Source organism: Cervus elaphus, chromosome 17, assembly GCF_910594005.1.
Source record: "Cervus elaphus chromosome 17, mCerEla1.1, whole genome shotgun sequence".
Lineage (NCBI taxonomy): Eukaryota > Metazoa > Chordata > Mammalia > Artiodactyla > Cervidae > Cervus > Cervus elaphus.
Genome location: NC_057831.1, coordinates 59805996 through 59878084, shown reverse-complemented (window position 1 = coordinate 59878084; position 72089 = coordinate 59805996). Strand labels below are relative to the sequence as shown.

At 44.3% G+C, this 72089-nt stretch overlaps 1 protein-coding gene across 2 annotated transcripts; it reads left to right on the top strand.

Moving 5' to 3' along the window:
• The first annotated feature begins 38082 nt into the window (after nucleotides 1-38082).
• BEND4 (BEN domain containing 4) lies at nucleotides 38083-71353 on the top strand. 2 transcript variants are annotated; one of them, XM_043871486.1, is made up of 5 exons: nucleotides 38083-38699; nucleotides 46264-46830; nucleotides 60199-60290; nucleotides 63309-63549; nucleotides 67131-71353. In XM_043871486.1, exons 1-5 carry the CDS (start codon nucleotides 38216-38218, stop codon nucleotides 67346-67348), a joined length of 1602 nt encoding a protein of 533 aa, XP_043727421.1. In that variant the 5' UTR covers nucleotides 38083-38215; the 3' UTR covers nucleotides 67349-71353. The 2 variants fall into 2 exon arrangements, with proteins under 2 accessions (XP_043727421.1, XP_043727422.1); XM_043871487.1 differs by having other exon boundaries at nucleotides 63309-63478; nucleotides 67131-67271.
• The last annotated feature ends 736 nt before the right edge of the window (nucleotides 71354-72089 follow it).

Here is a 72089-nt window from a genome sequence, read left to right as displayed (position 1 = left end):
CAGCAAATGTGCCTCCTAGGTGCTCAGCATTATGCTAAGTGTTGGGCTCATTATGGAGGACGACCCAACACGGTTTCTGCCTTCATGGGGCTGACAGTCTAGTGGGAGAGCCAGACATAAACAAGAACAAAGGCATAAATATGAGGTTACCGTTGTGATCAATGCTGTGAGGGCAAAGAGCAGCATGCTACGTGAGACAATAACAGAGGTGGAGATACACTTGATAAAGGATGACCAGGACCCTCTTGTCTACAGGAGTGGGGACATTTACAAAGAGACTTCACAGCTGAGAAGGAACCAGCCTAACAAAGACTGAAGGGAAGATAATCCCGGACAGAGGAACAGCATGTATCAAAACCCCAAGGACAGTGTGTAGGCACCAATGTCTTATAAACAACAGAAATTCATTGCTGGAGTTCTGGAGGCTGAAGTCCAAGGGCAAGGTGCTGACGGGTTTTGTATCTGGTGAGAGCCTGCTTCCTGGCTCCCAGGTGACTGTCTCCTCCCTGTGTCCTCACGTGGCAGAAAGGATGGGGGAGCTCTTCACAGTCTGCTTTAATCTCATGACCTAATCACCTCCCAAAGACCCCATCTCCTGGTAACATCCTGGTAGGGGTTAGCGTCTCAACGTATGAATTAGAAAGCGCACAAATATTCAAACTATAGCCGTTCACCTCTGGCCCTCCAAAATTCATGTTCTTCTCACATGAAAATACATTCATTACATCGCAACAGTCCTGGAGTTTCAACTCATTCCAGCACCAGCCCTAAAGTCTAAAGTTCAAAGTCTCATCTAAATATCATCTAAATTAGATGTGGGTAAGATTCAAGGTATGATTCATCTTGAGGCAAATTACTCTTCATCTGGGAACCTGTGAAATTAAACAAGTTGTGTGCCGCCAACATATGATGGTGGGACAGGCATAGGACAGACATTTCTATTCCAGAAGGGTGAAACATGAAAGAATAAAGTTGTTAATGGATCCCAAATAAGTCCAAACCATAAAGGAAACTCCATGAGATCTTTAGTTCAGTTCAGTTCAGTCGCTCAGCCGTGTTCAACTCTTTGCGACCCCATGGACCGCAGCACGCCAGGCCTCCCTGTCCATCACCAACTCCCGGAGTTTACTCAAATTCATGTCCATCAAGTTGGTGATGTCATCCAGCCATCTCATCCTCTGTCATCCCTTTCTCCTCCTGCCTTCAATCTTTCCCAGCATCAGGATCTTTTCAAATGAGTCAGCTCTTCACATGAGGTGGCCCAAGTATTGGAGTTTCAGCTTTAGCATCAGTCCTTCCAATGAACACCCAGGACTGATCTCCTTTAGGATCGACTGGTTGGATCTCCTTGCAGTCCAAGGGACTCTCAAGAGTCTTCTCCAAACACCACAGTTCAAAAGCATCAATTCTTCGGCACTCAGCTTTCTTCACAGTCCAACTCTCACATCCACACATGACCACTGGAAAAACCATAGCCTTGACTAGACGGACCTTTGTTGTCAAAGTAATGTCTCTGCTTTTTAATATGCTGTCTAGTTTGGTCATAACTTTCCTTCCAAGGAGTAAGTGTCTTTTAATTTCATGGCTGCAATCACTATCTGCAGTGATTTCGGAGCCCCCAAAAATAAAGTCTGCCACTGTTTCCCCATCTATTTGCCATGAAGTGATGGGACCGGATGTCATGATCTTAGTTTTCTGAATGTCGAACTTTAAGCCAACTTTTTTACTCTCCTCTTTCACTTTCATCAAGAGGCTCTTTAGTTCTTCTTCATCTTAAAGCTGAATAATAATCCTCTTTAGCTCAATTCTCTGTGCCCCAGGCCTATTGAAACAGAAATCCAACCTTTCAAACCCAGTAGGGCAAGAGTCCCACCTTCTGGACCCAGTGGGGGAGTGATCCACCCTGACCTGAAACCCTGTCCCACAGGGGTGGGGACTCCCAGGTTCTGGATGGCCCTACCCACCATGGCTTTAGGCAGAGGTCAGCTGGCCTGCTGAAAGTAAGGCAATGGTTCTTCCTTTTGAAACAAAGGAAACAGTCCTAATGATCTCTGTCACCTTTGGGGTCATTTCCACCTTGTCTTAAAGGATAACACCTGGCCTCTATCTAGATGGCTGATGAGGTCCATGTTGCAACCCTTACTAATCTTCTTATCCAATGGTCAATTGGATATACCCTTAGGGTTCTCTCCTGAACACGCTTTCTCACTTTTTCTGATATGGAAAGGCTGAGAATTGTCCAAATCTGTAAATCTAGTTCCTTTCTCCTTAACAATTCCATCTTCCATTCATTTCTCTCTTCTGGCATTTACTACCAGCAGTCAGGAAGGGTCGAGCCACACCTTCAACACTTTGCTTAGAAATCACTTCAGCTAAACGATTGGGAATCATTTACGTGGCTCAGTGGTAAAGAATCTACCTGCAATGCCGGAGACGTGGGTTCAATCCCTGGATCAGGAAGACACCCTGGAGAAGGAAATGGCAACCCCGTCTAGTATTTCTGCCTGGGAGATCCCATGGACAGAAGAGCCTGGCAGGCTGCAGTCCATGGAGTTGCAGAAGAGTCGGACACAACTTAGCAACCAAACAACAACAACAATCCATGCAGGGCAGGCTTGTACGGACATGGAACGGCCATCAGTTTTTATTCCAAAAGCAACAGAAAGTCTCCCAATAGTCTTCATCAGAGAAATGGAAGGATGAAATCTACATTGTGTAATCTACCATGGCGGCTGGGTGGAAAGTGGCTTGGAGAACTGCAAGAATATAATTAGAAAGACAGGTTAGGAACCAGTGGTCCAGGAGTGAAGTTATATTGGTTGCACTTTGTTGATGGCAGTAGAAATGGAGAGATGTAGCCTACCTGCAAAAATATTTTGGAAGTAAAGTCCAAATGTGATGTATTAGATATGGAAGGTAAGGCAGAGAAAAAAATCAAGAAAAATCCTGAATTTCCCTGGTGGTCCAGGGGTTAAGGCAGGTTCCCTGCCTGCCAATGCAGGGAACACAGGTTCAGTCCCCGATCCAGGAAGATTCTATATGCTAAGGGGCAACTAAGCCCACCCACATGCTACAGCTACTGAAGTCCACGAGCCCTACAGAGCATGCTCTGCAACAAGAGAAGCCACTGCAATGAGAAGCCCATGCATTGCTAATAGCCCCCACTCGCCACAACCAGAGAAAGCCAATGAGTAGCAACAAACACCCAGTGCAGCCAAAAATATTAAATAAATAAACTTTAAAAAAAAAAAGAATAACTCCCAGGTTTTTCGGCTGGTTTACTACATATTACCATTTCCTGACATGGTAAAGAGTTTGAGATAAATATTTTGAGAAGTGACTATAAAGAATTATAGACATTTCATGATTAAGATCTATGCAAAACATCCCAGTGGAGATGTCAGATCTTCATTAGTTCTGAAGTTCAGAAAAGAAAGTGGAACTGGAATCATCATCACTCTATAGATGGTATCTAAAAGCATGGGAATGGAGATGATGATGTGGAAAGATAGTGTGGAGGAAAAAAGAAGGCCTATGACCAATTCCTAAGAAAATGTGATACTCAGAGATAGAATGTATAAGAAAACAGACATAAAACTAGAAGGCAGTGGTACCTCAGTATTAAAGAGGAGTTTTTAACTTTGTTGACTTGCTGCTACTAAGCCAAACAAAATGAGGACCAAAGAGGGTCCACTATATTAGGCAATCTATGAAAACGAAGAGTGTTTTTGGTGGAAATACAGAGACAAAAGACAGCCCCTTTAAGAAGTTTGACAGTGAGGAGAAGCAGAGAGATGGAGCAATTACAGGCAGAAGATCAGGTTGAGGCAGAGTCTGAGAAGGCTTCTGCGCTTCAGTAGAAAGAGGAGACAGTCAGGTAGGGAAAGAAGAAAAGTCGCAGAGACAGCAAGTACCGGAAGTACATGATAGAGGGAGAGCCAGGATGATGCAGACACAGGAAGGTCTGCAGATTCCATGAGAGAGAGATAAAGGAGATCGCATTTGACGGCTTCTATTTCTCCAAGAAGATAATTTCATCAGCTGACAACTACTTGGAAGAAATGGAGGAAGGGTTGGGAAGTCTGGGTATCAAGCAAGTCATAGAATGTCACTGGGAAAGTAGAAAGCAAGCTTATTTTAAGTTAAGGTAAGGCCATCGCAAGTACAAGGTAGCAATGCCCAAGTATTCAGGTGTAAGGCTAGAGAAGGCAAATGCTTGGGTTCATCCAAGGTCAGAGTTTTACCAGGTAAGAGTAACAAAAGATGAAAGGAACAAGGGAATTCAGGATATCTAAAGACAGTGATTACAATGATGTGTCGTGGAATCTAAGTTAGATAATGAGGGAAGGAAAGCGCAGGAGGGCTCTGCAAGATACAGAGAAAGGAATTTGATCAGTGGACCAGCCATCTCAATGACAGCAATGAAACGTTACAGCAGGGATCAAGCAAGACGAGTGGAAGTGCAGGAGGTCTCAGCTGAGGAGCAGGACGAGCGGAGCAGTCGTTTCGGAACGCTGCACTATTAGAAGATGACTCGTATGGCAGCTGCAGGGGATGGAGATGAAAGCACTGGCTTTGGTGTTTGACAGTCACTGGCTTTGGTGTTTGCGAGTCATTGGTGCTGGATGGATCAGCTCCTAGAAGGTGAAGCCATCAATGATGACAAGCACAGGGGTGACCAGAAAGATTACTGGACAGAAGCCTTCAAGCAGTGAGTGGGAATGGTGGAGCTGAGGCGACAGGGCAGACACACAGCACCTGGCCCAGCATCAGCTCCTCTTCACCAGCTGGTCCTTGTTCGGCTTCTGCTCCGAGAGCTCCCCGGCCCCTTACTGCTGAGGCGCTCCATCTGACTTCCTCCAGGTTCATGCTCACAGGTTGGCTTGAGGAGATAAGGAGACAGCGGGATAAAGAGAAACATACAGTGGAAGCATCAGCTCTGACTCAATATATGTGGGGACCAGAAAAATCAAGCTATATTTACTCCCCATGGAGAGTCCTCCTTAGGGGGTCATGGCCACTCAAATCAGAATGGAGACAACTCAGGTAAGGCTACCAGGTCTACCAGTCGGAGTGCCCTGCCTGGCAGAAAGAGAGGAAGACCGACAGGAGACAGAGGGAAGAAGAGGAGATAAATTAAACCAGCACCTACTGTGTGCCAGACTTGTGAACGGCTCTCCAAGTCACACTCTGCAGGGCAGCACCACATTCAAAGTGTAAACACCACAGATTTGCCGATTTAGTCTGACAATTTTTTGGCAGACGGAAGTGTTATGGAGTGAACTGTGTCCCTTGTAAATGAGTATGTTGGAGTCCTAACCCATTGTAATTTTTGGAGATAGGACCTTTATCAAGGTAATTGAAGTTAAATAAGATCAAAAGGATGGAGCCCTAAACCAACAGGACCGGTGTCCTTATAAGAAGAGGAAGAGACAGCAATGATGTGTGCACACGGTGAGTCCATGTGAGGACAGGGTAGGAAGGCAGCCATCTGCAAGCCAAGAAGAGAGGTCTCAGGAGAAATCGACCCGTCAGCACCCTGATCATGACTTCACAGGCTGCAGAACTATGAGAAACAAACTCTTGCTCTTTAAAAGCCACCCAACATGTGATATCCTGCCATGGTTCTAGAAAATTAATGTAAGCAGTCAAGTGTTTTGTTCTAATTATCAGTAAATTAGGAAGATTCTCTAACAGGCAGAAGTCAAGCCACTTGGAGAAGGGCTTGATTTTTGCAATTCACGTACAGATGTCACACAGGCCCCGGTGACTCTGACAGTCACCATGCCAGATGCTTTCTTCTTTTACGCTATCTCATTTAATCAGTACCTAACTTTCCAAAATAAGAGTGTGAAGATGAAGACAACAAGACTCAAAGAAGTTCAGTAACTTGACTAGAGTCAACCAAGCTCTGGTAAGAAGCTGAGCTAAAATTTGTGTCTAGATCAGCCTATTCCAAAACTCACTTGTCTCTCCCTCCACTATACCGTCACCCATTACAGATCCTCATCATTAAAGAGATGCTACCAACATCAATTGCACTTTTACTCTGCCTCAGACACCCTGCTAGATGCTTTCCCATACAATAGTGAAGTAGCCCAGTTAACCCTGTGTTAGACACAAGGAAGGGCTTCTCTGGTGTCTCAGTGGTAAAGAATCCACCTGCCAATGCAGGAGACACAAGAAGCATGGTTTCGATCCCTGGGTTGGGATGATCCCCTGGAGAAGGAAATGGCAACCCACTCCTGTATTCTTACCTGGGAAATCCCATGGACAGAGGAGCCTGGCAGGCGACAGTCCACGGGGTCGCAGAAGAGTTGGACCTTACTGAGTAACTAAGCAACAGAGATAAGGAATCTGAGACCCAGAGAAGTGAAGTGACGCCCTGGGCCACACAGTTTTGCAAGTTGTAACCTGTCTCTTTAGTGCTCCTTTTCCCCGCTCTTCACCTCATACTCCACCACTGAACACAACCGCTGCTCAGATGTACGTTTTTCCAGGCTATCCATAAACACAAAATAGCCCTTCTCCTGCTCATCATAGTATTCAGACCCTTTTAGCCAAAACAACATCAGCCAAAGTCATTTACAGGGACTTCCCTGGTGGTCCAGTGGTTAAGAATCTCTCTGCCAACGCAGGGGACAGGCGTTCAGTCCCTGGTCCAAAAACAGATTCCACATGCCATGGGGGCAAACAAGCCTATGCACCACAACTCCTGAGATCCTGTGCTGCAACTACTGAAGCCCGAGTGCCCAGAGGTCATGCGCTACAAGAGAAGCCACTGCAAGAAGACGCCTGCGTACCACAAAGAGTAGCCCCGGTTCACGGCAACCAGAGAAGGCCCAGCGCAGCCAACTGAATAAATAAATAAAAATGAAAAGTCATGTGCGAAGTAAATACGGCAGCAATGGTCTGATAGTGCATTTGCTCCCCAAAAGTAAATAGATGAAGATCAAGTTGAGTTAAGCAGCAGCTGCAATTCATTGAACAAATTTCTAGCTCTTTTGCTTGATGTATGTGGTTTTTATTTGGTTGAATTATGAATTTTATTTTAAAGATTAATTTGGCCCTCTATAAAAAGCATAAGAATTAATATTCAGCCAAGACATGAATCTTTTTTCATTTTAGTGGAAATCAATTTGTTAAAATATTGTTGAGTGCAATTTGTTCCTTATTCACTCCCACTTTCCTGCTCAAGTTGAGGTATTTGGAAAAATCTACATAAACACTTTGTCAATACTACCAAGATTTATCTTCCCAAGTTCCTATAATTGTTATCTTTAAAAGCACTCTGAATTATGCTATGTGATGTTAGATTTTATTGAACTTACATAATAAAGAAATGATCAATTAGAAAAAAAAAAAAATCACAAGGATTTTTGTCTCCAGCAGGCAGTATGTAGAAATGACTTCTAGGTCATTTGATCAAAGAGATACAACCAAAACACCTGACGTAGGCCTCTACAAGTTGCCTAGTTGGTTCGGAAGCATTTCCACATCTCCTTTAACACACCTCCCACGATGGTCACTAAGCAGATGCTGCTCTGACATTACCACCTAGCCAGAGCCTTCGACTTAGGCTTTATTCAGGGCTCCTCTTCCCATCCCTCCCTTCTCCTCCTCTGTCTCTTTTTTCCAGGGCTCCCACATCAAAGTACCACTTAAACAATCAAAGTATTATCTCACAGTTTTGGAGGACAGAAGTGGGAAATCAAACTGTTGCCAGGGTGATGGCCTCCCTGAAAGTGCTAGAGAAAGACCCGTTCTAAGCCTCCCACCTCAAGTCTGGTGGTTTGCTGACAACCTTTGGTGGTCCTAGGCCTGTAGACACATAACCCTAAGCTCTGCCTTTCTGTTCATATGGCATTCTCTCTGTTTGCATATCTCCATACAACATTTCCTTTAAGGCTTGCCCAGTGGCTCAGCCATAAAGAACTCACCTGTGAAACCAGTCATACTGGATTAGGGCCCACCCTACACCAATATAACCTCATATGAATTAATTATATCTCCAAAATCCGTTTCCAAATAAGTCACATTCTGAGGTACCCAAGGTTAGAACTTGAGCATAGGAATTCTGGACAACACAATTCACCCCATAACGTTCCCCTACTCCCTCAGTATATAAGCATGCTCTACTAATCCTTTCTCATAAATAAAACTAAAGAATAATAATGGCCCCTACCATAACCTGAATTCTTTCCACCCTTTCACAGCCAGCTTCTCAAAAGAGTCATCTCTCAATTTCTTCATCCATCTATTCCTAAACCCACTGTAATCTGGCCAGGCACTCAATGTTCTCAGGGAGGCTGCCAACAACTGTCTAACCTTTAAACATCTTTCTTTTTCACCCTGATCTTGCTAAACCTCTTTGTGGCTTTTCAGCCTGTGAATCCCGTCCTCCTTCAGGAACTATATCCTTTCTCAGTGTCACCATCAGTAGCCAGAGCTTTTCCTGCCCCCAGGCACTCTCCACCGAAACCTCTGGAAGCATTCTGGTAGTACCGTTTTTACGGCACCTCTTCTCACCGCTGTCTCAGTCACTCACCCATCTTGTGTCATCACCCACCTCCTGTCCTTAGACGTCTTAAGCCCATGAATCTAGCACACCTCTCCCCTGAGTTCTAGGACATCCCACGGATTTACTTTCCACCTCTTCTTGGGTCGCAAGTCACCTAAAATTCAACATATCCAGATATAAATCTTCCTCCTCTCAGTGAAAAATGGCACCATCCCTGAGCCAGGTGCCCGGATCAGAAGTCTGGGAGCCGCCCTGCCTCTCGGGAACCACTCTCTCCCTCAATCAGAAATTCACAGAGAGAGGACTTCCCTGGCAGTCAGCGGTTAGGACTCCACTCCCACTGCAGGGAGCACCAGTTTGACCCCTGACTGGAGAACTAAGGTCCCCCACCAAATAGAACAAAATCGGAAATTCACTTAGAATTCGAGCAGCCTCCCAATAAAGACTTTGAAAATGTAATGCGCAATTCACAACAGGGCTTAGGAAGCATGCCCTGGGGCCCTGAAATTTGCATTGTTCTCACAAACAATAAGTTGGATTACTCAAGGCCACTCAGTGGAGTAGAATATTCCTTTTAGAATCCTCCACCAGCCCCTCCCCATTCCTGTACCCCGGAGCCTCCCACCTGGGAGCCTCCTTCTTTAGGGCCAGTTAGCAGGACCTAGGGCCATGATCCTTTCAGGAGCCCACGAAATTGTTTTAATTTCTTTTAAAATCAGAAAAAAAAATATAATCTACACTGGTTTATATTCCTCTACATATCAACCCAATTCTAAAATACAATTTTTTATTTTTTTATGGAAAAAAGGGTCCACAAAAGCAGAAGCACTTAGGGGATAAAGCAGCCTGTCTGCCTCCTCCCTCTGACTACCTTGTCAAGGACCCTTCTCTCAGCTACCAAGGAAAAGATGCATAGACTAATTCACTGCAGCACCAAAGACTGGTACCGGCTAGCCATCCGAGGAGGATTTGCTCCAAATTTGTCTGAAGCCAAAGAGAAGGAATTTTTTTTTTTAATGCTTAATTGCTTCTCCTTTAAGTTTGGAGGAAATACACAAGCACCGTAGACATTTCAGAGAACTCACAAAAGTTTAAAGATAGAAACAAAAATCACCTAAAATGCCAGAGACAATCACTATTAACAATTTGATATACTTTTGTTAGGTAGTTAGAATAGGGAAAAAGAGTCCAAAATCTACCTAACACTTTGTTCCAGTATTTCCGTGGAGAAAATTAATCAAATTGAGATCTTTTTTACATATAATTTAGTCATGAGCAATTTCCTACAGCGTTCACTATTTACGACCCTTCATGACACAATAAATGCGTTTTTTAAATATGTGTTTACTGTTGGCTGAGCTGGGTCTTTGTGGCTGCTCTGGCTTTCCTCTGCTTGCAGCTCACAGGGGCTACCGTCTAGCTGGGGTGTGCGGGCTCCTCACTGCAGCGGCTTCTCTCCCGCAGAGCTCAGGCTCCAGGCACGCAGGCCCGGCAGTCGCGGCTCAAGGGCTTAATTGCTCCGGAACATGTGGGGTCTTCCCAGATCAGGCATCAGACCTGTGTCTCCTACACTGGCAGGCGGATTCTTTACCATTGAACCACCAGGGAAGCCCAATAAATACATTTGTATCAAGCTTTTGTCCACATTTTAAATTATTTTCTTAGGATAAATACTTTTGGGTGAAAATACCGGGTTGACAGCTTAAACGTTTTAAAAGTTTCTGATGCACACTGCCAAATTTTTTACCAGAAATATTATATAATCCTCTTCTTATCCATGGTGTCAATTTTCTTATACCCCATAGGACTAAATATTATGCTTTCTAACCTCTGAGTCTGATAAGCAAAAAAAAAAAATTCTTCATTTCAATATGCAACTGATTGCTTGTGACATTAAAAGTATTTTCTTAAACACTTACTAAACAGTTTTTTTTTTTTTCAGCAAAATTGATGTTAAGTATGTTCATCATTCTATTAAACTATGATATTGGAGGGATGATTTTTTTCTACTTAGAAGGGCTCCCTATATAATAAAGATAATAACGTTTATAAGATTGTATATATCTTTCAATTGGACATTATGTTTTTAATCACACACAAGCTCTTAATTAAAATTTAATAAAATCAATCAACTGTTCCTGTTTCTACTTTAGAGTTATGCTTTAAAAACCTTTTACCATCCTAAGATATTTATTTTCTTTCTAATATTTTATGGAGCTAAGTTTTTACATTAAAATCTCCTCCAAATGGAATTTACTTTGATGTAAGCAATGAGAAAATCCTTTGTCATTCTTTTTTCCTAAAGAATTAGAAAATGACAGAACAAATTAGTTTTTCAATATCCATCCAGTCACTTTCCCACTGATTCTGTTTTCCTTTACCCACCTGGAAGTAAATCTGATTCTTGATCTTCTAATCTGATCTCCTACCTAATGAGAAGAGCTGACTCAGTGAAAAAGACCCTGATGCTGCGAAAGATTGAAGGCGAAAGGAGAGGGGGACGGCAGAGGATGAGATGGTTGATAGCATCACTGTAATGGACATGAGTGTGAGCAACCTCTGGGAGAGACTGGAGGACCGGGAAGCTGGATGCACTGCAGTCCACGGGTCACAGAGTCAGACACGGCTAAGCAACTCAATACCTGCCGCCTAATTCCTGGCCAAGCGCTGTTTTAGTATTTGTAACCTTACAGTACGCTTTCAAATTACTAGGTTCAGTTCCCACTTTCTAGTCTACTTTTTTGGTAATTTTGTCGGTTACCCTAGTACCTTTTTTCTTTCACATCAAGGGAGGGCAACAGAGAGAGAGACAGACAGAGAAGGCAGAGAGGACGCTGAAGACAACTGACTGTTTTAATTCCTCCTCAACCTGATTCCTCCAGCTGAAGAATTCAGATTCCATCAACATTTAATGAACACAGTGTGATCCAAGGGCATTCACACCGTCATGTCTGTTCCTTCTCCTCTAGTGTCAATATCTAACTTTTAATCCATTTCCCTTTTTTTACACATTAAAACCCAAATACTATAGACTAGGCTTTTATGTTTTCAGGATTAAGAAATAAATTTATTCAAGCAAAGAATAAGCGTGGTTTGTTCACCATCTAAGGAATGATATTCCTAGATATCTTGATCTCTTGAGGAGAAAGATATTGACAAACATATCTCAAAATCAGGGGTTCACATCTAGCAACACAGGCAAGCACAATTAGTATTATTTTATGGCTATCAAGTTTTGAGGTTTCATTAGGTAATTTTTTTTTTCATCAGGTAATTTTTTAAAAGTTACTTCAGATGGTAAATATCCATCCCCAGAAGAACCCCAAGATGCTGATCTGCGAAGGTTCCACACCCCAGAGCGTTAGGAACAACTTTCATGTGGTCACAGGATGACGGGCTCACGTGAAGATAGTTTCACAAAGGCACAGAGGCTGTGAAATTTCTCTCTGCCACCAAGATCTGGACCACGTCTGGAGTATTCCAGACAAACCACCCTTCCCTTCCTGGGAGAACGGCTCCATGCAGTCATCAAAGGGCTGGCCTTGAGGCTGACAGATCCATTTCCCAAGCTCAGCTCTCCCAGTCCGGGTCAATCATTTTATTTTCTGTGACTCAGTTTATCTGTGGAGCGTAAAATAATGCCCGATTCTGGGTGGCGGTGGAGATTAAAACATCTAATGCGTGTAAAATGTTCAACACAGAGGCTAGCAGAGAGCAAGCTTCCTTTCAATAATGACACTTCTACTGAGGTTTTGAGTTTTAAAGATTTATGTCTTTTTAAATCAATCACATTAAAAACACACACCCTATCATATTGTTGTCACTTAGTAAATGTAAGCAACAACTTAATAATACCTTAAAAATACCTCTCGAGATAATGAATTTAAAAATTCATGACAATATTTTAAAATATCAATTTTTTAAAATTCCGACCTTAGATTTTTTTTTCCCCACTCAAAAAAGTAATGCAAAAGGCAAGAGGCAAAAATGACAAGTTCTATCTAAAATGTAAACTGACAGCTTATGTTTTCAAAGCTCAGCTTTGCACTGCCCAAGGAATCCCTGCCTTGACTCCATGTGTTCTTAAAGATGGATGTGAGCAATCCACTCATTTCAAACAGCCTTCTATTCCCACCCAACTGACAAGTATCATAAATTCCCTACATAATCGTCACCTGTAATTTCACCCTTTTACTTTGTAGTTAACACAAAGGAACAACCAACTGCTCTAAATGTAGATGGTCCAGCTGAGGTTCAGATTGACCGCCCCTGCCTTCATAGTAGTTTCCATTTTTGTCTTCTCAATGGAGTAAAATGTATGAGATACTCATTTCCTATTACTTTAATTTTTCCACATGCAACTCATTTTTATGAATATCAAAAGCAATATAAAACAATAATTTTCAGAAGTTTTTGAAATAATGAGAACCTTTCTTTTAAAAAATTCTATCTAGAAGTCAGACATGTGACGTAGACCAAAGTGAGGTTGCCCTGGTTAGAGGGAGGTGGGAGTCCTGGAGCTCTTCCAGGGACAACCGCTCACAGTCTAACAACAAAGGTCTCTGCCATTCTGGGATCTCTTGGACAGAACCTAAGTTGGATCATGTCAGACCTTGCTCAAGACCTTCCAGGTCCTGCCCATCACACAGAGTTTGTTAAAACCTTGCCCGACTTGTTCTGGCCTCTGACTACTTCTCAGACGTTTACGTCCTAACACATTTTCCTTCCCACCCGCCGTCATCTCAGCGCCCCACCCCACACCCACACCTGTGCTTACTGCTCCTTGAACAAGTAAAACACACTTGTTCCTCAGTTCTTCGGCATTTATTGTACCCTCCGTGCAAAACCCTGGAGGCCCAGTGATAAATAATCTGCCTGCCAACATATATAACGCTTATTACTGCCAATGCAGGAGATGCAGGTTCGATCCCTGGGTCAGGAAGATCCCCTGGAGAAGGAAGCGGCAACCCACTCCAGTATCCTTGCCAGGAAAATCTCATGGACAAGAGGAGCTTGACAGGCTCCAGATACTCCACAGGGTCACAGAAGAGTTGCACATGACTTAGCGGTTAAACAACTGTGCAAAACGCTCTTTACCCACAAAAACCATGGAGTTTCTCCCCTTATTTCTTTCAGAAATAAGAATAAGAATAAGTTTCTTCTCTTATTTCTGCTAAAATGCACTCTCCTCAAAGAGGTCTTCTTGGCTGCCCTGCGCCAAGTAGCATACCCTACCCCATCACTCTCTATCCCTTGTCATGTTTTATTCTTGGCACTTGTATCATTGACACATTTCTCTCTTCATATACACATATACTAGTTAACTGCCTGTGCCTCTCAGTTAAATGTGAGCTCACTAGGATGGGAAACTTGTTTTGTTCACCACCAGCTCATAAAGCAGCACCTGATACACAGTGCTCACTGAGCTTAGTCGCTCAGTCGTGTCCGACTCTTTGCGACCCCATGAACTGTAGCCAGCCAGGCTTCTCTGTCCATGGGGATTCTCCAGGCAAGAATACTGGAGTGGGTTGCTGTTTCCTTCTCCAGGGGATCTTCTCCAGGGGATCTTCCCGACCCAGGAATCAAACAGGGGTCTCCTGCATTGCAGACAGATTCTTAACCATCTGAGCTACCAGGGAAGCCCCATATTCAATTAGTACAATAAATACGTACTGATTGAATGAATGGATGGATGAGACATTTATGCCTGGCTCATGAGGCAGTTTTAAAGTGCTATGCATAAGTCAATACTATTCTATAGACAAATATGGGAATTTATGAAAATTGGCATAGAAAAGGGACACTTGAGTATTATCATGTACATAACACCCAAGAGTACAAGTTGCTTGGATATCCACATTTTGTGTCCTAGTCTTAGATGCAGGAGACACAGAGATGGGTTTGTGGATGGCGGAAATAAATCTCATGAATGCAGGTTATTTTTACTCACAAGCTTCAGGAACTATCAAAAAGGATATGAGGACTTCCCTGGTGATCCAGTGGTTAAGAATTAGCCTGCCAATGCAGAGGACATGAGTTCGACCCCTGGTCCAGGAAGATCTGCATGCCTCAGAGCAACTAAGCTGGTCCACCACAATGACTATAGCCCACTTGCCCGGAGCCCATGCTCCACAACAAGAAAAGTCACCGCAATGAGAAGCCGGTGCATTGCAACCAGACAGGAGCTCCCATTCACCACAGCTTAAGAAAGCCCGTGCACAGCCAATAAATAAATAAATAAAACTCTAAAAATAAAAGAATATGAGAATGACAGAAGCAAAGGCCACTGCTGGACGTTTCTTTCTGGCATCCACCAAGGTTGTGGTCCATGATTCCTGAAAAATCCAGTATGTCCAGAGGCTGCACAGAAAGGAGGATCCCTGGCTTCTTAATTCGACTTCACCCTCTTCCAGAAAGGTCATGTCAGTTCCCAGAAACAGTTATACCTGTACGTGAGCATGCGTGCATCATAAGTCGCTTCAGTCATGTCTGACTCTTTGTGGCCCTGTGAACTGTAGCCTGCCAGGCCCCTCTGTCCATGAAATCGCCCAGGCAAGAATACTGGAGTGGTTTGCCATGCCCTCCTCCAGGGAATCTTCCAGACCCAGGGATCAAACCCGGGTCCTGCACTGGCAGGGTGGTTCTTTACCACTAGCGCCGCCGGGTAAGCCAAAGAGCAACAAACGTGCTCATCATCCAGCTGCCTCACTGTGCCCTGATGTCCCAGGCCTCCAAACTAAAATTCTTGCTGCACCTTTCTTACGCAATGTGCTTTTTTTCTCTTCATTTGTGCATCAAGACACAGAAATTCCCTTACGTGTACACTTAGGGGCTTTTCAAGCACTGATCCAGCCCACCAGAGCATAAAGCTGGTGACCACTTTAAAAAACATACCAAGAAATTCCATGGCTTAAGCAAAGGACTAGGTTCTGGACATTGCTTATTTTTTGGCTGCATCATGCAGCTTGAGGGATTTTAGCTCCCTGACCAGGTACTGAACCCGGACTCTCGGCAGTGAGAGTGTAGTCCTAACCACTGGACTTTCAGGGGATTCCCTGGAAATGACTTAAATTATCAAAACTAAACAAACAAACAAACAAACCAAAAACCCTGATCAACCAAAGGGTCCTGGCATTCTCATAAATGTTCACTTGCCACAGGTTCTGCAGAGCAGGAGGCAGGCGCAAAGAAAATGTGTTGAGTCACTGGGAATAAGACGGGTTATTTTGGATATTATTATTACTACAACCCATGTTTAAACTGAATATGCTGCAGCCAGCCATTTTACTAGTGATAAATTAATGTTTTACATATTTTATAGATTCCCTGATACCTTGATCTTTAAAAAAATTTTTCTCTGCCTAGAACATCATTCTCCTCTTTATTCCTATGTAACTCCTACCCATGCTTCAGGTCTCAGCTTCCCTCTGTCAGTCCTCAAGGCGGGGCTGCCCCAGAACCCCTTTCCCACAACCCAGGAGGCTGTCCCACTACCCCCTCCCCATACAATCTCAATAAACCTGGCTTTTCCTTTAATGGTCTTAACTCATCTGTACTCAATGTGCATTTACCTGTGTAGTACCTGCCTCCCTCCTTAGACCACAGGTGAGCTCCACGTGGTCAGGAGTCACGTTTGTATGGTTCACTGCTGTCTCCTCAGCATGTCATCTCGCCTGGAGTAAGTGCTCAGCGGATCTAGTGAATAATGGAATGAATGGAACACAGCGTGAACTACGCACGAACACCACCGTGGATGCTTGCAACAGTCAGCTTCACTGGGGTAATGGGTTCCCCTACAAGAATAAAGCAGCTATGCTTAGAGCAAGAGGGGGATCACTTTCTCAAGGCTCTCATTCCCAAACCTCCCCCATGGGATAATTCAAATCCTTGCAAGCTCAGACAGCATCAAGCAGCTCATGTGGGGCTTCCCTGGTGTGGCCGGCCAGTGCAGAAAACATGGGTTCAATCCGTGATCTGGGAAGATCCGACATGCCATGGAGCTACTAATCCTGAGCATCACGACTATTGAGCCTGTTATCTAGAGCCGGGGAGCTGCAACTACTGAAGTCTGTGTGCCCTAGGGCCTGTGCTCAGCAACAGGAGAAGCCCATGCACTGAAACTAGAGTAGCCCTGGAATGATGCAGCTAGAGAAAAACCCTAGCAGCAGTGAAGACGGCCAGCACAGCCAAAAATTAGTAAATAAAATTATTTTTAAAAAGAAGCTCATGTGGAATCTTGGGTTTGAGTTCTGATTAAAACTTGACCTTAAGATTTTTGAAACATTGGTAGGAATGGTAGACGTCAAGTCAACCATCACTTCAATGCTTTAAGAAGACAATAAACAAACAGCAACCAAAAAAAAAAAAAAACTCAACCCAAGCAATGCTTTTCAACATCCAGAGGACCAAATGCAGCGATACCCTTGGCCCACATTCAATCCTCCACTTCTCGGCAGTGAGAACTCCAGAGGACTGGCAGTCCTGGGAGCATCTGGAAACAGCGGCCCCCAGTGAACACCACCTGAGCTGATGATGATGAGAGTCTTTCAAGAGACGTCTTTGGCAGTGGACTTCAATTATGGACAGCCGAAGAAAGAGAGAAAGGATACGGCAGACACCAAATGGGGTCTACAGCTGACATTCAAGTTGTGGGGCTCACCCTTGAGGACTCTAAGAAATATCTGTTAGGAGAGGGGGTTTCAGGGCAAGAGACTCTGCAGCGTGAGTGAGAGTAAGAGCAGGAAATCTAAGCTGAAGCTGTGCTTCAGTTCTAACTGTAAACTGTAAGACGGTATGCTTGATAAGCGTGGACAATATCATTATCCATTAGGCTCTCAGAGAAAGAAAGGAGAGGAAAGATCAGAACATTGTATAACATGGAGTGAGGGGATCCTAGCATCAAAAAAATACCCTCCTTGGAGAGAGAGGGGCAGCATTAGAATTGCCACTGTGGGCTGCAAGTGTTGTAAAGAAGCAAGAACTGATAGGTGAATGCCACGGCAGCAGGCAAACACAGCATGACAGGGATGCCCAGAACGTCATAGATTTGGAAGCTTTCCTAATCTTTGTTTAATCTCCTGGGAGACTTTTTCCATAGAAATGCATCTTTAATTTCATAATGAAAATCAAGAGGCAAACAGATTTGATTTCATAGCCAACTTACAAAAAAATACCTATTCCATTAGTGAGTGGACATCTGTATTTATTTATTTTTAATGGGGAGGCAAGGGGGTTTCTAGGTAATGATCATTTAGCCTCTGAAGAAACTGCCATCAATTCATTAATTCAACAAATATTTATCAAGCCAGGCAGTGTTACAGATGCTAGGGATACTGCAGAGAACAACACCATCTCCAAGGAGCTTCCTTTTTGTGAGGGGAGGTACAGTGCAAATGCAGGAGGCGAGCAGAAAGAAGAAGTGATCAACTCTGGACAGGAAGTGGTCAGCAGGTCAGGGAGCAGAGACGATCTCAGTGAGAACTGAGGGTCTGCTCTCTTACTCAGGGACTGCTTTACTTAAACGGAGAATTTGACCAAAGACTTAAAGAAGGAAGGACCTCCCTGGCAGTCCAATGGTTAAAACTCCTAGCTTCCACTGCAGGTGACGTGGGTTCAATCCCTGGTTGGGGAACTAAGATCCCGCATGCTATGGTGTGGCCAAAAAAAAAAAGAAGCAGCAGCAGCTACTGAAGGAGCAAGTGGTGTGGATGTGTGGGGAAGAGAATTCAGGCAGCGGGAACATCCAGCACTGAAATGGCAGCCCCTCGAGTGACCCCCAGAAGCAGCAGGGCTGGTGTGGATGGGGTGGGGGGAGCACAAAAGGGTGAGGACAGACACAGGGGACAAGCTAGGTGGATGGATAAGGAGGCTGTGGTGCATACACACAGTGGAATATTACTCAGCTAAAAAAGGAACACATTTGAGTCAGTTCTAACGAGGCAGATGAACGCAGAGCCTGTTTCTACAGATTGAAGTAAGTCAGAAAGAGAAAGACAAATACGGGATATTTATGCACATATACGGAATCTAGAAAGATGATACCAACCATCTATGTGCAGGGCAGCAAAGGAGACACAGACGTAAAGAACAGACTTTTGGACTCAGTGGGAGAAGGAGAGGGTGGGATAATTTGAGAGAAAAGCACTGAAACATACACATTGCCATATGTAAAATACAAAACCAGTGGGAGTTTGATGTATGATGCAGGGCACCCGAGGTCAGTGCTCGTGATAACCTGGAGGGATGGGGTCAGGAGGGAAGTGGAAGAAGGGGACACATGTATGCCTACGGCCAATTCATACTGACGTATAGCAAAAACCATCACAATTTTGTAAAGTAATTATCTCCAATTAAAATAAATAAATACATTAAACAAAAAAAGAGGGGTGGATAGTAAGGGCCTTGGCAGGCATTGTGTGGGCTTTGGTTTGAGTGAGAGTGGAAACCACTGGGGATCTGAGCAAAGCAGTGATGACCCAACTTCCCCTTAAAAAGCATCCTCTGGGGCAGCAGTATAGGCGCCGGATACATTGACCTGAAGTTCCCCAAAAAGATGAAGATCAGCTCCCAGAGTTCGTACCCATCCACCAATTCAACTTTAATATTCCCACTGAGATTTTCAAAACTGGACTGAGAGGTCACTTGGCAAAGATGCAGAAAACAGCCATTCTGGCATTTTACACCTGATGTGTAAAATCACGGTGGGTACAGAGCTGCCCCTCCACAGGAAGCCAGGCTCCATGTGCATCCAAGTCTACAGCCTCTGGACCACACTCAGAGCTCAGTTTTGGTCCAGGGAAACATTTGCAGGTACAGTGGCTAAGAGGAACCTGAGGGGAGAAGAAAGGAAAAAAACAAAAAGACTGCACCTGACCCAAATCCTAAAATTCCGTCTTGATGACAGAACCAAGGATTACTGCCCCAGACGGCAGCATGCCCTCTCTACCAGGAACTCGGCACTTACTCTGATGCTGGATGGTGACCTCTAGTTCTAGAAATCCCAGGACAGTCACGGTTTCATAGCTTGTATCACACTGGCCCCATGAATCATTTAAATGAACCTAAAGAACTTCCCACAAAGATGCAAACAGAAAGCATCAGGGCTGTCTGTCACAGAGAGAGGAAAGAGAATGGAAGGCTGGAGGAAGAGAGATTCTTTCAAGGAAAACTAACTCAGGATTGAGGAGGAAGTGGACAGAGGAGATTTAACAGGGCACAGTGGTTAAGCCCTAGGCTGGAACCACTATTTATTCCCGTGTTCCTAGGTTCACAGTTCTGATTAAATGAGATAATGTGCATACACCCAGGCGCTTAAAAAGACCAATTCTCTTCCCTCTCTCCTGAGTTATCCTATCGCTTTTTAGAATGGCAGAAGGATTGAAAAGCAGGCTTTAAACAAGTTGTACGCTATGATTTCATTTTTGCTAAACATACACATCAACACACATGCACATACCAACAAAGAACATCCAGAAGAATGTAAGTCAAGTGTTTACAGTCGCTTTCTGGATAGTGATGTTACGGGTAATATTTTTGTTGTTCATTTGTATTTTTTCCTTTTTCACAATGAACACGGATTGCTCACTTTTTTTTAAGAGGCAGGAAAGTATGCATTATATTGTAGAAGGTTCCAATACAAATGGTTCAGATAAAAAAGCAAGTCTGTGAAAGCTAATGTTTTGTTATCTAAATCCTGAATCACTGATCAGGAAACTGGGTTTGGGTTTTGGAATATAGGACTGGCATGTAATCCAGCCCATAAACAGACTGGCATGGATGTTGGGGATCAGAGTATGTCTTCCACATCTCCTAAAGTGAATGTGCCATACCCAGCCTATTGCTTAACTATAAGCTTGCCAGTAAAACCACTTCAAGTCACTGGATCTTTGGAAGGGTTTCACTGCTAGGGGAAGGACTGCTTCCTATCCCTGTCTATCTAGCAGCATATGGAAAAGGCTAAGGACCGGCCATTGATACAATTTGCTCTCCATTTTCCCTTTTTTCTAACTAGGAGTTTTTATGTATTTATCTTCTTTTGCCTCCATTGTGATATACCCAGTGATATTCATTGGGTATTTTGGAAATGGTTAGTCACAGATTGCTGGATCATAAAGAGCCACGCATTGCAGCTAGGTGTAGTAACCAGATGTGACATTAGGTTGTTTCTCTCAGAGGGAGTATGTGAGTGTGTTTTGGCTGAACATGGCACAGTTATGATCAGTGAATGCATTCTAGTGATTGCACAATGTGCTCATCAGACAGACAAGGGGTGGACTGTCCTGGACTCAAATAACAACTATTGGATTGCCTCTTCTCCTGGGAATCACTCTCTGCCCTGGCTATAGTAGGAAGTATCAGGCCCAGGTCCACCAATCATAATATCCATCCACAGAGACTGACTGGTCCAAGGAGTGGGCATATGTTCCAAAGTAGAGCAAACCTGCTTCCTCACCTGGGATCTACATACAAACACTGGAAGGTTCCCGGGTGGCTCAGTGGTAAAGAATCCACCTGCCCATGTAGCAGACTCAGGTTTGATCTCTGAGTCTGGAAGATTCCCTAGAGTAGGAAATGGCAACCCACTCCAGTCTTCTTGCCTGGAGAATTCCATGGACAGAGGAGCCTGGTGGGCTGCAGCCCACGGGGTTGCAAAGAGTCAGACACGACTGAGTGACTGCGCACACACTGGCCAAAAGGATCTCTCTTCACCCGGAAACTAAGCTGAGGCTGAGGCTGCGTGCTCTGCCGTGCGGACAGGAGAGAGTGAGGATGACTCACACAGAAGCAAGACAAGCAGGGGGACTTCCCTGGGGGTCCAGTGGCTGGGACCCCATATCCCCAGTGCAGGGGGTGCAGGTTCAAACCCTGGTCAGAGAACTAGGTTCCACATGCCACAATTAAGAGTTTGCATGCCACAACTAAAAGATTCTACCTGTCGCAACTAAAATTCAGTACAGACAAATAAACAAATACATTTAAAAAAAAAAATAGGCAAGCAGGGATAAGGAGTGGGTGGGGAGGGAGGGGTCCTGCCAGCACTGACCCCTTGATGTCAGCGTACACCCTTGATTGCTGGAGCAAATCTGTTACCCCACATCCCTCCCAGCCACATCAACGGACACAGCCCTAAGCGCCTTCAACTGGTCTGAGTTGAGTGTATTGATGACACTGCGACCCAAGGACTTGGTCAGAATAACTATTATCAAAGAGGCACCAGACCCAAACCCAAATTTTTGTCACAAAAGAAGCCAAACTAGTTTATTTTTCATTCAAATCCACACTGATGTTCCACGGTTTCCTATTCTTAGGCTCCCTTCAATTGGGGTTAAAAGGCCTCACAGTTACAATGAGGTATCAAATAAAGAACATAAACATTTTGTCACTTGGACACCCATTTCAACACTTCTCACAGCAACCACTGCGGGTAAGATAGACTCATGCTTCCTCTGTGGAGTTCCCTGGCAACTGAGCATAAATAAAGAAATCTGTCCCGGGAGGGGGCCCCTGGATCACGGGGTGCCCGGGGTGAGGAGGGATGGGGTTCACGGCTCAGAGGAGAACCGCGCTTCCTGCGCTACCTCAAAGACCCAGCGCCTCGCAGGAGTGCAACCTGGACAAATATGCAGACTGTAGACTCTCACCGCAGGAATTACCAACGAGCTAAAAACAGAAACCCGCTCTGCATAATCTCTAACCTCCGGGGACAACAGAGACAGAGAATTGCTGGGTCAATCTCATTTCCTTGTTAGGCCTATTATCATAAGTACGGGCCTTGCGTTCTGAACGCCACACTTCACTAACGTTTACTGGGCTCCAGCTTCTGAAATATTGAATTCCATAGTAATTTTATTTTTTGCTTTTGATCTTTACTGTTTTGCTCATTTATCCATAAACATGAGCTACTGAACTGAGCTGAAATTAAATAGCTGAGGTTAGAACCTGAGGCCATCCAGATAGGACTAAACCAGTAGCCCAAGAAGGACCTCACGCTGAAGTGAATAACAATAATAAATTTTAAATGTCTATCTTTGGATGATGATCCATGTCTTGATTTATCGTAGTGAGGGAAGGGAAGAGATTTCTACGACATGAATTTCCCTGGGTGTGGATGTTTCTAATAAAGTGAATTTTGTAAATCCTCCCCTTTTGTCAAAACACCCTCTTAGAGGATGGTTCTGTGAAGGGAAATTGCTAGAACTGCTCCGCAAAGCAATATTTCGTATCACTTGACTAATTTTAAAAGTAGCTCATTCAACCAATTTTGGCAACTGAACTATTTTCTGAAATCCAGAATAGCAAAAACTTGAGAGCAAGACAGAGACAAAATGGGAGACTGTTAAAAACAAGAGCACTGTAGGTGTCTTCGTCTACTGAAACATCACCAGTGTTGGAGGAGGGAGGAAGGAGACTGTGGAGTGCATCTGAGCTGCCGGCCACTCACCACTGCTGGCCTCAGGCCTGGGGCAGCCGCCAAGGGCTGTCTCACTGACCTGCCCCCCCAGTAAAGCCATGAGTGTACCATGGCCATCCTGGCTACGTGACCGAGGACAATGGGATCCACAGGCACGCCTAATCTGCCTGAAGTCACAAGACTTGCCCATATTTCAAAGAGTGGTGGAGCCTAAATTTGGGCCCAGGGCTGTTGGGACCAAGGTCTGTGCTCTTTATGGGGCTTGGGAAGAGGCCAGCAGAGAAGCATAAGCTTCATAGATCCCTCTCTGGGGCAGCTGGTCCTTTGGGATTAAGATACACCCAAAAGACTTCACTTGATTGTATCTAATGATACAGACAATGATAAAAGCTAATCTTTACCAAATGTTTTCTGTGTGCCAGGCTCTGCTTATATGCCACGTTCCTTTCAACTTCAGGACAATGCTGCCAAGCTGGCACTATTATTATGCCCATTTTAAAGATGGACGAACCAAGGCACTAAGGGTCAAGTAACTGGTGCAACAACATGTAGCTGGTAAGCAGGAGAGCCAACGTAAAACCCAAGGCACTGGCTCCAGAGCCCATATCCCGAACTTCTATTCTGTTTCCTACTACGACACAGGGATAATGAATGGTGAGCCCAGCCACAACTTTGTAAGTGTCCATCACACCACCCACACTTCTACTCATGCTATCCTTCTACTAGCAAAAATGAGGCACCTGGGATATGGAGTGGCTTACAACAAAATGAGATCTCTTTCAACTTTACATCATAGAAAAACAAATCTATACACTTGAAACCATATCTGTGTTCTTGGAAATTGGAAACATCTATGATAGTTTCAACAGGCTGAAAACACATGCCCCAAGTTCAAGACTCCCCAGGGTGGGTGTCACATCCATGGGTCTGTTCTTATCTTCCAAATTCATGGATGACCTTTCTTGGGAAGCCTGGAGTTCCACTGGGAGAGAAAAGCAAAACAAAACCACTAGGCTGTATCATTACAGGTATTCATTCCAATCCCACAGAAAGGCAATGCCAAAGGATGCTCAAACTACCGCACAACTGCACTCATCTCACACGCTAGTGAAGTAATGCTCAAAATTCTCCAAGCCAGGCTTCAGCAATATGTGAACTGTGAACTTCCAGATGTTCAAGCTGGTTTTAGAAAAGGCAGAGGAACCAGAAATCAAATTGCCAACATCTGCTGGATCATCAAAAAAGCAAGAGAGTTCCAGAAAAACATCTAGTTCTGCTTTATTGACTATGCCAAAGCCTTTGACTGTGTGGATCACAATAAACTGTGGAAAATTCTGAAAGAGATGGGAATACCAGACCACCTGACCTGCCTCTTAAGAAACCTGTATGCGGGTCAGGAAGCAACAGTTAGAACTGGACATGGAACAACACACTGGTTCCAAATAGGAAAAGGAGTATGTCAAGGCTGTATATTGTCACCCTGCTTATTTAACTTATATGCAGAGTACATCATGAGAAACACTGGGCTGGAAGAAGCACAAGCTGGAATCAAGATTGCTGGGAGAAATATCAATAACCTCAGATATGCAGATGACACCACCCTTATGGCAGAAAGTGAAGAAGAACTAAAAAGCCTCTTGATGAAAGTGAAGGAGGAGAGTGAAAAAGTTGGCTTAAAGCTCAACATTCAGAAAACTAAGATCATGGCATCTGGTCCCATCACTTCATGGCAAATAGATAGGGAAACAGTGGAAACAGTGTCAGACTTTATTTTTGGGGGCTCCAAAATCACAGCAGATGGTGACTGCAGCCATGAAATTAAAAGACACTTACTCCTTGGAAGGAAAGTTATGACCAACCTAGATAGCACATTAAAAAGCAGAGACATTACTTTGCCAACAAAGGTCCGTCTAGTCAAGGCTATGGTTTTTCCAGTGGTCATGTGTGGATGAGAGAGTTGGACTTAAAGAAAGCTGAGCGCTGAAGAATTGATGCTTTTGAACTGTGGTGTTGGAGAAGACTCTTGAGAGTCCCTTGGACTGCAAGGAGATCCAACCAGTCCATCCTAAGGGAAATCAGTCCTGGGTGTTCACTGGAAGGACTGATGCTGAAGCTGAAACTCCAATACTTTGGCCACTTCATGCGAAGAGTTGACTCACTGGAAAAGACCCTGATGATGGGAGGGATTGGGGGCAGGAGGAGAAGGGGATGACAGAGGATGAGATGGCTGGATGGCATCACCGACTCGATGGACATGAGTTTGAGTAAACTCCGGGAGTTGTGATGGACAGGGAGGCCTGGCGTGCTGCGATTCATGGGGTCGCAAAGGGTCAGACACGACTGAGTGACTGCACTGAACTGAACTGGACTGAACTGGACTGAACTGGACTGACCTGACTGAACTGCTGTCACGCACGTTACAGAAAATGCTGTGCCTGGCTTAGAGAGCAGAGTATGTCAAGAGTAAGCCAAGTCCTTGTTTGCACAGGTTTACCTGTCCTTGAACAAACAAGTCCAGAACAGTCCTAAATTTCACCAACTAGAAAAGAGAGACAGTTAAGCCTAAAACCATTTGATTCTCACTCTTGATATTCAAGCTTGTCTTCTGTTGTCATTTCATTTTTCCCTTACATTTCCAAAGAAGGCTTTTTCCTTGATTTTGGTAGCATTTGAATTCCATAAAAATGTTTTTTTTTTTTGGAAGGCTGAAAGAAGAGCTATTAATTTACTCTCAAGATGGGGTAGAGAGCAGCTGTTTTTGTCTACACATCCCTTCCTCAAGGAATCACTTTCCTATGTGCAGTACCCCGGCCGAGCCCATAACAGAACCCTCTTGCCAAAACAGTGAAGACTGAACCAAGGATGGCATGAGACAGCCATCTTTCTGTTGTGGATTTTAAGCTGGTAAGACAACACTGGAGGCCATCTCTCATGCAACGTGGAGAGATGAGAGTTAGATGGAGAGAGAGAAAATTCTACCGTCAGGGAGTGCCTTTTTCTAATCTCAAAGACTAATTCTTGCAGTCCTTTCACCTTTCCTATGAGGTATCTTAGAAATCTTTCTGAGTTGAATGAGTCAATAAACTTCCCTTTTTGCTAATCTGGTTTGAGTTGGATTTCTGTCTCTTGCAACCAAAAGAGTTATAACATTAAAGTCTCAAAGTTTAAATCACTGCCTTGACCTCTCATGAAGATGCCTGTTTGATCTGACTATATTTTCTCCTCTTGCAAAGGACTGAGTTTCTTTCATACCCAGTAAACCTGTTGCCTGGCTAGTCTCAATCTCTTCTGCATTCAGTCCATTTCTTCCTATGTCTCAGCCCTGCTTAGCTCAGACTCCAGGCCAAGATGATTGCTCTCTCCCTGTAGTCGTTCAGTTTATCTTTGGGGCAACAGGGAGATACGTTGTTCGCTCATTAACGGCAAAAAGCTCAAGCATCCCAATGTATACTAGGCTTCCACATGGCTACCTTGATACAATGATGTCTGTATTCTACTGACACTGCTGTTGCTTCAATAGGTGAGTCTAAAGATAGCTGTATATTGAAATCATCCAAAGAGATTCTTAAACCACCAATGCCGAGGCCCCACCCCAGACATTCTGTTTTGACTGGTCTGAGGAAAGATCTAGGCAACAGTAGGTTTGAAAATCCTCCCAGCAAAGTTAAGTCAGCCAACATTAAGACTGGCTGACTAAATATATATTTATACATGCTTTTAATAAGTTTTATGTGTGACTCAACTTGTTCTCTGACCATAGCTTTCGGGGTGGGGTTGGAGAAGGCATGGAGGTATTAGCCCTGTGTAACTCTAGTTCAGCATTTTCAGGGATGTGCTTGAATTCATTAGATTCAAGGGGCATGATGGGAATAGTCAAAGGTCCCTGCTCATAACATCACTTACAATTGGCCCTGTGAGCCGTAGCCTGGTGGGAAGCCACTGTTTATGCCCAATTGTGCATATCTATTGTGTGCAAATAAGTCTTCTATCAATGTATTTTAAATCATACAAATTCTGGTAGTCTTGCTTTTTTAAAAAAATCAAACATTTGACCTTTCTGCCATAATTCATCTTTGTTACTAGAGATTATCATATAATCTGCCTTAAACAGTATGTGTATTAGTTTGCTAGGGCTGAGGCAAGAAAGTATAGAAACTGAAATTTGAACACAGAGACAGGCACACAAGGAGAATGCCACAGGAATATGAAGGCAGAGTTGGGGTGATGCTTCTACAAGCCTAGGAACGCCAGAGACAGCCAGCAAGCCAACCATCAGAAGTCAGGCGAGAGTATGAACCAGGTTCTTCTTATAGTCCTCAAAAGGAAACCAGCCTGGCTGACACCTTGATTTCATATTTCCAGCCTCCAAAACTGAGAGAATTTCTGTGATTAAAGCCACTTAATTTGTGCTACTTTATTACAACAGCCCTAGGAAACTAATACCATCTCTTATTGAAAAGCAAAGTCTATGATTCTATAATCAGTCATCTTTGAAGCTATTAGGGGGTGGGGAACCTAGGAGTCTGACTAACCTGAAAACAAGGCCAAAGTGTTATCATTAATATTCATGCAACACATGATGTTTATTACCAGTTGCTTTTTGAAGACAAAAGCACAGGGGGAAAAAATAAAACTTTCCTGTTTTATAGCCTAGAAAACAGATACCAAAAGCCCAGCTGCCTGGACATTATAGAATTCAGCTAGAAAATTATCATAATTTTTGCAGGAAAACACATTTCTCTTGATTTTCAAAAATGAGTATTTAAAGAAGCCTCATTAAGGGCTTAATTTCCAAAATATACAAACACCTCATATGATTCAATAACAACAACAAAAACATACCCAATCAAAAAATGGGCAGGAGACCCAAATATACATTTCTCCAGAGAAGACAGATGGCCAAAAACACATTAAAAAATTCTCAATATCACTAATTATTAGAGAAATGCAAATCAAAATGACAATGAGGTATCTGTTCATACCAGTCAGAATGGCCATCATTAAAAAGTCAGCAAATAACAAATCCTCAGAGGGTGTGGAGGAAAGGGAACCCTCCCACTGTTGGAATGTAAGTCAGTGCAGCCACCATGGAAAACAGTACAGAGTTGCCTCAAAAAACTAAAATGAGAAGACCACAGACCCAGCGTTCTCACTCACGGGCACGCACCCAGATGAGACTCTAACTCAAAATGACACATGCACCCCTATGTTCCTAACACTGCTTACAACAGCTAAGACGTGGAGGCAACTTAAATTGACCATCAGTACATGGATGAATAAAAAAGATGTGGTATACAAATATATAATGGAATATTACTCAGCCATAAAAAGAATGAAATAATGTCACTCGTAACAACGTGGATGGACCTAGAGATTATCATATTAAGTAAGCCAGACAGAGAAAGACAAATACTACATGGTATCACTTATGTGTGGAATATAAAATGTGATGCAGACATCTATGTCTGCAGATATCTATGCAGATGTCTATGAAACAGACACAGACTCACAGACATAGAGTTCACAATTGTAGTTCCCAAGGGTGGGGGGCAGAGGATTGACAGTTTGGGATTAGAAAATTCAAAACTTCATATATATATGTGTGTGTGTAACTGAACCACTTTGCTGTATGTCAGAAACTAACACAACAGTGTAAATCAACTATACTTTAATATAGTTGATTTAAAATTTAAAAATTTTTTAAAGTAAATAAATAAAACAAAGAAGCTCTGTTAGCAAACCATGAAATACTCCAAGCAGCCAGGACAACAGAAAAATCACTTTCTTGACTGGGGATATAGCGTGCATTAATTTGTAAAAATTCCGGTGAAGCATACAATGTGTGATGTCACAAAACCTCAATATTTAACTGCCAAATACTTTATATTGCATTTCACTGGCTCATTTCAGAACCTTCTGAATGGAAGTTGGTCCTCTGGTGGTACTATGTACTAAAATTCTGGTTTAAATACTAACTAACATTAGGAACTGATCATTTCCTATTGTGATATAATACTCATATAAAAAAAATTAAGAGGGACTTCCCTGACTCTGTGCTTCCAATGCAAGGGGTGCAGGTTTGATCCCTGATCAAGGAACTAAGATCCCAGATGCCACATGGCCAAACAGTTTTAAAATAAATTAATTAAAGAAATAGAGGGCAAAATGGAAACTGACCTTGCTGGTGAAGACTGCAAATTCTTCTTAAAAACTGAATCTCCCACAGTTCAATTTACTATTACTACATCTCCTTGACTTTCTCTTAATAACTTGTTCCTCCTTTTGCTCTCCAGGCTTTAATATCCAACTTGATTTTCATATATTTCTCAGGTTATATTTGCTACTCTGATTAAACATAAGAATCTTCACTTGAGTTAAACTCTTCAATTAATTCACTTTTTGACTTTGGGGAAATTCCTTCAATTCCTTGTTCTCTAGTTCTTTTCTTCTTAAGGGAAACAGCCCCAACATCACAACATTGGAAAGATCAAGGAACAAGTAAACTAATCAAGACACAACAAAACAATGAAAGTTAATTCTGGTATTTCCCTGGAGCTGATGGGGAAAAGGTGCTCTCTTTTCACACAGGTGATAACTGCTGGTGGCCAGATGAACACCACAAAGGATGAGCCTGTCAGAGGATGAATCAACAGAAAGAAAACTGAAGGCAAGCAATGGGGAGAGGTAGAGTCCTACTACTACTATATGAGCATATGTACCTGCTATCCACACGCCCTGCCTCTGGTCTTCAGGGTTACGACAGCCATACGCATCTTTATGCATAATTCATTTGTGTTGGGTTTCTGCCACAGGCTACTGAAAGAGTCCTAATGAACACAGAATCTTATTAGTGAGAAAAATAGTAATTAGACCAAAGATGACTATCCTCATATACTGTTTAAAAGGATGGATTCATTTCAATAAGGTCCTAGGAACCACCACAGGAAGGAAAGAAAAAATGTTGTAAGATTTCATTCTAAATTCAAGTTAGGGAGAGGATTAAACTTCTTCTGAATATCCCCAACAGCCAACAGTTAAAAGAAGCAAATTTGGGCTTGACATAAGCATAAACTTTCCACTTTCCAAAGCTACATAAAAAGAAACAACTGCCTCTTGAATATATTTGGCATTTATTTATTTCCTTTCATTGAAACCACAACTGCACTGGTCCAAGCAGTCTAAGTTCTCATTTGGACTATTGCCAGAGCCTCCTAAAGTCACCCATTCATCCAACAAACCTTTCCTGAGCCTCAACTCTGTGCTAGGTTCTAATCTAGATGCTTCAGACTCAAGGAACAGAACAAAAACAGAACTCCTGCCCTTAAGGAATGTGCATTCTACTCACTAGAAGCAAAAAATAAGTAATTCATTCCTCAGTATTGGTCCCAGGATCCCCTGAAGATACCAAGATCCTCCAGTGCTCAAGTAGGTTACATAAAACGGCTGCACAATTCCCTACATAAAATGGCCGCTCATCTCTACGTAAAATCGCTGCTCAAGTCTCTACATAAAATGGCTACACAAGGGACTTCCCTGGTGGTCCAGTGGCTAAGACTCGGCACTCCCAATACAAGGGGCTTGGGTGCCATCCCTGGTCAGGGAACTAGCTCCCACATGCTACAACTAAGACCTAGTGCAGCCAAATAAATAAAAATTATTAAAAAAAAAAAAAAATGGCCACACAAATCCCATACATAAAATGGCTGCACAAGTCCCATTTACAAAATGGCTGTTCAAGACCCTACATAAAATGGCTGCACAATTCCCTAGATAAAATGGTTGCTCATCTCTAAGTAAAGTAGCTGCACAAGCCCCTACATAAAATGACTGCTCAAGTCTCTACATAAAATAGCTACACAAATTCCATACATAAAATGGCTGCACAAGGCCCATATACAAAATGGCTGTTCAAGACCCTACATAAAATGGCTGCTCAGACCCCTTGCATAAAATGGCTACTCAAGTCCCTCCATAAAATGGCTGCTCAAGTCCCCTCCATAAAATGGCAGTGGTACAGTCAGCTCTAGGTATCAGTATATCAAACTTTGAAATTCAGTCCTTGGTTGGTTGAAATCACAGATGGGGAAGGCAAGGATATGCAGGGCTGACCATGTAACATACATGATGTTACACAGCAGATAGTCTGTATAGCATGACAGATGGTGGTAGGTGCTGGATAGAAAAAGAGATGGGGAGTATGGGGGGAGGGAGGCAGGGCCTCAGTTGTAAATAGAGTGACTAGTGAAGGGCTCATTGAAAAAGATACTAGTGCAAAGACTGGAATGAGATAAGGTAGGGAGTTATGCAGACATCTGGAGAAAGAAACATTTTAAGCAGAAGAAACATTAAAGGTAAGAATCTTGACACAGGATATTTGGAACCTGGTAAAGGCCATCTGGTTTTAGAAAAGGCAGAGGAACCAGAGATCAAACTGTCAACATCCACTGGATCATCGAAAAAGCAAGAGAGTTCCAGAAAAACATCTAGTTCTACTTCTGACTATGCCAAAGCCTTTGACTGTGTGGATCACAATAAACTATGGAAAATTCTTCAAGAGATGGGAATACCAGACCACCTGACCTGCCTCTTGAGAAACCTGTATGCAGGTCAGGAAGCAACAGTTAGAACTGGACATGGAACAACAGACTGGTTCCAAATAGGAAAAGGAGTACGTCAAAGCTGTATATTGTCACCCTGCTTATTTAACTTATATGCAGAGTACTTCATGAGAAACGCTGGGCTGGAAGAAGCACAAGCTGGAATCAAGATTGCTGGGAGAAATATCAATAACCTCAGGTATGCAGATGACACCACCCTTATGGCAGAAAGTGAAGAACTAAAGAGCCTCTTGATGAAAGTGAAAGAGGAGAGCGAAAAAGTTGGCTTAAAGCTCAACATTCAGAAAACTAAGATCATGGCATCTGGTCCCATCACTTCATGGCAAATAGATAGGGAAACAGTGGAAACAGTGTCAGACTTTATTTTGGGGGGCTCCAAAATCACTGCAGATGGCGATTGCAGCCATGAAATTAAAAGACACTTACTCCTTGGAAGGAAAGTTATGACCAACCTAGACAGCATATTAAAAAGCAGAGACATTACTTTACCAACAAAGGTCCGTCTAGTCAAGGCTATGGTTTTTCCAGTGGTCATGTATGGATGTGAGAGTTGGACTGTGAAGAAAGCTGAGCACTGAAGAATTGATGCTTTTGAACTGTGGTGTTGGAGAAGACTCTTGAGAGTCCCTTGGACTGCAAGGAGATCCAACGAGTCCATCCTGGAGGAGATCAGTCCTGCGTGTTCATTGGAAGGACTGATGCTGAAGCTGAAACTCCAATACTTTGGCCACCTGATGCGAAGAGCTGAGTCATTGGAAAAGACCCTGATGCTGGGAGGGATTGGGGGCAGGAGGAGAAGGGGATGACAGAGGATGAGATGGCTGGATGGCATCACCGACTTGATGGACATGAGTTTGGGTAAATTCCGGGAGTTGGTGATGGACAGGGAGGCCTGGCGTGCTGCAATTTGTGGGGTCGCAAAGAGTCGGACACGACTGAGCGACTGAGCTGAACTGAACTGAAAGACCATTAAGGCTGCAGTGGAGTGGGGGTGGGGGGAGGGACAGAAGGAATGAGGCCTGAGAGGCAAGGGGTGGTTGTAGCTCCTAAGGAGACTTTAGCAGGCAATGGCACACTCTGGATTTTACTCTATGGAGGGGGAAGACAATGGAGGGCAGTGCAAACACATGATTATATTTTGAAAGGGTTACTCAGTCACTGTTTAGAAAATAAATGTCTCCCTGCTGCCAGTCTGATCCTCTACAGTCCATTGTCCACAAAGCAGAAGGAACCTTTTTAAATACTGTAGAGAGACTCAGAGAAAAAAAACTTGCATCTACACTAAAACCTGTACTGGACTATTCAGAGCAGCTTTATTTGAAATAGTCCCAAACTGAAAACAACCAAAATATCCTACAACAGGTGAAGGGTTTAACAAATTGTGGGATATTCACTGTGGAGTACTAGTCAGCGACGAAGAGGATCAAACTATTGATACAACAACATGGATGGATCTCAAGGGCATTAAAGTACGCGAAAAATCTCAAAAGATCAGATTGCATGACTCCAGCCTTTGGAGGAAATGGATGAAGGGCACCTGGGACCTCACTGCACCATCTTTGCAACTTCTTGTGAATCTGTAATTATTTAAAAATAATAAGCTTATTAATAAGCTTATTCTAAAATGAAAAGTTTAGAATCTATAACTGTCGAAATTAAAAGGTTTTTTTAAAAAAAGTGTTGCAGGAAGTAAACTGTATTTCATTGGAAAACTGCACTGTCTACATACAGCCCACCTCCCCCAGTTATCTGTACTCTTTCATTGTCTTTGAACTATTTTTACAATTTTGAAAGTGTAGATAACTGATAGATATGCAAACCATCCTTCATGGTAGAGGTTCCCTTCAAGCTGTCAGCCACATTCCTCGTGGGAAAACCAACTAACATATACAAAATATTTATGCATTCAATTCAACATTCCTTTTTCCACATCAAATTGTCCTTTGAATACTGTGATGGCATTGAGCAAGTTAAATAAAAGCTTTAACATCTGTTCATTTTTATGTATGGGAGTCATGATTTTACCTTTTCTGAAAATTATCTTTTAAAAACATAAATCTGGTCATGTTACTCCCCAGCTTAACTGCCTCCAAGCTTCCCAACTGCTTTTAGGATGAATCCCAAACATTTCCTCAGATGGATAAGCCCCTGCCCGGCCAGGGCCCAGCCTGCCCCTTGGACCTCATCTCCTCACTCTGCCCTTTGCCAGGACTCCGGGACTACTGGCCTTTTTCAGCTCCCTGAGAACCTCAAGCCTGTTCCCACCCTGTGGCTCCTACAACTACTGTCCCTCAGCCTAAACCGCTCTCCTCAGCAGTTCACTTCAGTTCAGTTGCTCAGTCGTGTCTGACTCTTTGCAACCCCATGAATCGCAGCACGCCAGGCCTCCCTGTCCATCACCAACTCTCAGAGTTTACGCAAACTCATGTCCACCGAGTCAGTGAAGCCATCCAACCATCTCATGCTCTGTCGTCCCCTTCTCCTCCCACCTTCAATCTTTCCCAGCATCAGGGGCTTTTCAAATGAGTCAGTTCTTCGCATCAGGTGGCCAAAGTATTGGAGTTTCAGCTTCAGCATCAGTCCTTCCAATGAATATTCAGGACTGATTTCCTTTAGACTCTTCTGATGGATGGCTCTTTCTTAGGATTTACTCTCAACTGGATGGTTCCACCTCAAAAAACTCTTCTCAATCACTCTATCAAAAGTAACATCCCCATGCTGTTTTTTAATCATAATTATTTCTATCTGAAGTAATAATAATAGTGTTATTATGTATTATATATTATTTAACATTTTAAATATCATAACATATAAGCATAATAATTTATTATACTTTTTATAAATATATATTTGTTATATAAATATATTAATATCATTCAGCTAGCTACTTGATTATTTATTACCTGCCCACCCCAATTCTATCATAATAGGATCTTGATATTTGGCTCCACTATATCCAGAGCTTCCCAGGTGGTGCTATTGGTAAAGAACCTGCCAGCAAACTCAGGAGACTTAAGACATGTGAGTTCGATCCCTGGGTCAGGAAGATCCCCTAGAGAAGGGAAAGGCAACCCACTCCAGTATTCTTGCCTGGGAAATCCCATGGACAGAGGAGCCTGGTGGCCTACAGTCCATGTGGTTTCAACCGAAGCCACTTAGCATGCGTATTGTCCACTGCCTAGGAAGATCCCAGGCACATAGTAGGCACTCAATAAATATTTGTTGAATAAATCCCTGGGTGCATGATGCTCCTACAAGTAGTGAAGTCCTCATCACTGGAGGTATTTAAGCATGGTTTATACAACCGCTTGACAGGGTCTTAGGAAAGCTATGGGCATAGGCGCAATCACAAGAATAAAAGACCATTTTGGTCCCTCTAGGACTGTGAGCTGATGATTCAGTGGCTACCGTGCCCTTTCTATTATGCAAATGGGAAAAGCAAAGGAGTATTCCTCAGTCATTTCCCACCGAGTGATAGTTCGCACACCCCTGTTCCTGCTGCAATATCATCTCAGCATTAAAATGTTGAAGCTAATCAGACATTTAATTTCAAAGTGGAAGGTCATTATCTTGTCACAAAATTTTATTCCAATTACTTTTTTTTCCTATTATATGAAATGAATTAAAAGTAGCACAAAACATTGGGAGATCAAACAGTCAATCAGAAGCTCATTAAATATCATTGAAATTGGTGCAATAAAAAGCATTTCCCATGGCTGACTTATTATTTAAAAGCTATATTCTGGATGGCTCAAGGAACTGACATGCTGCCAGTCAAAAAATCACCCTATCCATAAATAGCCACTTGGCTTTTTAAAAGTTCACTCTTTTTTTTTAAGAGTAAATACATAAAAAGATTTAAATCATAGGTGTAATTACCATCCTGTCAGCCCCTGAGACCCTAAAGAGAGGATATCAGCAAAATCACTGATAATTTGGACTAAAATTTACAGCAAGATGCTTACAAAAGTGCTGCGAGTGATCTCATAAACACTTCAGTATATTACATTTATATACAATACTCAGGTATGTACAACCCCAGGCAGGGAACAGTGGTCACTTACAATTTTAAAATTGAGTTCAACTCCACATTTGGGAGTAAATGCCCATTTCATTTTCTAAAACGTGATTATTAAGCACTTCATTTTTCTATGGATCCAGACATAGGTGACTGCTAGCATTAGGATCTAAAAGCTGGTCATTTAAAAAATTCTAATATTTTTCCTCTAGGGTTTCTTTTTATTTTTTTAGTTAAACCACTAATTTTACCATTCAGTTTTATAGAAACATCCACTTTTCAACATACAGAATGGCAGATCCTTTTCATTGGTAAACTATAACAACAGAAGTACTGTTCCCAGTCTCTTAAGGTGCTTAAGTGGTGAGGCTGATACAAATTAAAAATACATGAGAAGAAAAAGCTCCCAGGTATAGGAAATTATTTCTTCAGTAGTAGAACCGATGAATTTCCCCCCCGCTACCCACCCCCCCCACCTACTCACACTGGCACCACCCAATTTCTTTTCAAAAGCCAGGACTTATTGGCAAATTATCTGGGAGTAAAGTGGGAGGAAAACATTTCAAGCAAAATTCAGAACTGCTTTATAGAAAGAAAAGTGTGGGGAGGTTTGTTATCATTTATTTCCTGCAGTGTATCATTCAATTTCAGCTGTCTCACCTCTGAGAAGAAGCTCCCCCATTTTTCACTTATGTGCCTAAGAAACATCTCCCTGGCATCTCATTCTCTTTTCCTGTCTTTCACCAGCATTTCATTATTTCTTAACTGTCCCTCTCATGCTTGTCTTCCTTTTTCTTACCGATCCACGTGTCCTCATTTAGCAGTTTTCAGAAGCCAGGGAGAAACGTTGCAAATAATGTTAAATATGATTAATATCTTGAATTCCTTGAAATATGACATGCATGAGTTACAATGAAACCTCTTTTATTTCCCCATGAAATGCTTTTGCATAATGAGAAAGAAAATGTCCTCTATGCCCTAATCAGCCCTGACAGTTCCTGGACTCCCAAATACTTTTATTTATGGCATTATTTATTTCATCTCTAATAAATGGAGGGGAGAAAACCGCAGCAGGATCTGAGGAGGCCGCAGGAGAGAGGGAGACTGTGGAGGGTGGAGGAACGCGGAAGCTGATCCTGCTAAGAGAAAGGTTTCCAGGGAAGTCTGGCGAAGGAGAGACCAAAGTCCTCAGAAGAAGAAAATAGGTCACTTCTCCAAGACTAAGAGGAAAGCTCTGAAAAGGAAACTAACTTCACAGTGAAGAGATGACAGGCACACATCAAGGAGGAGACGGACCCAGAATTCCAACCTGGAGAGTGAAGACTGAAGGCTAGAAAGCAAACCTGGGAGGGAGTTGACCTAGGGGAGGGGTGATTTGTTCCCAAAGTGGCTGGGAGAAGCCAGGACAGTCCTCTAGACGCGAAGGCATTTCTAGCCCAGGGGATCCTTCTCTGAACGACAGAGGCGCTTCCCTCATTCAACTAATGACATTGTGTGTCGTCCAGAAACCCTGCCCTGGTGGCCTCAGACGCAGTGAGGAGCTGCCTGCGCAACGCGGAGAGCCAGAACTTTTGGGCAATCTTGGTCCAACACACACACACACACACACCTCAAATGACATTGTTGAGAGTATCTAACCACCATCCCCAAAGGGGGTATCAGGTCGTATTTTTTTCCCCTAAATTGCAGTCTACTTGCTACAAGAAGTGAGAATTTGCATATCTGGGTACATTTGTGCAACTCAGCCACACACTTGAGTATCTGACTTTGGGCAATTTCCTCAAAGAGCCTCAGTTTTCTCATCTGTAGAATGGGGAAACAGGATTCTTTTATGCCCTCTCATAGGAATCTAATGAAATAATGTAAAGTCTGATGCTTTATGTGCTCTTTTGACAGCATGAACTCGAAGGCCACGAGCTGGATATAGACAAAAGCGCGCGGGCGCGCAAACAACTCGCAGCAACCTGGGTCAAGCCTTCAAGATGTTCTTTTCAGAAGGCTGGCGGAGCAATTTCCCATAGGCAGAAGAGCGCGGTGTATCATCTTCCCGAGGTACACACGCACTCCAACTACCCCGCCCCGCCCCGCCCCAACTACTCCCAGCTGGGTGCAACCCGAGAGTTTGGGGTCGTGCAGGGGGCGCCGAGAGCGCCGGCCTAAAACTGGGCCCCGCCCATAACAGCAGGCGCCTCTAGTGCGCGGGGCTCCGAAGTCTCGTCCCGGCCGGAACCTCGCGCTGTTACCAGGACGCCCTCGGGGTCCCGGCTCTTTCCTTCCGTCCCGCGTCGGAGGCGCACGCCGGGCTCGGCCACCACGCGGGCGGCAGCGGCGGCACCAGGCTCCGCCCCCGCCCCCATTATCATTAGCAGATATTACCCTAAACACTTGCTCTTTACCTCCTTTCTCCCTCCAGGCATTGGCGAGGCAGCCTGTCAATCAGCGCTCGGGCGGCAGCCCCCCGCGCAGGGGTTCGGCGATGCCAGGCTTCGCGACAGGCGGCGGCGGTGACGGCGGCCGCGGCACAGACACCCACCCTCCCACTCGCGCGCACCCGGGCACAGCCGGCGGGCGGGCGGCAGAGGCATCCTCGGAGCCCGGCGCCGGGCGCCGAGGGGGCGTGCAGCCGGGAAGCGACCCGGAGGCGCAGGATGGAGGAGGAGATGCAGCCGGCAGAGGAGGGGCCCAGCGTCCCCAAAATCTACAAGCAGCGCGGCCCCTACAGCGTCCTCAAGACGTTCCCCGGCAAGAGGCCCGCGCTGGCCAAGCGCTACGAGCGACCCACCCTGGTGGAGCTGCCACACGTGCGGCCGCCCCCGCCGCCCTTCGCCCCGCACGCCGCGGTCTCCATCAGCAGCAGCGAGCCGCCGCCGCCGCAGCAGCAGTTCCAGGCGCAGGGATCTTTCCCCCCCGGGCCCGGCCGGGCCAACGCCGCCGCGTCGTCGTCGTCTCCGTCCGGCACGCCCGCCGCGTCCCAGGGCCACCTGAGGACTACGGCGCCGCCGCCCGCGGCCCCCGCCGCGTCATCATCCTCCTCTTTCGCCGCCGTCGTCAGGTACGGGTCGAGCCCGGCGGCCGCCGCGGGCAGCAGCAGCAGCACGGGCGGCGACGGCGCCAGCCTGGAGCTCAGCGCAGGTACCAACTCTCGGGCGCAACTTTCCGTCCCGCCGCGGCCGGGGTGGGGAGGGCAGGGCGGGGCCGCGGGAAGGAGAAGCCCGGGCACCGCGGAGAGCCTGCCGCGCCCTGGGCCCGGCGGGAGGGCCGCGCGGGGGAGAGCGCGGGTGGGCAGGGGGCGCGCGCACCGGCTGCGGGAGGACCCGGACGTCCGAGCGCACCCCGGCGGCCTCCACGCGCGGGCGGCAATTTCGGGCGCTTCCCCGCCGCCGCGTCCCGGGCTTCCGACGGCGCGCGCGCGCCTCTTAACAGGTGTCTCCGCCGCTTGGCGCCCGGGGAGGGCGGCGGTGGCGACGGGCGGCCTGGCTGGCGGGGGGCTGCGGGGGCCGCGCGCGGGCTGGGAGTGGGGGCCGGACACCCTCGGGGGGCAGCGGCGGCCGCCCCGGGAGAGGCTGGCGCTCCCCGGCGACACTCTCCCGTTCCTCTCTGCGGCTCCACTTTTCCCTTCTACTTCTCCCCTGCCTCTCTCTCCCCCCTCTCCATTTCTTTCCCTCTTCCTTCGCATTTGCTCTCTGGCTCGCTCTCCCTCGCTCAGTCCCTCCGCGGGCCCCAGGGAGGTTTCTTTTTTTTTTTTTTTTCTGTGCGAGCGCGCGCTCTCTGCCTGCCCCTGTTCCCACCCCCGCCCCCGGGGTCCCGGCGGGCGCTGTGAGACGCGGGGCTCCCCCTGCCCGGGTCCCGCGGGCGGGGCGGGCGGCCGCGACTTCAGGGACGGAACCCGGGCGCTGCTGGGCCCGCCGCCCGCCGGGTGGGCGCCACTGCACGGCGGATCCCGCGCCTCTCGAGCTGTCTGGGCCCCGGCCCCGTTCCGGGAGCACTCCCGCCGGGTACGAGACTTCTGGTAGAAGCCGGCCCTCCCGCCCAGCTGCGGGGAGGGAGGCGGGCTGATGGATGGGAGAGGCCGCAGGCCCCAGGGGTGCTCTCTGCTTCCTGGGGACGCGCAGCCCCGTTTATCCCGCTCCTCGGAGCTGAAAAAGTTCCTGCTCAGGCCTTTGACGGCACTTCGGAGCCCTCCGAATCCTGCATATGAGTGAATCCAAAGCCTTTTTTTTTTTTTTTTCCTCCTAATGAAAATAGGAGCATTGTCTTGAAATGAGTTATAGAAGCCTAACCTCTTGTTCTGCTGTTTGTCAATATTTTGACACATGAAGGATTGGTTTTGAGAAAGAAAATCTAATTACAGGTTATAGTGAAGACTTGTCCTGTCACATCCCTCACTGATTTGGAGGGGTTCTTGTGTGGATGTCCTCATTGTTTGCAAGAGGTGTTTTTTTTTTTTCCCCTGTATTTGTAGTCTGTTGTGCTTTTGTATTCGTTGATAGGCTATCCTGCTTTCATTTTCCTCATTTTTCTAGTGTTTGCCCTCTTGCTTAGTGAGGTTTGTGCGCTTTCTGGGTTTGGGTTCTGATTTTCTCATAAACTAGTTTATGGTCATTGCTTGTTCATTTCCTGGCTCTGCTTTCTTGCTGTTCAGAAGTTTGGGTCTTTTCCCCATATTCTGGACTTCGCTTACTGCTTTGCACAACCTCCAAGCCGCCATGTTCCCTGGGGGTTTCCCCCTCTTCATCTGTGCACTTGGGTCTTTAAGCTCATCTTGCTTTCTCCTTTCAGACTTCGCTGACTGTCTTTCAGTCCTTTACCCTGCCCCCTTTCATTTCCACGTTCATCCATAGTTTTAACCTTGCTCTTTCCTGCTGTTTTTCCTGTATTCTGTTTTCTGCACCAGTTACTTGCTCTCCTTTCCAGGGTCCCTTCTTCCCTGCAGTTTCCCCAGTCTCATCCATGAAGAGTTTCTGTTGTTGGTTTTTCCTTCTTACCTTGTTCTGAATGTCCTCTCTCCGTGTCTACTCTGTTGTCCTGTTTAGTATGTCTCTGTCCCCAGGTGGAAATCATGTCACTGAATCTAAAAGAGTGAAAAGGAGCTTGCTGACGCTCCTTAGATTCCCTGTATTTCTTATTTCCCTTTATTTTCAACGTTTCTTCTTTTTTTTTTGTCTTATTTTTTTTTTAAGAGAGCTTATGGAGTGATAAGCTTGATAGCCCCAAGGATAGGATGCCATGTGCGTGTTGGAACGATGGGAATTGGGTTGTAGGTTTCTTCCTAGCAGTAAGGAAAATCAGTTCAGTTCAGTGGCTCAGTCCTGTCTGACTCTTTGTGACCCCATGGACTGCAGCACACCAGGCCTGCCTGTCCATCACCAACTCCCAGAGCTTGCTCAAACTCATGTCCATCGAGTCGGTGACCACATCCAACCACCTCATCCTCTGTCGTCCCCTTCTCCTGTCTTCAGTCTTGCCCAGTGTCAGGGTCTTTTCCAGTGAGTCAGTTCTTGGCAAATGGTCAGGGGCAAAAAAAAGGACCTTAGTGCTAGACATCATGAATTGTGGTCATAATATTAATCACTGGGGACAAAGCCATCTCTTAATGGGCACAGTGATGTGAGTGGCCCTCAGAAGGACAGGCAGCTGAAGAGATGATTGGCTCATTGAGGATCTAGTGGTTCCACTTTGAACCAGTAAGCGTGTGTGCCCAGACAGCCATGTAAGCATACTTGGTGGAGTAGAAGTAGAGGGTGGGGTTCGCTTGTTGCACCCTCACTACAGTGTTACTGCAGTGTTATTACAGTGTCTCAGGCCACCTGGTAAACTGAAAATAATCAAAACATCAGTGAGATGAAATGAGTGAAGGATGGAAGAGAGATAACTGAGCGTCCAGAGTAAAGGCTGTGAAAAGATGAAAGGGTTGAAGTGAACCTTATTTGCCATTAAGGGCCATAAACCATTGAGAGGAGACACATGATTTAAAATAGATTTTTCAGTGTTCTTATAAAATCTCCTGAAGAGAATAATTTTCCTTAAAAGGGGTAATATACCATGGTTCTAAAAGCATATTTTTCCTCTGTGGGAGGCTTAGAGTTAAAACCCACGTAGATCTTGATATGCAGCCTAAATTTGGCATCAGGAAATGGGAAATTGCATCTTTAAGCAGAGTACAATCAAAAATGAATTACAATAAATCCTATATAATTGCATAGGTCATTCTCTTTAATGAGATTTTATTAACCTGACTGTCAAGCTTTTGAGTCAGGCAGATATTTTATCTTCTTCAACTGATAAAAGTGTCAGCTATAAACCACCATATAAATATTCATAAATCTACACATCTGTGCCAGCCTATCAGCATCATTCTTTTGGACATTAAAAGCATTCTAATTACTTTCTGTCTAGCAGAGCTGAAATGCTGCCTGTTACAGTGTGTGCTTGGCAGGCATGATTGCTTTTGTTTGCCATCACAAATAGCAGCATCCTATTTTATATACCGATGGTCCAGAAAATATTCAGGGATTGACTGAGCAGGATGAATATTAGGAAGCACCATCTGGTTTTGATAGCACCGAGTATATTAACTCATCTGTTAATTTTTGACACATCATTGATTTATTTATTTAGAAAAATTGCATCCTGTTTTGCTGTGTTGATGTTTGCCATTAGGGAAAAAAAACCGATGGCATTTTTTTTTTTTAAGACATAGAGTAGTTCATTGATTTGAGAACAGGGTGATGCTTCCAGAGATGCTTTCATTTTGTAACTTCTATTTTCTCTGCCACAAAGTCCTCTCATAGAAAGAAGTTATGATAATGTTTTAAGAAAATCATGTATTTTGAGCTAGTTGGAAATCCTTTTGATAGATTATAATAAATATATGGATACGTGGTAGTATAGGTCACAGAAATTTTTTTCTGCTTCTGCATTTTTAATATTAATATATTTCACCCTTCACTGGGCTAAAATCAAAAGGTTAACACTAATCTTGACTACTGTGATCTCCTTCATAGAAACAGAATACTCTTGGGGATCTGCTGTGATGGGCAAATTCCATTCAAGGCTTTACTTACAAAGAAGGATTTTAAAGTAGGGAGCCTGTGTTTCATTGCTGAGTTCCCATCTCTCTTCCCTTACCAGATTTAGGATGGATTAAATCTCTTAAATTCTGAAGAATTTCTAGAAATGACTTTTTGAATTACAAAAACAATCATCCGTTCAGATTCTGAAATCAGACTAGGCACAGTTTGCAACATGATGTTATCTCCCGACAGGTTTCACAAAGCAAAATAAATTTGAGAAACGTGGTCATTTTAGAGTGCTTTATGATTATGATTTTTAAATAATATTTTGTGATATTCCATTTTAGAGAAGTTGGAGATAAAGTAGGTTGTGTTAAAGCCTCTCTGTAATCTATTGACTTCACTTGAGTGGAACATTCTATCCATAGAATGTTATAGCATAGTGGAACAATGCTATCACTTGAGTGGAACATTCTGTCACTAGTGGGGGGCGGGGAGTTAAAAAATTTAAAATACACATTCACACTTTGCTCAATTAAGAATCATGGATCAAAAAAAAAAAAAGAATCATGGATCAGTGTGCCATACAACTGTGTTCATATGAAAACAGAACTTTTCCCCATTTCTTAGCAGTAACGGGCATCACACAGTAGCTGCATTTCTAATTAGATTCTGTCTGGAAAGGTGAAGTATTGCTCACTGCAATATGTGTTAAGTGGAAAGATTATGATAGTATGATAGTAACATTTTTCATTGCACTCTTCAATATATTGACATAAAATACTATTCAAATATTATAAGGTACTGAAAAGAAGAAAATTCAGCCTTTTAATGGCTTCAGTGGCTATGTTTACATATATCAGTTCTGAGAACAAATTCTGAATAAAACATTTGGAAAAACTGCAGGCAAGAACTGTTTTATGGCTACAACTATTCTCTGATGTTCTGAATGCACTTTAATACATTATCTTCATGATATAGCATAATACATAATGACTTTCTCAACATATTACGAGTTTATCCTTCACTTAAGAAAGCAAATCATGCTTGTCTATACATCAGATTTTTTTCCCCTTAAAATCTATACCATAATGTGATTTATCAATATTCAGACAGCTGAACTCCTTTTAGGACACTGGACAAATACATTCAAGCTGTTCTTTCTAAGCAATTCTGTTTTAGTCTTTCATATTTTGTTTCTTTCATCAAGGTTATATTAAAGGTGTATAGGCTGTGAATCAATTGGGACTATTCTGATTAAAATGCAAACAGCAAATACAACTTCAGGTCTGGAATGGGATTATAGGATTAAATGAATGAAAACTGCTAATGTGCCAGAATTGAGAATCCCCAATCAATATTGTTCTTTGATTTTACTAATAAAAGAACAAAAACCCGGGAGTAAGAAATGAAAATGCAACATGTTAAACCTCTCCACTTTTATGGTTCAGCTGTTTACTTTCTGATTTATTCGGTTTTGGCCATTGTAAAATAGAATATTTGAAGTCTTTCTCCATTACCTCTCAGTTCAGACCATGAGCTCATTTCTTCCTTTCCACCTGGCTGGGGGCAGAGTCATCGTGACTTGCAGTGTTTGGTGTAGGAAAGATAGTTCCCATACGCCCATCCCTTTTTCTCCAAAGTAGGAAGCCGGCTTTACCTTGGCTGCTACTTGGGTCAAGTTCCCGGCCCGTCAGTCAGCTCTGGCCTAAAGCTATACCTGGCAAGTAGTTCTTTCTTCAGCACTCAAAAGTAATTGTGGTTAAAAAAAAACAGGCCTGTGCCTCATATTTATGGGATTCAGGATAAGAATACAAATGCTGTAAACGAAGATACTGTTTCATCTACAGGAGTCCCCGCGTGTATTCAGTGAGTGTTTCTTGAGATACTGTGTTGGCCCTTGAGCTCCAGCCCACTCATGGAGTATGCGGTCTCTGAGGCCTCTGCTGAGCTGAAGGGTGCAGGCCTCTGTGACTTGCCATTTTTCCTGGGGGATTTAGGAATGGTAGCATTTTATAGACTTGAGAGATGTGAGGGGTGCTTCCTGATGCTCTGGGCCTTAGGTGAATTATTAAATAGTGAGAAAAGGAGCCTTGTTCCCACTCCCCTCGTATCTTAGTGACTTTAGGGAGACTAGTAAGGGAAAACGACGAAGAGCGTGAAGTACTGCATGGAGGTTTCTGAAGGTTGGTTTTGCTGGTCATTAACCTGGGTTTTCTAGAGAAACCAATTTTCTTAAATCACAATTATCCTGGTTCTTTGTCCCCAGAGAAACCCTTGAGCATCTCACCGTTTTTCAGTTTTAAAGTTCCAGGGACGGCAGGTGACTAGTTGTTGTTCGGACACTCAGTCGTGTCCGACTCTTTGAGACCCCGTGGGTTGTGGCATGCCAGGCTTCCCTGTCCTTCACCGTCTCCCGAAGCTTGCTCAAACTCGTGTCCGCTGAGTCAGTGATGCCATCCGGCCATCTCATCCTGTTGTCCCCTTCTTGCCCTGCTTTCAATCTTGCCCAGCGTCAGGGTCTTTTCTAATGCGCAGGCTCTTTGCATCAGGTGGCCCAAGTATTGGAGCTTCAGCATCAGTCCTTCAGTGACTAGTTATGTTTCTATAATAAACAATAGATGTTGGCATCTAGAATCTACAGTGTTTTGTTTGTTGCCAGTATTTTACATAGAGGGGAGAGGAAATAAGAGACACCCTCGTTGCCAAACATAAACCCTAAAAAAGTACCTCTCTCTGGGTATTTATAAATTGCCCGTTCTGGGTGGTGGTCTACAAAGAAGAGAATGTTCTTGTAGCATTTACGTTTAGGGTGAATTTTCAAAACCCTTAGACTGACAACCTTGAGTCACATTTTCACAATATCGACCAGGGCAGGGTGGGGGGATGGCTTTTCTGTATTTTTTCTTTTGGAGGTGAACTGATGCTTTCTATGAGTTTTTTGCTTTCCACTGATTTACAGTTCATACGCTTTAGAATACGTTTGTGGAAACTAAGTGGCCCTCTGTGTACGTGCCAGTTAAGAGATCTGGTGGGAGAAGCCCTAAGAAGGGCGCTGTTGCTTTGCGGATGCTGCTGCTGTAGGTCAGGCTAAGTTATCAGATAAAGGAAAAGAAAGAGTGCGAACCCAGACGTCGGATGACACAGTCTCACTTTGGGGCTCCTCCTCATCTGCCTCATGGGCCCACTCCTTCTTTTATCTTGGATGTTTAGTGAGCACTTCGCATTTGGGAGCAGCGTCCCCTCCGTGGGGATTGTATCAGCTGATTGATAGCAAGGGCGTGAGGGCGCTCCGGAAACAGCAGTGACGATTGCCGTGAGCGCCCCTGTCAGTGCGGAGTTGAGTCTGCAGGGCTGGCTTGATTCATTAGAGTGAGGATATCAGTGAAGCCAGAGGTGTAAGTTCAGAGCTGTGCAGGCCAGTCCGTGCCATGGACAGGGGGTCTCTACTTGGCGCCCTGGTCCCATCCAGCCGCTCCCCAGAATCGAGTTGGAGCGGCTCATCGGGAGCAGCAGGAAGCTGTGCATCCAGGTCCGTGTGGATTCACTGTGTCACACGGGTGTGCGGCAGAGAGCAGAGGTCCGTGTTCCTGACATTTCTGAACGTTGAGCTCCAAGTCGAGGACCCTGTTTGTCCCGTGTCTTGGCTGTCAGGCTCTGACGTGTCTTCTCCTCTGTTTCAGAGAGTCGTATGATCTTGGACGCTTTTGCTCAACAATGCAGCCGAGTCCTTAGCCTCTTAAATTGTGGAGGCAAACTTCTAGACTCCAACCATTCTCAATCCATGATATCTTGTGTGAAGCAGGAAGGCTCAAGTTATACTGAAAGACAGGAACCATGTCCTGTTGGCAAAGGGGTCCACAGTCAGACCTCAGACAATTTAGACATTGAGATGCAATATATGCAAAGGAAACAACAAACTTCTGCATTTCTGAGAGTTTTCACTGACTCCCTGCAAAATTACCTGCTCTCAGGGAGCTTTCCAACTCCAAACACCTCCTCGGTCGGTGAGTACGGCCACCTGGCGGACGTGGACCCCCTGTCGGCATCCCCCGTGCACACGCTAGGTGGCTGGACCTCCCCAGCAACCTCTGAATCCCATGGCCACCCGTCATCTTCTACGCTGCCTGAGGAGGAAGAAGAGGAGGAAGAGGAAGGCTACTGTCCCCGATGCCAAGAGCTGGAGCAGGAGGTGATCTCACTGCAACAAGAAAATGAAGAGCTCAGAAGAAAGTTAGAGAGCATCCCAGGTACCCAGCCCTGTTACTTAACAGCCACTTGCCACTCATTTCTTTCCGTTGCCCCATTTGTGTGTGTGCGTGCATGTGTATATATATGCGTGGTTTTTGTTGTTGTCTGTTGGAACCAGTGATGTAGAAAAGTTGAAACAACAGGCATGCGCAATTTTAGTCTGCCAGAGCCAGATTTCAGACTGAGCTAGTCTTGTCCTGTGTTTAAGTCACCATTCTCTAGGTTATAGACCTGAAGGCTGCAGTCCTATTAAAAGATGTCTCCATTGATACAAACGTGCTTCCAAGATGTAGTGCGATGAGACGGAAATAGGCCGTGTGCTGTGGGCTTGAGTTTTCTTCAAAAAGTGATCCTGTTTCCTAAATAGCTTTTGTATCTGTAAAGATTTTGATATATGTGTTTTATCAGTCTGTGATAGAAACTGAAATGAAATGACACCTACAAAGGCAGCACTCAGAGAACAAATTGTCTCTTCTGTTCCATTAACCTCTCGCCTTTCTTGTTAAGTTGCAACAGGTGTGGTTTCTTTAGCATGCAAACTCCCCTTAAAGTTAACAGGCAGCTGTGAACTAAAAGGAATAGCTCAAAGATAGGCTAGTCCCAAACTAGTTGTGCTCCTGGCTAAACATGAGGCATTCGCTGTCTTTCAGAGACACTAGATTTGCAGAGTAGTAAAGTCATCTTTATGGGAAGATCTTCTGTGGGTTGCAAAGCCACTTTTTCCTTATTTGAGAAGGTTCTGATATTGTGTGTAGCTTTGAGTTCATTGCTTACATGTCTGTGGCTTTGCAGAGAGACTGACACGATATTGTAAATCAACTGTATTTCAATTTTTTAAAAAAAAATTGAAAAAAAGAATATATAGCAATGCTACATAAATAAAAGACAGTAAAACCTTTTTAGTAGGAATTCTCTGGCTGTCCAGTGGTTAGGACGCTGCACTTTCACTGCCAAGGATTTGGGTTCAATCCCTTGTCTAGGAACTAAAACCTTTTTAATCATGCAGCCCATTGATAAAAAAATTTTGAGCATGTATCCACCAGTGTACACGTCCACTGATTATTTACATGCACGTACTACTATACTAATATATAATGTTTGAAGTAAAGCATACATAATACATTTAAAATTTTTAAGGCTGATCCATAAATAGAAATTATGTTCTTTTCCTTATTCAATGTCTTTGCATCACCCAATTTGGTAGCTTATGTAGAAAGACGGAAATGTTGGTGAAAGTTACCCACTTGTTTGTTAGAAGTGCCAAACCAAAAGTTTACTTTCTTCTGTCCTTTCATTTAAAACATTTCCCGGATCGTGCTGCGGTTTGGCTCAGAATATCTTGGAGTTAGACTGCGTGCAGTTTGTCCTGTGGGAGACAAGCGAGAGGTGAGGTAAATGCATTCTCGGCTGTTGCGCTTGAGCCCTGGAGTTAGACGCAAGGCCTTGGCCTTGTTCCTGCAGGCAGACTGACTGCGGGAGAGACTGGCGGGACCCAGAAGAATGCGGTAGAACCAGAGCGCTGTTGGTTTCTCCCAGTCAGAGAGAGGGGTGCAGCTGACAGACTGGAATTTTACCACTTTCACAATTGTGTGAATTATGATCCATTAACTATGGGTTTTAATGCCAAAAGGGTATGTTGCATCTTACCCCCCATGCTGTTTCATTAGGGGAGAGCATGGTGTCCTGGGGGTCAGCCAACGGCAGATTCTTAAATGAGCCGTTCAGAACCGTGGGTAAGGGTTTCACAGTACAAGGACGTGTGATACACATGCAGAGTATTGTTACCCATTTCGTCATCCTGAATGTTTGGCAAGCCAGCTGTCCTTGATAAACTTACTGAGCAAATTTGGGGTTCACTCCACCTGCTCTTTGCTGAATCTGTACAGGTGAAATGTCTATGTCAGGAGTAAATCATTGTTGGCCTGCCGCTAATCATTGTCCTTTTCTACTGCCCAGAAAAACAAAAATGCTGCAATTTCTTGAGTCCTCTTGATGGTCAGACGTTGAGTGACTCTTGTTGAAAGTAGGCTAGTGATCACCGCTGTTGGTGTAAACACCCACCACTGTTACTATAAACTGTCACCTCCATGAACTCAAATGAACAGCCATTCTACATAGAGAACCTTGATTGCTTTAATTAGTCCATTTGTTGTTCACTCACTCAGTTCTGTCCGACTCTCTGCGACCCCATAAACTGCAGGACCCCAGGCTTCCCTGTCCTTGACCGTCTCCCGGAGCTTGTTTAAACTCGTCCATTGAGTCACTGATGACATGCAACCATCTCATCCTCTGTCGTCCCCTTCTCCTGCCTTCAGAATTTCCCCCAGCATCAGAGTCTTTGTAATGAGTCGGCTCTTCCTATCAGGTGGCCTTCAGTTGCAGCATCAGTCCTTCCAATGAATATTCAGGTTTGATTTCTTTTAGTTTTGACTGGTTTGATCTCCTTGCAGTCCAAGGGATTCTTCAAGAGTCTTCTCCAACACCATAGTTCAAAAGCATCACTTTTTCGGCGCTCAGCTTTCTTTATGGTCCAACTCTCACATCCATACATGACTACTGGAAAAACCATAGCTTTGACTAGACAGACCCTTGTTGGCAAAGTCTCTGCTTTTTAATATGCTGTCTAGGTTAGTCATAGCTTTTCTTCCGAGGAGCAATTGTCTTTTAATTTTGTGGCTGCAGTCACCATCTTGCAGTGATTTTGAAGCCCAAGAAAATAAAGTTCGTCACTATTTTCTATTGTTTCCCCATCTATTTGCTGTGAAGTGATGGGACTATATGCAGTGATCTTTGTTTTTTGAATGTTGAATTTTAAGCCAGCCTTTTCACTCTCCTCTTTGACCTTCATCAAGAGACTCTTTAGTTCCTCTTTGCTTTCTGCCATTAGGGTGGTGTCTTCTGCATATCTGAGGTTGTCAATATTACTGAAGCAATCTTGATTCCAGCTTCTGCTTCATCCAGCCCAGCATTTTGCATGATGTACTCTGCTATAAGTTAAATAAGCAGGGTAACAACATACAGCCTTGACGTACTCCTTTCCCCATTTTAAACCAGTCCATTGTTACAGGTCTGGTTCTAACTGTTGCTTCTTGACCTGCATACAGGTTACTCAGGAGACAGGTAAGGTGGTCTGGTATTCCTGTCTCTTTCAGAATTTTCCACAGTTTGTTGTGATCCACACAGTCAAAGGCTTTAGCATAGTCAGTGAAGCAGAAGTAGATGTTTTTCTGGAATTCTCTGCAATTTGATCTCTGGTTCCTCTGTCTTTTCTAAAATCCATCTTGAACATCTGGAAGTTCTCAGTTCATATAATGGTGAAGTTGGGCTTGGAGAATTTTGAGCATTACTTTGCTGGCATGTGGAATGAGTACAATTGTATGGTAGTTTGAACATTCTCTAGCATTGCCCTTCTTTGGGTTTGGAAAGAAAACTGACCTTTTCCAGTCCTGTGGTCACTGCTGAGTTTTCCATATTTGCTGGCATATTGAATGCAGCACTTTCACATCATGTTTTAGGATTTGAAATAGCTCAGCAGGAATTCCATCACCTGCACTAACTTTGTTCATAATGATGCTACCTAAGGCCCACTTGACTTCACACTCCAGGATGTCTGGCTTTAGGTGAGTGAGCATACCATCGTGGTTATCTGGGTCATTAAGGTCTTTTCCATATAGTTCTGTGTATTCTTGCCACCTCTTCTTAATATCTTCTGCTTCTGTTAGGTCCATACTATTTCTGTCCTTTATTGAGCCTATGTTTGCATGAAATGTTCCCTTGGTATCTCTGATTTTCTTGAAGAGATCTCTAGTCTTTCCTATTCTATTGTTTTCCTCTATTTCTTTGCATTGTTCACTGAGGAAGGCTTCCTTATCTCTCCTTGCTGTTCTTTGGAACTCTGCATTCAGTTGGGTCTATGTTTCCCTTTTTCCTTTGCCTTTCAGTTCTCTCCTTTTCTCAGCTACTTGTAAGGCCTCCTAAAGACGGCCGTGTTTTTCTTGGTTTTTGCATTTCTGTTTCTTGGGGATGGTTTTGATCACCGTCTCCTGTATAATGTGACACACCTCCATCCTTAGTTCATCAGGCGCTCTGTCTATCAGATCCAGTCCCTTGAATCTATTTGTCACTTCCACTGTATAATCATAAGGGATTTGATTTAGGTCATACGAAAGGAAATCAGTCCGGAATATTCATTGGAAGGACTGATGCTGAAGTTGAAACTCCAGTACTTTGGCCACCTGATGCAAAGAACTGACTCACTGGAAAAGACCCTGATGCTGGGAAAGATTGAGGGCAGGAGGAGAAGGGGACGACAGAGGATGAGATGGCTGGATGGCATCACCGACTCTATGGACATGAGTTTGAGTAAACTCTGGGAGTTGGTGATGGACAGTGAGGCCTGGCGTGCTGCGGTTCATGGGGTCTCAAAGAGTCAGAACCGAGTGACTGAACTGAATTGATCTGATACCTTTAATGGCCTAGTGGTTTTCCTTACTTTCTTCCATTTAAGTCTGAATTTTGTAATAAGGAGTTCATGATCTGAGCCACAGTCAGCTCCCTGTCTTGTTTTTGCTGACTGTATGGAGCTTCTCCATCTTTGGCTGCAAAAAATATAATCAGTCTGATTTCAGTATTGACCATCTGGTGATGTCCATGTGTAGAGTCATCTCTTGTGTTGTTGGAAGAGGGTGTTTGCTATGACCAGTGTGTTCTCTTGGCAAAACTCTATTAGCCTTTGCCCTGCTTCATTTTGTTCTCCTAGGCCAAATTTGCCTGTTATTCCTGGTATCTCTTGACTTCCTACTTTTGCATTCCAGTCCCCTATGATATAAAGGGCCTGTTATTCCTGGTATCTCTTGACTTCCTACTTTTGCATTCCAGTCCCCTATGATATAAAGGGCATCTTTTTTGGTGTAAGTTCTTTTGTAAGTCTTCATAAACGTTCAGCTTCTTCTGTGTTAGTGGTTGGGGCACAGACTTGGTTTACTGTGATATTGAATGGCTTGTCTTAAAAATGAACAGAGATCATTCTGTCATTCTTGAGATTGCACCCAAGTACTACTGCATTTCAGACTCTTGTTGACTGAAGGCTACTCCATTTCTTCTAAGGGATTCTTGCCCACAGTAGTAGGTATAATGGTCATCTGAATTAAATTTGCCCATTCAGGTTCATTTTAGTTCACTGATTTCCTAAATGTCAATGAGTTTAGCTGAGTTTAGTCCAGACTGAAACTCAACTATGTAGGTAAAAATCACTTTGTCAATTATGTATAGCAACAAACAGTGTGAAATGCAGGAAAGACAAGCTATTTTTGATTACTTGACTCATGATTCATTGCCCAGGGACATGAGTGTTGGGCGTCAGGTTGAAAGTGCCACTTAATATGAAAACTTGAATCAAAAGGACATCATTGACCTCTTGCCGTCACCCCCCCAAGCTCCATCTTTGGCGAAACACAAACCAGACTGTGGGTATCACCCAAGAAACCAGTCTCGCATTCTGTGCTAGCTGTCCCTTTGGTGTTGGGGGTCAGGGGAGTCTGTTATTTTTTACCCTTATGAAGAAAAGTGTGGCAAGTAATGTCTGGTTTTGCACATAACAAGAGTATTTTGCAAGCAGCAGCTTTCCTGTGAGATTTGGGATCAGTTTTCCCTAAGCAGTGTCCATGCCGTCCAATGATCACAGTGGGCCTTTGTTATCCTAGAGGCCAGTATGTTTCCATGGAAGGACCTGGGGCTTTCTTTTCGTAGGATAGGATCGCTCCTCTTACAGCCAAGCCGGATGGATGAGTACGAAGAGGAGAGGGGCATGCAGCAGTGAGCAGGGGAATCAGGTGCAGGAGATGATGGGCGCCTGTCGTGGGCTGGAGTAGGGGCGGAGTTCTCGGGCGCTTCCCTCTCTCCAGAGTCACGCTGTTGAGCAGCTCTGAGATTCTGGTTTCTTTCTTTTTCCCTGAAGTGAGGCGTTCATACCTGGGAGTAGTTCTTGAACTAAGAATTAAAAAGAAATGAGTCTATTTAGTCTAACGGGGAAAAGTACTTTCAGCTTTTAAAGGGGGACAGGGAGGCGACAGCCCTCACCTCAAGGAAGGAGACTGGGAAGAGGTGTTCCTTCCAGCACCACCTGAGACAGCCTTTGTTTATTGTATTATTTGTGAAACATCCAGCAAAGTTGTATTGATTATCAGCTTCATGCAGGCGAGGGCCTTCTAGAAGGTACTCTTTGACTTACTTTCCAGAGTTATTTGCAGATGTAGGTAACTAAGTATTTTATCCCAGGAGGTAGCATGGCACATTTTCTTTTGTATTAGAAGTTACACTAGACATTACACTAGACACTACATCACACTAGAAATTACAAAGTCTTTAGAAGTTTAAATTTTTTAAAGGAAATAGGTTAAAAGAAAAAAGTCACAAAAGGAAGATACTGGGTCAGGGATACAAAGAGTTGAGAGGTTATTAAAAGAAGAAAAATGATGGGCAGACTTCTCAATGGAGAAGGTGTCAGGTTACAGTAGTCACTTTTATTTAGAAAGCTTGCAGTCAGCACTGGTTCAAGGGAACTCATAAGGGAGATGGGTATAAAATACCATATTTCATCTAATTTCAACCCTCATTGAATGTAAGACACACCAGTAGTTTATGTTCCATTAAGAAGAAAAAACACTTCAAATCTTAATTGCCCTTTATAATTGCCTTTGAACACCAAGTTTAGAGATTTTAAAATATAAAATGTCAGTATTAAAAACATAAAATATGGTAATTAAAAAACCACTTCCAGCAGTACTCTATGCAAAATGGATAACCAACAAGGATCTGCTATGTAGAACCAGGAACTGTGCTCGATATTATGTAATAACCTATATGGGAAAAGAATCTGGGAGAAAAAAAAATATATATATGTATACACACACATATTTATATGTAACTGAGGGCTTCCCAGGTGGCGCTTGTGGTAAGGAACCTGCCTGCCAGTGTAGGACATAAAAATGCAGGTTTGATCCCTGGGTCAGGAAGATCTGCTAGAGGAGGGTGTGGCAACCCACTCCATATTCTTATCTGGAGAATCCCATGGACAGAGGAGCCTAGCAGGCTACAGTCCATGGGGCCGCAAGAGTCGGACATGACTGAGTGACTTTCACTTTCATGCATATATAACTGAATCACTGTGTTGTACACCTGGAACTAACATGATATTGTTAATCAACTTATATAAAAATAATGATAACTTCCAAAGTAAAATAACTGTGACATTAAAAAAAACCTTGAAATTTTCTAAGTGCAGATATAGGGAAGGTACACTTAACTGTTGATATTATTAAAGAATATTCTGCTTTTTTAAATGTACATTTTTGATCATCTCAATTTACCTTTATAACTCCAAACAAAAATTAATGTTCACATTTTACAGAGGTAGTTTGCTACCCTCTTCCACCCTTAAAATATAGTCGATTCTTGTTATTCACTGTAGTTCTGTGTAGCCTAAGGTCGCAATGTTTTTGTCAACCAGTCAATTCATAGCCTCATTTTAAGTGTGTTTTTGTTTAAAGAGGCCTTGTTTAATGTATAGTGCTGGCCGGTTGACACTGAATTCACAGCCTGTGACTCACATCAGAACAAAAATCATCTAATACACATCTTCCCCTTGAAGTGCATCACAGCCTGTGCTCAGGAACACTAGACAGGGCTTCAGCTCTGCGTTTGGGACCCCTGTGAAACCGCAAAATCACCACGCAGGAGAGGCACAAAAATGAGAAAAACAGGGCACTGAACAGACCATGGAGAGAACCCTCACTACCACACTGGGCTGAAACGAGCAGGCAGACGGTGTCCTTGTCCAGCCCCAGCCGGGAGTGTGTGATTCCAGCCACTCGGGTTTCTCGGTGACCTGCCAGAGTCCACCAGTGCCAGCAGGAGCTCCTCAGATTCGAATTTGCCCATTACAGATCCATATCAGTGAGTCACGTGTGTGTGCCGAGTCACTTCAGTCGTGTCCGGCTGTCTGCGACCCCATGGACTGTAGCCCACCAGGCTCCTCTGTCCATGGGATTCTCCAGGCGAGGGTACCGGAGTGGGTTGCCAAGCCTTCCTCCAGGGGATCTTCCCGACCCAGGGATCGGACCCAAGTCTCTCATGTCTCCTGCGTTGGCAGCTAGGTTCTTTACCACTAGCACCACCTGGGAAGTCCATTAGTGAGTGGGCAAATGTACAGAGTCTGCAAATAATGAGGATCAGTTGCACTAACTCACAGGCTACACGCTAGAGAACTAACCTTGAATTATGCAGTCTGATCTTAAGTAAGGATATTCGAAGAAGATTTTTAAAAGATAAAAGAATCAGTGTCCGTTTCTGGATAGCTAGCTTTGCGAGAACAGAAAGCCCTGGCGTGGCTGCAGTGTCTCTGCCGGTGCCTGCCATGCTGGCGCTGTGCTCCAGCTCACACGTGCCGGAAGTGCCTGTGGGAGAGGCTCAGGTCGACTTCCGGTCCTGTGGGAGAAGGCTCAGGTCGACTTCCGGTCCTGTGGGAGAAGCTCAGGTCGACTTCCGGTCCTGAGAAACACAGCCATCATATTTAATGCGGGTGTTTTAGGGAGAGTCAAGAGACACAAATATGTTCTGAGTAAAAAAAGATTAGAGCAAGTGATAGGAACAGGGGAGTAAACAATTGAGTTCTTTGACTTAGAATTTGGTAACAGTGACACGACTCTCGCTGTGAGACTGGGACCCAAAAGAGCATGAGCTGAGGAAAATGGCTTTAGCGTCAAGCCTGGGTTTGGATTCCTGCTCCTGCTACTTGCTGGCGGTGGTTTGGGCAAGTCACTTAGCCCTTCTGAGCCTCAGTTTCTGTTCTCTGTAACATGAGGTCAGTAACACTGGAATGCTGAAGTGTTGAGTTCATCAAGTAACAAAGGGCCTGCTAAGATCTTCTGGGAGACACTCCCCGCAGAGCAACCTCAGGAGACCTAGAGGGACCCTGTCCTGTGCCTGAGGATACAGAAATCTTGGTGCCTCTCTTAGGTTGGTGGTGGTGGTCTTAACCTTGTGACAGGTCGGCGTTCAGTTAGTTAGCCCGGTGGGGAACTTCGGCTCCATTCATAGGTGTCTCTGTTCCTGTTTCATGTCCATCTTCTGTCCTTTGATTCCACTTGTATGTGCCCGTCGGTGCGGAGTCCTCCTCTCTCCCCGCCGGCTTTCATCCATGCCTGACTCAAAACAGGGCTTCTTGCAGTATCTCTTCAATCCTCGGCTTTCCCGGTTGAAAACGCCCTCATCACCCTCTGCTGAGTGCCTCTTGGCTTCACGTGGTGCATGAGTAAATTCCAGCACCCTTAGTGCGGCACGACATGATGTCCTTCGCTCCCTAAGTCTTCCTGTTCTTCTTTGGAGGCTCGCCTCTCAGTTCCCACCATTCCCCGAGTGCTCCACCCCCTCTGGACAATGTGTGATTCCTGAACCTCCATGCACTTGCTTCTGCATGCTCACTCAGTCGTGTCTGACTCTGCAATGCTGTGGACTGTAGCCTGCCAGGCTCCTCTGTCCGTGGAATTTTCCAGGCAAGAATGCTGAGGTGGGTTGCCATTTCCTACTCCAGGGAATCTTCCTGAACCAGGGATCGAACCCAGGTCTCCTGCACTGGCAGGCAGATCCACTACCACTTGCTTCTGGTCTTCCCTTGACTCCTGCTGTCCCTCCAGTCTAAGGACATACCCTCCCTTTTCCCCACTCGAGGAACTCCCGCTCATCCTTCAGTACCCCAGTTTCAGGCAAAATGAACCGCTTTCTATAGCACATCATGCTTGCTTCTGTTGAAGTCAGTAGCAGGGCAAGTTTTTGCTCTCTCTCCTGGTGTCTTGGTACAAGGAGAGGCAGGCCATGTAAGGTTCTTGAGGGCAGAGACTTAAGTCAGTCATCCTTGTATCCCTGATTTCCAGCCCAGTTTCAGGCATGTTCTGTTATAGCATCTATACACATCAGTTAAATTAATCAGAACATTTTCAGTATCAAGAGAATAGCCATGTGTCTGTAGGCTGAGTAATATTTAGAGCTCACTTTATTTCTAGACGTTCACAACACAGGAACTTATACTTTGCAGAGACAGTGTGACTAGGACAGACACTTCAAGGTGATACAGCACGCAGATGGCACGCTTATCAGAGGATGGTAAATAATTTGTCTCCCTATAAAATAGTATGTGCTGTATTTGGAGTAAATTTTTTGAGTCTTTAAAAGCAATTATATAGCAGAGTAGATTAAATAAATGCTGAATGAACAAGAGAAGCTGATCAAGATGTTAATGCAATGATCTGCCAGGAAAATAGGTACTTGACACCCAAGCACTCTTAACAAGGGCAAAAACAGCAGTTTTCCGTGGAAGAACCTTACTTAACAAGTCTTTCAGACAATACAACAGCCAGCTCCGCAGAGTCGATTTAAGTAACTAGACCTGAGCCTTGTCCTCAGTGTTCCTGGCTTCAGCCCTGTGCCCAGGTATCAGCCCACAGGACCCACCTGCCTTCAGTAGAGCCCCATGGCCGGTAAATGCAGGTGAAATTCCATTTTCTTCCAGAATGTTAGGGTCAGCTGCTGTTGCTCAGAGGTTAGCACTGCTGCCTGAATATTGGGGGTGTAGAGATGGGAGAGTGTGCCTCCAAGCCTGTACAGGCAACACCGAAGGTCATAGATGGCATAGGAAAGGGAGATAACAGCTATGTAGACATTCTTTAAACAACTTTGAAGTTATTATGGTTCATGCCCACTGTAGAAATTTTTTTAAATTGGTCTTTACAAGGATGGTAAAGGATAAAGTTTTTAATTGTTTTGAATTAATTTTTTAAATTAATTTTTAAAAATAATTTTAAAATCATTTTTAATTATTGACACTTTGGTTTATTTCTTTCCAGTCTCTTCCTTATGTATTTTTCCTCCCAGTTAGGTTGCCCTCCGAGATTGGGAAACGTCCCCCAGACCCGCCAGTGAGAGGGTTTCCTGGTGTCTGGAAACTTCCTCTATTATGACTCCCTTCCCGGGACGGGTCTCCGTCCCCAGCTCTTTTGTCTCTCTTTTTATCTTTTATATTTTGTCCTACCTCCTTTTCGAAGTTGATGGGCTGCTTTTCTGGGTGCCTGATGTCCTCTGCTAGCGATCAGAAGTTGTTTTGTGAAGTTTGCTCAGCGTTCAGATGTTCTTTCGATGAATTTGTAGGGGATAAAGTGGTCTCCCCATCCTATTCCTCTGCCATCTTAGCTCCTGTCCAGTCTCTTCTCTTTGCACATAATTATTTTTAGCAGGGTTGAGGTCACACTGAATATTCAGTTTTTATAAGCATTTTGTTCTTAAATGTATTTTCTATAAACATATGTAAAATGTGGACAAAGTAGTAAAAGGAATTTCATTCAAATCCTAATCAGTCAGTGAGTACTTAAAATTTTACTAGAACTTCCAAACTAAATCCAGGATAATACCTCACACAGGTCGCTTGGCAATGCGGTGACATAGATATAGTTGCATTGCTGCTACTGAAACCCTTAAACACAGAAGTTAAATGGAGTCCCAAAGGCCACACAGTTAGTGAAAAGCCAGAACTCTGTAGCAAGCTTGTTTCCTGTCTCCATTAGCTTCTCAAGTCTCCTACTCTTTTCCTGTCATCAGTTCCCATTGCCAGAAGATTCATTCTCACTCACCGTGGCATCAGCAAGTGGGTTGGACAGTTTGTTTATGGAACTCTAGTAATGTGGGAAATTGCGGTTTGTCGTTCCGTTAACTTGCTCAGACTCTTCCATGAACTTTGAGTACCTGAGCAGAAATGGTTTAGAAAGTGGATTTTCTAGCTCTCAGTGACTCAGCCTCTCTACTCAGCCATGTCCAGGGTAAAAGTGTCTGTCAGAACATGGAACTGTTATCCTGTAAGTGCACCCCTTAAGAGGAGTTTGGGTGGGATCTGGCAGAATTATAAATCACAGGATTTAGTTACATCAGGATGGACTTTATAAAGTGAGTTAGGCTTTTTAATAGAGTGGTAAAATTAGAGATACTTGACCCGTTTTATTAAACTTTGGCTTAGTAAAAGTCCTGCTTCAAACTGAAACACATATGCCTTCTCTTTGTTGACTTTTGTGGTTGTCCCCAAAATGCTTCTTTAATTTAAAGAATATATTCAGATGACTACGCAAGAGTGACCTGTGACACCGATGTGTAAGACAAATCTGTAAGGATGTTATTTAAGAAGATATTTCTTGTCAAGAAGAAAAATTTCCTAACCTACTTGTACTTATCATTCAAATTCTCCCAAAGGATGTTGATACAGTGTTTGATTTCTGTTTTTCTTTTTTTTTTATAAGTGTGCTTAATTTCTTATGTTGCAGTGTAATGTCACCTTAAAAAACCCAGAGCTATTAGCAGGGGATAAAGATGATAACTTCGATTTGCTCTCTTTAAAAAAAAATGTGAGAAAAAAAGTGAAGAAAGCTCAGTGATAATACTTTAAAATTAGGGTTTAGGTTAAATATTTACTATTTTCTCTAACGTGACAAAAACATCCTAAGAAAACACATAGCCAGGACAGAGAATGCCAATGATCCATGTCAATTAGGTTATTAACTAAGATACTGAGACCTTTAAAAGCAATTAGTTAATACTCCAGAAAGGGCTCTAATATAAATCTTAAGATGTAAGAATTATTTCTGCAGTGGTACAAGAATATGTCAGGCTCTATATTGGGCTCGTATGTTCAGTTTTATTGTAATTATTCAATAGTTCTATAAAACTATGCCTCAAAAAATATAGTACAACAGTTAATGATATACATACTAACTGAATCGGAATTGGACCAGATCAGGTGAGTGTCTGGAGTGGGGATGAGCTACATGGTAAGGCATGTCCATGTCAGGAAGCAGGTCTAAAGTGCATGACTTACTGCTTTCCTGAAGAACTAGGGATGAATGGCACTAATAAGGAGCATTGTATCATCAATTTAAAATGAGTGAAGCATTATAGTCTTCAGTACCTTAGTTTTCAAAAGCACCATTGGGTGCTCAGGTTACAACTTGAATCAAAGACCACATGTCTGTTCTGTGAGTTGTTCAATGTGACATCATTATTATTGACCCAAATTCATCTTAGAGTCAGTTTGACTTAAATTGTGCTGAACCCAAAATTTCTCCCCAAACTGTAGCATCTGTTCAGTGTTTACTAACTGAAATAACTGCGGATGTCAAATGAAAGAAGATTTCTATTTCCTTTAGAAAATGAGTTGGTTTTTTTTTTTTTTTTTTTAAGATGTTTACATCAAAAATCTTTTTAAACCTTTGAAGCTTTCTATTTTCCCAGCACAGTTCGGCTCACGTGCAGTTGTTGCGATCTCTTCCATCCAGTGCCCTGCCAGGCCGTGTTAGATTACCTGAAGACGGTGCTGCAGCATCATAACCAGCTGGCGGCCCCGCAGCCCGCCGACCAGCCGGCCGAGGTAGGTCTCCATGGCAAGGGAGACGGTGCGCCACGTGGAGTGTCCTTAAGGTGAAGCATCCAGTACTTCAGCCATCTGTACCCCAGGACAGATGGGCTAACAGAAGACACGGTAGACTCTGAGGTTTATGAATGAGTATATATCCTGTGGAGAAAGGTCATGCATCATGAAGTACATTCGCCTATGTACTCTGAGGGGGAGAAACAGAAGTTTAATTCCGTGGGCAAGTCTCCCGCCATTCTTTTGGCTCAGAGGGACCCGAAATGGGAGAACCCACCTGTCATTTGGAGAAGGAAATGGCAACCCACTCCAGTGTTCTTGCCTAGAGAATCCAGTGGACAGAGGAGCCTGGTCGGCTGCTGACCATAGGGTCTCACAGAGTCAGACACGACTGAGCAACTTAGCGTGCATGCATGCACTGGAGAGGGAAATGGCAACCCACTGCAGTGTTCTTGCCTGGAGAAGCCCAGGGACAGGGGAGCCTGGTGGGGAGCCTGGTGGGCTGCCGTCTATGCGGTCGCACAGAGTCGGACGTGACCGCAGCTACTTAGCAGCAGCACCTGTCATTCCCTCAGGCAGAGACGGTGTTTGTTGCAAGTCTTCCCACTCTGAAAATCCTCCCGTCTTTGATGCCCCCTTCCTCCCTCAGCGGTCATCTTTTCTTTCTCCCTCCATCCCCCACAGCACCCTGCGGCACTTTCATCCTAACACCACAGCCCGCTGCTCCTTGAAGGGTAGGTTCAGGGGTCAGTCCCATTGCCCGTTGTTGAAGGCACCTGCTGAATGGTAACCTTGGTGATCAAACCCTTGAGAGACAGGTCTGGTCTGTATTCACTTCTCCACTCTTCCTTCCGTTCGCTCTGCGCCCACCCTGCCCTGTCTGCGGCCTGGCCGCACCTCCTCTCCTTATGAGACCGCTGCGAGAGAGCCCCCCGCCCACCGCAGGCTCCTCTCCCAGTTGTCCCGTCCAGGGCCCATTTTCCCAGCCCTCCTCATCCCCAGAGCCTCGCCTCCGCTCCCTCCTGCCCCTGCTCTCCTCTCTGGGCCTTTGTGTCAGGACTCTTCTGGTTCCCCATTCCTTCCTTCCTTTTTCTCTATGTTATCTTTGACTGGGCCGGTCTTCACTGCTGTGCATGGGCTTTCTCCAGTTGAGGCGAGCAGGGTCGGCTCTTCGTTCGGGCATGTGGGCTCATTGTGGCGGCTTCTCGTTGCAGCTCCCAGGCTCTAGAGTGCGGGCCCAGTAGGGTGGCTCACGGCTTTAGCTGCTCTGCAGTGTGTGGACTCTTCCCGGGCCGGGGGTCGAACCTGTGTCCCCTGCACTGGGAGCACAGTCTGCACCCCTGGACCTCCAGGGGAGTCCCAGCAGGAGTGATTCAGCAGGCGTCCATTGCGCCCACTGTGTGACAGACACCGTTCCTCACTAGTATCTGCCTCCTCCCTCCCCCAGCCTGACCCTCTGTGCCTTACCTTTGTGGAGGACGCCTTGTTTCAGCTGGGAATCAGCCACGCCGCGGTCCCCGTAGCCAGCTCACGGGGTGGTTGCCTGACCCCGTGGTTCTGTCTTTCACCCTCGCTTTTCTGTCTGCGCTGCCGCACGTGCCAGCCAGCCCTCTGTCGCGCCGCGCCTGCCGTGAAGCAGCAGTCTGGGCCACGGGGCCCTTCGGAACCTCTGCGCTCCCGCCCATCTTTTCATCACATGTAGGACACAGCCAAGGGCTGGTTTATGCTCCCAAACACTCATAGTTTAAACCTAGGATAATTTAGTTCTTCCTCTCAGTTGAAGTAACTTGCTCAAGAAGCACCAAGTAAGACGCAGAACTAAGATTCAGTTCAAACCCAAACTGACTAAATTCAAACCTCAAACTACGTCCCTCAGTTGCTTCCTATAAAAAGGACACTCAGTCACACCCCTGCTTCACGGGAGTGTGAGGCTGCGGTGATGAGTTTCTGTGGCTGTGATTCAGTGACAGATTCACAGCTGTGTCTGCGGCCTCTTCCTTTCCTGTCGGCTCCTATACTGTTTGCCCTTCTCAGACCTTAAGTGAAAAGAGCACTTTTTAAAATAAAAACCCGTGAGACCCAAACAGTGCCAATTTATAACCTACAGTAAACTTTCAAAGTTGTAAAACTGAATGAGTTTCCCTTCTTTATTTTGTACACCTTAATTACTGGGGAAGAAGTACATTAAAACTGAGATCATGGGTTAATTAATTTGTCCTGGACTGTAGAATTTTATGGACAACCAGAAGTAAAATAATGGTTGTGTAGGTGCAATTGACTAAACATGGCTTATAAATGTTACAGAAATTCCTATAATTAGTCCCATTGCAGCTGTTTAGCCTGGGAATTTTATAGCAGACATAAATTATAAAGGTGAAAAGTAAGGAAAATTTTGAGTTGATAAAATAGCGGCATTTGCAGAAGCTATAATTTGAGGAAACTTGTTTTGCATTATTATTAGTGATTATTTTTTTTTGTTTCCACAATTCCACTTTTTTAAAATTCATTTTTTAATATTGTTTCACTGAAATGCAGCAGCTATCAGATATTAAGTACCTTAAACACACAAAAAAAATACCTTATGGAAATAACCCACCAGCGTCATTTCTAAAAGTACTTAACCGCCAACCAAAGGATGAGGAGACCTGTTTGATAACCCTCTTCAAAGTCATTTTTGCATATTTTAATAGATTGAAAAGGAAAGTTACAGGTTATATTTAAATAGTGTTTCCTGTCATTGGATCTTGACACGTTTTAACCTACCTGTTAAAATGCAAGTTATAAATAGCTCCTCTTTCAAAGGTGTTCATTAAACCTCATTGGCTCTTGTTATAGAAAATGCAAATGTAATTTGAAAAGTGCCCGTTTTGAGTGAGCAATTACTTGTGCTCGTCAGTACCCGGTTCATTGTCAGCATAGCCACTTGGTTAAAAAGCATGTTTGCCTTTGAAATGGAGATCGCCCGGGCTGCCGGCTGGCCAGCTCAGTAGGTAATGAGAAAATGTTTCGCTTTTCCAGGGAAGCAAGCAGCTGTTGAACAACTATCCTGTCTACATAACGAGCAAACAGTGGGATGAGGCTGTAAATTCTTCCAAGAAAGATGGGAGGCGGCTCCTTCGATACCTCATCAGATTTGTTTTCACTACCGATGAGCTTAAGTACTCATGCGGCCTTGGAAAAAGGAAAAGGTCAGTGCAGTCAGGAGAGACAGGTCCTGAAAGACGCCCTCTGGATCCAGTTAAAGTAACATGCCTCCGAGGTACCGCATCTTCCGCTCAGTGTCCATCTGTGATCTCATTTCACCGCATTGGCTGTGGCTCCCCGTGCAAGTGTTCAGCCTTGACTGTATTTTGGTTTTTTCCGCTCAGACTTTATAGGCTTCATGTAGCCCATCTCTTTGGTATCGAGAAGTTATTTAAAAATTCCTTGTTTGCTTTGGCACTTGGTGGCACGTAAGCGCTGCATAGCACCTCATGTTTCACGCTTTAAGTTCAGATTTTCTTTGCTGCCTGGGAAGGCCACCTCCAGGAAAACTGGAACACTGGGCAAAGCACAGAGGGAAAGAAGGGATTCTAAAATTCACCCCGTTTTCATGTGAAGCCTATGGCACCCTCCCCCAGTCTAGCTGCCCTTGTCAAGAGTACATGCCCCTGCTCCTTAAATTTATTTAGTTAATTTTCCATAGGCCTAAAGTATTTCTTGCCCAGTCAGATTCTGTTCCAGTTTTTTTAAGTTTCCATATTTAAAAAATACTGCTCAGATAACACCATTTCATCGGTATTAACAGCTGATTACTCTGAAGCTGATCCGCACAGCGGATAGGCCAGGCAGAGGGTGAGGAGGAGGAAGCCAGATGTGTATGACTGACTGGGTGGGTGCAAGTCAACACAGACCAGTGGAAACATCACGGCTCCAACATGCGCGCCACTCGCACCTGAAAAGTCCATGTCAAAACATTAACGTGCATATGGTTCAAGAGTAACTTTATTGGTTGGAAAGACTTAACCTGTATAGTTTGAGTGATTTAATTGGTTGGAAAGACTTAGTAATGATTTACTCCTGATAGGAATCAAAATATTTCCTGGTGAAGAAGTCACAGTGGAAAAACCTTGTCACTGATAAGGCCTTCATCATCAGAAAGACACTCACTCCCACACCCCCTCCTGATGCCCACAGTGACTGAGGTGCATGCACAGTATTATTAGCAGCAGAGATTCCCAGACCCACCCTGAACTTCTGATTCAGCGGGTCTGGGGTGAGGACAGGGGAGGCATAGTGACCACCCCAGGTGATGGTGGCCCGTACTTGACAAAGCCACCTGGAATGAAGATACCAGTATTAATAATATAACTTGGCACTGGTGCGCTAGCACCCCCTGTTGGCCAGTCTAAAAATTCCATTTAGAGTGTCTGGATGATGGAAATTTCCAGTGTCTGTCTTAGCAAACTAGCCATAGGTTCCTTTATTCCCCAATATCATCAGAGCAGACAGAGGTACCAGAGTGGTGGTAAGCTTAGCAGTGGTGGCCGGGTGGGGGTCTGCTGAGAGCGTGCTCAGTTTGTATTCAGGAATTTGCCCTGAGGCTTATGAAGAATCGGGATAAGGGGGCTCACTGTCCCCTTCCATAAATCCTTTTAAACACTTTACATTTTAATGAGCATGTCTGTGAAACTGAGGGATTAACTTAGATCCCAAAGCGCTAGTGTCGCTGCCCTGGGAATGCCGCCAGGCCCGCTGGGACAGCGATGCTGGCCAGGCTGCCCAGTCAGCGTGTGCTCTCCAGCACGGGACAGCTGGGCAGGACGCACAGGCCTCCCCTGCCCTTGGGTGGAGAAGGCATAGGCAGGAACTGCTGGCGTGTCAGGGCAGCTGGTTAGAGCCCTTGTGTGTGTCCCAGAGGCTGAAATCTTGGGGCGGGCCTTTGACCTAGACGGGATTCCCTTCCTGAAGGCTCAGGTGTGATGACTCCCAGGGTGACGTCCTTGTAGTCAGCGAGCGTGGGAAGGCCGAGGAAGTTGCAGACATTTGGACACTTGAGGGATGGAGAGCGGGGTGCTTCAGGAAGTGAAGTCAAATTCTAGGCTGGCCTGTTCCCTGGGGTGGTTTGACCCCAGCAGGAAGAGGGGGTCAGTGACGTGACAGTGCTTCCGACCTGTGTGAGCTTGTAACCGTCTGGCACAGTGTTGGGGGAAGTCCTGTCACAGCAGTGGGTGCCAAGGAGGCGCAGTGCAGGTGTCCCAGAGCAGCACATTCTCAGGGTGGCCCTCAACACTTAGCCTTGATTTCTGCTCATGCGCACCTTTCTTTCATTTCTTTATGTTCCTGTGAGAGTGGGGCATCTGGACAGAGGTCAGGAGCCTGCTTAGACAGTTAGGGAATACTTATGAATACTTGAGGTGGGAAACCCAAGAGAAGCAGAGAGGAGCAGAAGATAGTCCCTGACTTCCGGAGCCCACAGCCTAGCTGGAGGTGATCTGAGGATGGTCACAGTTGTAAGTAAGTGTGATCACAAGGAAGGTAATAGGGAGAGATCTAGACACAAGGAAGGTAATAGGGAGAGATCTAGACACGTGAGGCCTAGTGGTCCCACTTGCTTTCTCTCTGTTCAGCATTGTGGTGACCGTAACCTGGGTTTGAGGATGTGGGCGTCCTTCGGTGTTGCCTAGGCTTGCACCCCACCATCAGCCATCTGGCTCCTGACAGTTTTGCAGGATGAGATGCTGAATAAACACAGTTCTCATCCCAGGGAAGGCCCCCGGAGCTGGGACTTGGACGAGATGAATGAGTCTCTCACCTCAGGCATGAAATTGAAGGGAATGCCCCTGTTTATCTGCTAAGATAGACACAGTTCAGTTCATGAGATCTTTCTGGTCCAAGTTCTTAAAGCATCAGCTTCTAAGGGCAAATAGGATCAGGGTTCCGTAAATAAATCTCAGACAAATCCAATCCTATGACCAGAACCATGGTCTTAGAGGGGGAACAGTGCTGGAGAAGAAATGGTGTGTAAACAGCAGTCACCCTGAACTTTCCATCAGCCGTGCAAAAAAAAAAAAAAAAACACACACACACACAGTTTAACTTAGGACTTTTTCCAGAATGCTCACTTCAGTTTTCAGATGCCCATGTTGTCAGTGAAATAGCTGTTTGGGAACTCTGCATGTCCCCTGACTCTCTGAGAAAACAGGAAAGATTGATTTGAACTCAGCTGGAGGGAGGCTGAGATTGTTTCATTGGAGTCTTAGCTACTCTTTATACACTATCTCTTCCTAATTGCTATCTGGTGAAATTAAATATTTAGAGGAAAATTCATCTAAAAAATATTTGTCAGTAGAGGTATAGATATCACAATTATAGAAATGCAGCCTGTAATAACGTGGAAATCTCTTCTGAACCAAAACTTACGCAGGTTCTTACTGAGATTTTATTTTCTTGCTCTTAATCTGCAGATTAGTAGCTGGTTAAAGAATCCCATGCTCATGATACTCGCTGTGCTTCTGGAAAGAGTTAGCCTCTAAAAGTGGGCATGTAACGACAGGGTTTTGAACCTAGCATGGTGCAGACCATGCCTCACAGATCAGGTTGACCTTTCATAGCAAACATGTCTTAGAGGGATCACCCACATAATTTTTATTTTTGCACATGAGTAGAAAATGTAGATGGTGTAAGTTTTAAAGTCTAATAAGTGATGTCATCATGGCGCTACATCTGATGTCCCGTAAAGCTTTCCTTGTAGAGCTGCTGTTTAAAGTTTAAGCATCCTTTCTGCCATCCACTGCAAAAACCAGCTGTTTCTCTCTTTTTTTTTTTTGTTTTTTTTTACTGTTGTGTCTATTCCCACAGAATTCATTAGGATGCACTGTACCTCCAACCCCGACTGGTGGATGCCCTCAGAGGAGCAGATAAACAAGGTATTCAGCGATGCTGTGGGTCACGCCCGGCAGGGGCGAGCCGTGGGCACTTTCCTGCACAACGGAGGCTCCTTTTATGAAGGGATCGATCACCAGCCTTCCCAGGATGAAGTCTTCAATAAAAATTCCCAGGATGGATCTGGTGATTAGTGGACAAAATCTTCCCACACGAGCAGCTGGTCCTCTCGAGTTCCAATGGTGAATGTTCTGTTACCATCACTTTAGAATCCAAAGCATGTCACTCTGTCAGACTTTACACATCCTAAACCTTAACTCTCTTGACCTACTGCCAAACAGTTCCCAATACAAGCCCATTTTTGGGTTGTTTGGAAAGTGTATGAAGCCTGCAGAGATTTTCAGAATACTATATTATACAAAGAGAAACCTACACTTGATTTCAAATGATGACTAGTTAGATGGTGAAGGTGGGAAAAAGATAGGTGGATTCTTGGTCGCCTGTCTGACCCCTTCCGGTGAGCTCTGCTTCACGAGCAGGGCTGGTCCCCGTGGAGACCAGTCTGGCGCTCATGGGAGAAGGTGGAGACACGGCGTTGTCCCGAGCGACAGGGAACAGGCGTTCTCGTTTTAGTTCAGATAAGTTGTCTTTATGTTTTTCCAAAGACTTGAATTTACTTCTCAGCAAATGCGCAGGATAGGTGTCATTGTATGTTGTGTCTGCATTGACAGAACCTGTTTCTCAAACAGAAACCAGAGATCAGAGGTCACCTCTAGACAACGACGACTTGGAAGCTAGCTGTTTCTGTTACTTTTTACCAAAAAATACAATTTCTACTGTGTTGATAAGGAAGGCACTATATGATCTCTGGAGTTTGACAAACAGTAAAAGTTTTCACTGTGTCAATCAAGAAACATCCAAAGATCCCAAACCATTTTCAAGCGCTCGATGTTGTAGGTTCATAGATGCACAATTTCCACAGCCTTAAACCAGGCTCTGTTGACACAATGCCAAAGTGATGGGCTGAACAACGAGAATCTCGGCCAGCTAGTCGTTGGGCACGCTGAGGACCAAGCAAACGGTGAGGCTGATGGTGTCCCGGAACTGCACACACACAGCTTCAAGGCCATTCGGACAACTATGCAACGGGCTTGTCATTTCCCTGAAATCTGAGGCTCTGTTTGTGCTGAGTGGCCTTCAGAGTTCGCATAAATCTTCTTTCTCGTTGTCACCGATGGGATGTCTCACCCGGTGGTTGTACTTGCTCCCCCCATGTTCCCCTGAGTCTCCGGCCTTGGCTGAGTTAGCACTGGCCTTTCCCGCCTACTTTCCCCAGTTTATTTTGTTGAGCTCAAGTTTGTAGTCATGTTTGGAACTGTTTCGTGTCAGCAGATGCTCTAGAGATGATAGAATCTGTTTCTGCTTCAAGCGTGGGTAGGAGGGGCGGCCTCCTTTATCACCCTAGTCCAGATAACTGTATTCTTCATAAAGCTTAGGGCTAAGTGGGCAGCTTTTATTAAAGGCTGCTGCTGTTTTAGGCTTCACTGGGAATGGAGAGGATAACATTAGAGCATTTGTTAAAAAAGTCATCATCTCTTTTGATAGGGAAATTGAGAGATGTTATATATGTGGCTACTTCACAGCTGTAGAGCACATGGGTGATTTTATATTCTGGATCTTTCTTAGCCCTTCATTTAGTCATAAACATCGACTGTGTAGTCTCTTGTCAGTCATAAGCACATTGGCCTTCATCAGAATTATAAGGTGATATATTAATATATTACTTGACCCAGCTTCTCCACGTGTCAGATAGCAATAGGATGGTTAAGTCCAGTAAATTCTTGTAACGGCAGATTTTTTCCCCCAAGTCTCGACAACAGTACAAACTTGGGAATCTGCAAGTTCATGATGTCTGCATTTTCCTGGCACTTTTAATGGCTTGACCTCCTGGTGTGACCAGAAAACAGATGGAGTATCGAGTAGGAAAGGTGCAGTTTTCAGAAAAATGAATGAATCTTGCCCTCATTTGAATTCTGTCATTCAACACGTACTCCGAAACCTGACCCTAATGCCACAGACTACCTCCTTAGTTTTTCTTAGATTTCATTCATTTTAAGAAAGTCTCATTCTTGGATAGCTTCATTTTAGAAAAGATTTAAACCTTGCTCAATCAGTGCTATGTCATTTCACCATACAGATGCTTGTGATTTTTGACAGCTCTTCTATACCAGTTTTTAAAAATGTAATAGTGATTTTCAACATATGGTGCAAGTCTTGCTGGTGTGTGTTTAATGTGGTGACACTTGCCAAAACTGCTTGGCAAAACATGTCAAATAGGATGCTTGAGTCAGAACGCTAGTGTAAATGTCTCTAAACAGCAGTATGTATCATTATGATATATTTTTGTAAACATAGTGATGGCTTCTTTCAGTCATGTAAGTACTGGATAAAAATAACCACTTCACTTGAAATAAGGTAGGAAAATGCCACCCAGCCGAGGGCCCAATGCAGTTACTTGAATTATCAGCCAGTGGTTAGAGGACAGTGAAGAGTTTAATGTTGGACAACATGAAGTGCAAAGGTAATAACTCACCAGTACTTGAGTCCTTATTAAAATTCAAAACTGTAATGAGCATATTTACCTGTGAGAGACCACTTTTACCCTCCATGGTGTATTCAGTTGCAAAGAACATTCAGAGGACTTCACTGATCTAATCACCAGCTTGGTCAGTATGGCTTACTGATAGCCCTAAACTACCGTATCTTTGTGGTAAAAGAACCAGATTAAATTTCCTCATGACTGTCCACAACTGGCAGTACAAGCACTAGGCTTTCACTGAATCACAGTTCCCCAGATTACAGGAAAAAACACATCTGCCAAGATGGCTTACTCAAAAGCGTGCTCATGGTCAGAATTGCCCCAGCACAAGTAGCCTGGTGGGTCTTGCCTGCGTTGGGAAGCTATTCAGGCCCACTCAGAACCACTGGCAATAGCTGTAGGTTCCAGTTCAGAGGCCCTGTGTGCCAGGTGTATTGCTAAGCACTTTATGCCTCCTCTCATTTTAATCCTCACAGGCACCCCCAGGCTGTTCTTGTTACCCCATTTTATTGAGCTTATTACTCAGCTAGCAAGGGGACATCTTTGGGTTTAGAAAGTGGAATGACTCGTTGCGTTTTCTCCAGTTCTCAAAACCCATCAACACTTTGGGATAGATTTGTTTAATCAAAGTAGTGACTAAAATGACTTAATTTGTTCACATTTCCATCATAAGGTTCCCAGTCCAAAAATGCAGGGATATAAAAGCAAAACTTTGAACTCACTGAAGAGATGTTCTTTGGGAACAGATAGATGGTAGACGTGGCACTGGACATCAGTCAGCCAGCATTCATTCACTTTTCACGTTTGTTGTATTCATAGCCTTAGATCTGATGAGTCTGGTTTGGAAGAGAGGGTTTTAACCATGATGTCACTGTGAGAATTGTCGTGAAGATTTTGTAGGAAAATACAGTAATCTGTTGATACTCTCCTGTAGTTGTGGCTGTTAACACCTCTGGCTGTGTTTTAAGTTTCAAGAGCTTGCCTCGGCCATCAGAGCCTGGCTTTGTGTCTAGGGAACAGGGCATGCCAGGCCACGAGAGGGGTCCTGAAACCTTGGCGGTGGCTGCTCCGGTCCGACCCCGCCCCATTAAGCATTGCCTTTGCGTGTGTGTCCTCTCTGGAACTTCTGTAGCAGCCTGACACTGGGGCCAACTTGCCTTTACTCTCTTTTCTATGAAGAACACGTGTGCAGAAACTGTGACAAATCCATTGATCCTGATATTTTTATTGTTGAAGTCTCGTTGATTCTCTATGAATAATTTCTATTTGATTGTACTGTGTAGAGTTAATACCCACTAGAGATACGTTAATAAAACTATCAATGCATAGTGTAACACAGGATAGCAAGATTTTTTGTGAACAATTTATATAGAAGAGTAAGTTGTTTTTTAAGTGTTAGGCACATTTCTTTTAGGAACTTAAAATGTTACAAGAGTTTTTTAAACATTCAATATTTTTAATTATAAGAAACATTTGTTACTAGAGCCAGTTATTTCAGGTGTTCTAATTGGAGTATTGATTTTATTACCTCATATACCTCTAGAATGCCACATGTTCTGTTGGAGATAAAATTGCACAATAAATGTTAAGTTTCTGTTAAGTGTTTTAGCTTGCTTTTTGCATCTTTCTCCAGTTTATTCAAGACGCTTTTCTGGGTATTTTTTTCTTTAACAAAACTTTTTTTTTTTTTTTTTTGCCTTGACACTAGAGCTTTTCTGCTTGACTCAGAATGCCAAGAAAATGTTACATGCGTAATACCCATGTAAAAGATAGTTATGTCAGGGAACTGACCAGAACTCATCCAAAAAATCCGTTTGATCTATTGAATGAAAGGGACAACCAGTGATGAAGTAAAAGTGACACGTGATCCAAAGTTTCTGTCCAGCATTTTGTACATTCACACTTTAAACATACATGCTCCTATAGTTCCATCATTCAAGGAGAGGAGGAACGCTACAGTTTCTCTTGACCTTTTAACAGTCAACAGATGTTGATTGTTTATGAACAGTGACCTCCTTACAAAAGCTAAATGAAAAGGGAAGTCGCTCAGTCGTGTCCGACTCTTCACGACCCCGTGGACTCTGACGGGCTCCTCCGTCCATGGGATTCTCCAGGCAAGAGTACTGGAGTGGGTTGCCATTGCCTTCTCCAGGGGATCTTCCTGACCCAGGGATCGAACCCGGGTCTCCCACGTTGTAGGCAGACGCTTTACCATCTGAGCCAAAAGCAAAGTAGTGTGGCTAAATGAGGTGGCATGGTGGCTTCCCACTAGTTATTACATAAATCTGACATCTCAAATATTATTGAGCAGTGAGACTGAATGTATCATTCATAAG

What these genes read in the sequence shown, in the direction of transcription:
- BEND4 (XM_043871486.1), top strand. Translation starts at nt 38,216, where the DNA reads ATGGAGGAGGAGATGCAGCCGGCAGAGGAGGGGCCCAGCGTCCCCAAA. An exon ending in CAGCCTGGAGCTCAGCGCAG is followed by an intron (nt 38,700 to 46,263) that starts GTACCAACTCTC and finishes CCTCTGTTTCAG; the next exon opens with AGAGTCGTATGATCTTGGAC. An exon ending in AAAGTTAGAGAGCATCCCAG is followed by an intron (nt 46,831 to 60,198) that starts GTACCCAGCCCT and finishes TCTTCCATCCAG; the next exon opens with TGCCCTGCCAGGCCGTGTTA.